The following is a 67,026-nucleotide window of genomic DNA, read 5'->3' on the forward strand; positions in this document are numbered from 1 at the left end:
CTCAGCACCATATTTTCAACACCCAAAGTAAATGCTGGGGAGAAGAGTAAACACAAACCATCCACCTCAGACATGATCTGAAGTGCTTCAAAAAATCCCTCTAATCTATCTTGTGTACTATATCTGAAGCCCCCACAAATTCTCTGCTGCAGGATATTCCATCTCATTTTTGTAGAAAAACATTCCTAGCAATAATTTTAGAAAAATGTCCACAATTAAAGAACTTCAGCAATGCAGTCTTGATGTCCTTGTTTCTCATGCTATAAATGAATGGATTGAGCAAGGGAGGAATTATAGCATAAATTATTGCAGACAGAACATTCAGGTCAGATGAACTGTAACTCTGAGGCCGCCCATAGGCAAAGATGCCAGTAAAGATAAGCAAAGAGATCACAGTGAGGTGGGGAAGACAAGTGGAGATGGCTTTTTTCTGACCATCCACGGAAGGGATTCTAAGCACTGCCCGAAAAATCAGCACATAGGTAAAAATGATGTAGATGAAGCATCCCAGTCCAAAGAAAGAGCTCAAAATAATCACTCCAACTTCAACTAGATACATGTTTGAACATGCAAGTTTTAGAATCTGTGGTGCTTCACAGAAGAACTGATCGATCATATTGGAGCAGAAGGTGATAGCAAAAGTTCCTCCACTGTGTAACACACCATTGAGTATACCAGCAATCCATGCACTGACCGCCATCTGAATGCAGGCTCCTCTGTGCATAATAGTCTCATAGTGCAATGGATTGCAGATAGCCACATACCGATCGTATGCCATTACTGTTGGGGTGGGGGGGGGGGGGGGTGGGGGGGGGGGGGGGTGGGGGGGGGGGGGGGTGGGGGGGGGGGGGGGTGGGGGGGGGGGGGGGTGGGGGGGGGGGGGGGTGGGGGGGGGGGGGGGTGGGGGGGGGGGGGGGTGGGGGGGGGGGGGGGTGGGGGGGGGGGGGGGTGGGGGGGGGGGGGGGTGGGGGGGGGGGGGGGTGGGGGGGGGGGGGGGTGGGGGGGGGGGGGGGTGGGGGGGGGGGGGGGTGGGGGGGGGGGGGGGTGGGGGGGGGGGGGGGTGGGGGGGGGGGGGGGTGGGGGGGGGGGGGGGTGGGGGGGGGGGGGGGTGGGGGGGGGGGGGGGTGGGGGGGGGGGGGGGTGGGGGGGGGGGGGGGTGGGGGGGGGGGGGGGTGGGGGGGGGGGGGGGTGGGGGGGGGGGGGGGTGGGGGGGGGGGGGGGTGGGGGGGGGGGGGGGTGGGGGGGGGGGGGGGTGGGGGGGGGGGGGGGTGGGGGGGGGGGGGGGTGGGGGGGGGGGGGGGTGGGGGGGGGGGGGGGTGGGGGGGGGGGGGGGTGGGGGGGGGGGGGGGTGGGGGGGGGGGGGGGTGGGGGGGGGGGGGGGTGGGGGGGGGGGGGGGTGGGGGGGGGGGGGGGTGGGGGGGGGGGGGGGTGGGGGGGGGGGGGGGTGGGGGGGGGGGGGGGTGGGGGGGGGGGGGGGTGGGGGGGGGGGGGGGTGGGGGGGGGGGGGGGTGGGGGGGGGGGGGGGTGGGGGGGGGGGGGGGTGGGGGGGGGGGGGGGTGGGGGGGGGGGGGGGTGGGGGGGGGGGGGGGTGGGGGGGGGGGGGGGTGGGGGGGGGGGGGGGTGGGGGGGGGGGGGGGTGGGGGGGGGGGGGGGTGGGGGGGGGGGGGGGTGGGGGGGGGGGGGGGTGGGGGGGGGGGGGGGTGGGGGGGGGGGGGGGTGGGGGGGGGGGGGGGTGGGGGGGGGGGGGGGTGGGGGGGGGGGGGGGTGGGGGGGGGGGGGGGTGGGGGGGGGGGGGGGTGGGGGGGGGGGGGGGTGGGGGGGGGGGGGGGTGGGGGGGGGGGGGGGTGGGGGGGGGGGGGGGTGGGGGGGGGGGGGGGTGGGGGGGGGGGGGGGTGGGGGGGGGGGGGGGTGGGGGGGGGGGGGGGTGGGGGGGGGGGGGGGTGGGGGGGGGGGGGGGTGGGGGGGGGGGGGGGTGGGGGGGGGGGGGGGTGGGGGGGGGGGGGGGTGGGGGGGGGGGGGGGTGGGGGGGGGGGGGGGTGGGGGGGGGGGGGGGTGGGGGGGGGGGGGGGTGGGGGGGGGGGGGGGTGGGGGGGGGGGGGGGTGGGGGGGGGGGGGGGTGGGGGGGGGGGGGGGTGGGGGGGGGGGGGGGTGGGGGGGGGGGGGGGTGGGGGGGGGGGGGGGTGGGGGGGGGGGGGGGTGGGGGGGGGGGGGGGTGGGGGGGGGGGGGGGTGGGGGGGGGGGGGGGTGGGGGGGGGGGGGGGTGGGGGGGGGGGGGGGTGGGGGGGGGGGGGGGTGGGGGGGGGGGGGGGTGGGGGGGGGGGGGGGTGGGGGGGGGGGGGGGTGGGGGGGGGGGGGGGTGGGGGGGGGGGGGGGTGGGGGGGGGGGGGGGTGGGGGGGGGGGGGGGTGGGGGGGGGGGGGGGTGGGGGGGGGGGGGGGTGGGGGGGGGGGGGGGTGGGGGGGGGGGGGGGTGGGGGGGGGGGGGGGTGGGGGGGGGGGGGGGTGGGGGGGGGGGGGGGTGGGGGGGGGGGGGGGTGGGGGGGGGGGGGGGTGGGGGGGGGGGGGGGTGGGGGGGGGGGGGGGTGGGGGGGGGGGGGGGTGGGGGGGGGGGGGGGTGGGGGGGGGGGGGGGTGGGGGGGGGGGGGGGTGGGGGGGGGGGGGGGTGGGGGGGGGGGGGGGTGGGGGGGGGGGGGGGTGGGGGGGGGGGGGGGTGGGGGGGGGGGGGGGTGGGGGGGGGGGGGGGTGGGGGGGGGGGGGGGTGGGGGGGGGGGGGGGTGGGGGGGGGGGGGGGTGGGGGGGGGGGGGGGTGGGGGGGGGGGGGGGTGGGGGGGGGGGGGGGTGGGGGGGGGGGGGGGTGGGGGGGGGGGGGGGTGGGGGGGGGGGGGGGTGGGGGGGGGGGGGGGTGGGGGGGGGGGGGGGTGGGGGGGGGGGGGGGTGGGGGGGGGGGGGGGTGGGGGGGGGGGGGGGTGGGGGGGGGGGGGGGTGGGGGGGGGGGGGGGTGGGGGGGGGGGGGGGTGGGGGGGGGGGGGGGTGGGGGGGGGGGGGGGTGGGGGGGGGGGGGGGTGGGGGGGGGGGGGGGTGGGGGGGGGGGGGGGTGGGGGGGGGGGGGGGTGGGGGGGGGGGGGGGTGGGGGGGGGGGGGGGTGGGGGGGGGGGGGGGTGGGGGGGGGGGGGGGTGGGGGGGGGGGGGGGTGGGGGGGGGGGGGGGTGGGGGGGGGGGGGGGTGGGGGGGGGGGGGGGTGGGGGGGGGGGGGGGTGGGGGGGGGGGGGGGTGGGGGGGGGGGGGGGTGGGGGGGGGGGGGGGTGGGGGGGGGGGGGGGTGGGGGGGGGGGGGGGTGGGGGGGGGGGGGGGTGGGGGGGGGGGGGGGTGGGGGGGGGGGGGGGTGGGGGGGGGGGGGGGTGGGGGGGGGGGGGGGTGGGGGGGGGGGGGGGTGGGGGGGGGGGGGGGTGGGGGGGGGGGGGGGTGGGGGGGGGGGGGGGTGGGGGGGGGGGGGGGTGGGGGGGGGGGGGGGTGGGGGGGGGGGGGGGTGGGGGGGGGGGGGGGTGGGGGGGGGGGGGGGTGGGGGGGGGGGGGGGTGGGGGGGGGGGGGGGTGGGGGGGGGGGGGGGTGGGGGGGGGGGGGGGTGGGGGGGGGGGGGGGTGGGGGGGGGGGGGGGTGGGGGGGGGGGGGGGTGGGGGGGGGGGGGGGTGGGGGGGGGGGGGGGTGGGGGGGGGGGGGGGTGGGGGGGGGGGGGGGTGGGGGGGGGGGGGGGTGGGGGGGGGGGGGGGTGGGGGGGGGGGGGGGTGGGGGGGGGGGGGGGTGGGGGGGGGGGGGGGTGGGGGGGGGGGGGGGTGGGGGGGGGGGGGGGTGGGGGGGGGGGGGGGTGGGGGGGGGGGGGGGTGGGGGGGGGGGGGGGTGGGGGGGGGGGGGGGTGGGGGGGGGGGGGGGTGGGGGGGGGGGGGGGTGGGGGGGGGGGGGGGTGGGGGGGGGGGGGGGTGGGGGGGGGGGGGGGTGGGGGGGGGGGGGGGTGGGGGGGGGGGGGGGTGGGGGGGGGGGGGGGTGGGGGGGGGGGGGGGTGGGGGGGGGGGGGGGTGGGGGGGGGGGGGGGTGGGGGGGGGGGGGGGTGGGGGGGGGGGGGGGTGGGGGGGGGGGGGGGTGGGGGGGGGGGGGGGTGGGGGGGGGGGGGGGTGGGGGGGGGGGGGGGTGGGGGGGGGGGGGGGTGGGGGGGGGGGGGGGTGGGGGGGGGGGGGGGTGGGGGGGGGGGGGGGTGGGGGGGGGGGGGGGTGGGGGGGGGGGGGGGTGGGGGGGGGGGGGGGTGGGGGGGGGGGGGGGTGGGGGGGGGGGGGGGTGGGGGGGGGGGGGGGTGGGGGGGGGGGGGGGTGGGGGGGGGGGGGGGTGGGGGGGGGGGGGGGTGGGGGGGGGGGGGGGTGGGGGGGGGGGGGGGTGGGGGGGGGGGGGGGTGGGGGGGGGGGGGGGTGGGGGGGGGGGGGGGTGGGGGGGGGGGGGGGTGGGGGGGGGGGGGGGTGGGGGGGGGGGGGGGTGGGGGGGGGGGGGGGTGGGGGGGGGGGGGGGTGGGGGGGGGGGGGGGTGGGGGGGGGGGGGGGTGGGGGGGGGGGGGGGTGGGGGGGGGGGGGGGTGGGGGGGGGGGGGGGTGGGGGGGGGGGGGGGTGGGGGGGGGGGGGGGTGGGGGGGGGGGGGGGTGGGGGGGGGGGGGGGTGGGGGGGGGGGGGGGTGGGGGGGGGGGGGGGTGGGGGGGGGGGGGGGTGGGGGGGGGGGGGGGTGGGGGGGGGGGGGGGTGGGGGGGGGGGGGGGTGGGGGGGGGGGGGGGTGGGGGGGGGGGGGGGTGGGGGGGGGGGGGGGTGGGGGGGGGGGGGGGTGGGGGGGGGGGGGGGTGGGGGGGGGGGGGGGTGGGGGGGGGGGGGGGTGGGGGGGGGGGGGGGTGGGGGGGGGGGGGGGTGGGGGGGGGGGGGGGTGGGGGGGGGGGGGGGTGGGGGGGGGGGGGGGTGGGGGGGGGGGGGGGTGGGGGGGGGGGGGGGTGGGGGGGGGGGGGGGTGGGGGGGGGGGGGGGTGGGGGGGGGGGGGGGTGGGGGGGGGGGGGGGTGGGGGGGGGGGGGGGTGGGGGGGGGGGGGGGTGGGGGGGGGGGGGGGTGGGGGGGGGGGGGGGTGGGGGGGGGGGGGGGTGGGGGGGGGGGGGGGTGGGGGGGGGGGGGGGTGGGGGGGGGGGGGGGTGGGGGGGGGGGGGGGTGGGGGGGGGGGGGGGTGGGGGGGGGGGGGGGTGGGGGGGGGGGGGGGTGGGGGGGGGGGGGGGTGGGGGGGGGGGGGGGTGGGGGGGGGGGGGGGTGGGGGGGGGGGGGGGTGGGGGGGGGGGGGGGTGGGGGGGGGGGGGGGTGGGGGGGGGGGGGGGTGGGGGGGGGGGGGGGTGGGGGGGGGGGGGGGTGGGGGGGGGGGGGGGTGGGGGGGGGGGGGGGTGGGGGGGGGGGGGGGTGGGGGGGGGGGGGGGTGGGGGGGGGGGGGGGTGGGGGGGGGGGGGGGTGGGGGGGGGGGGGGGTGGGGGGGGGGGGGGGTGGGGGGGGGGGGGGGTGGGGGGGGGGGGGGGTGGGGGGGGGGGGGGGTGGGGGGGGGGGGGGGTGGGGGGGGGGGGGGGTGGGGGGGGGGGGGGGTGGGGGGGGGGGGGGGTGGGGGGGGGGGGGGGTGGGGGGGGGGGGGGGTGGGGGGGGGGGGGGGTGGGGGGGGGGGGGGGTGGGGGGGGGGGGGGGTGGGGGGGGGGGGGGGTGGGGGGGGGGGGGGGTGGGGGGGGGGGGGGGTGGGGGGGGGGGGGGGTGGGGGGGGGGGGGGGTGGGGGGGGGGGGGGGTGGGGGGGGGGGGGGGTGGGGGGGGGGGGGGGTGGGGGGGGGGGGGGGTGGGGGGGGGGGGGGGTGGGGGGGGGGGGGGGTGGGGGGGGGGGGGGGTGGGGGGGGGGGGGGGTGGGGGGGGGGGGGGGTGGGGGGGGGGGGGGGTGGGGGGGGGGGGGGGTGGGGGGGGGGGGGGGTGGGGGGGGGGGGGGGTGGGGGGGGGGGGGGGTGGGGGGGGGGGGGGGTGGGGGGGGGGGGGGGTGGGGGGGGGGGGGGGTGGGGGGGGGGGGGGGTGGGGGGGGGGGGGGGTGGGGGGGGGGGGGGGTGGGGGGGGGGGGGGGTGGGGGGGGGGGGGGGTGGGGGGGGGGGGGGGTGGGGGGGGGGGGGGGTGGGGGGGGGGGGGGGTGGGGGGGGGGGGGGGTGGGGGGGGGGGGGGGTGGGGGGGGGGGGGGGTGGGGGGGGGGGGGGGTGGGGGGGGGGGGGGGTGGGGGGGGGGGGGGGTGGGGGGGGGGGGGGGTGGGGGGGGGGGGGGGTGGGGGGGGGGGGGGGTGGGGGGGGGGGGGGGTGGGGGGGGGGGGGGGTGGGGGGGGGGGGGGGTGGGGGGGGGGGGGGGTGGGGGGGGGGGGGGGTGGGGGGGGGGGGGGGTGGGGGGGGGGGGGGGTGGGGGGGGGGGGGGGTGGGGGGGGGGGGGGGTGGGGGGGGGGGGGGGTGGGGGGGGGGGGGGGTGGGGGGGGGGGGGGGTGGGGGGGGGGGGGGGTGGGGGGGGGGGGGGGTGGGGGGGGGGGGGGGTGGGGGGGGGGGGGGGTGGGGGGGGGGGGGGGTGGGGGGGGGGGGGGGTGGGGGGGGGGGGGGGTGGGGGGGGGGGGGGGTGGGGGGGGGGGGGGGTGGGGGGGGGGGGGGGTGGGGGGGGGGGGGGGTGGGGGGGGGGGGGGGTGGGGGGGGGGGGGGGTGGGGGGGGGGGGGGGTGGGGGGGGGGGGGGGTGGGGGGGGGGGGGGGTGGGGGGGGGGGGGGGTGGGGGGGGGGGGGGGTGGGGGGGGGGGGGGGTGGGGGGGGGGGGGGGTGGGGGGGGGGGGGGGTGGGGGGGGGGGGGGGTGGGGGGGGGGGGGGGTGGGGGGGGGGGGGGGTGGGGGGGGGGGGGGGTGGGGGGGGGGGGGGGTGGGGGGGGGGGGGGGTGGGGGGGGGGGGGGGTGGGGGGGGGGGGGGGTGGGGGGGGGGGGGGGTGGGGGGGGGGGGGGGTGGGGGGGGGGGGGGGTGGGGGGGGGGGGGGGTGGGGGGGGGGGGGGGTGGGGGGGGGGGGGGGTGGGGGGGGGGGGGGGTGGGGGGGGGGGGGGGTGGGGGGGGGGGGGGGTGGGGGGGGGGGGGGGTGGGGGGGGGGGGGGGTGGGGGGGGGGGGGGGTGGGGGGGGGGGGGGGTGGGGGGGGGGGGGGGTGGGGGGGGGGGGGGGTGGGGGGGGGGGGGGGTGGGGGGGGGGGGGGGTGGGGGGGGGGGGGGGTGGGGGGGGGGGGGGGTGGGGGGGGGGGGGGGTGGGGGGGGGGGGGGGTGGGGGGGGGGGGGGGTGGGGGGGGGGGGGGGTGGGGGGGGGGGGGGGTGGGGGGGGGGGGGGGTGGGGGGGGGGGGGGGTGGGGGGGGGGGGGGGTGGGGGGGGGGGGGGGTGGGGGGGGGGGGGGGTGGGGGGGGGGGGGGGTGGGGGGGGGGGGGGGTGGGGGGGGGGGGGGGTGGGGGGGGGGGGGGGTGGGGGGGGGGGGGGGTGGGGGGGGGGGGGGGTGGGGGGGGGGGGGGGTGGGGGGGGGGGGGGGTGGGGGGGGGGGGGGGTGGGGGGGGGGGGGGGTGGGGGGGGGGGGGGGTGGGGGGGGGGGGGGGTGGGGGGGGGGGGGGGTGGGGGGGGGGGGGGGTGGGGGGGGGGGGGGGTGGGGGGGGGGGGGGGTGGGGGGGGGGGGGGGTGGGGGGGGGGGGGGGTGGGGGGGGGGGGGGGTGGGGGGGGGGGGGGGTGGGGGGGGGGGGGGGTGGGGGGGGGGGGGGGTGGGGGGGGGGGGGGGTGGGGGGGGGGGGGGGTGGGGGGGGGGGGGGGTGGGGGGGGGGGGGGGTGGGGGGGGGGGGGGGTGGGGGGGGGGGGGGGTGGGGGGGGGGGGGGGTGGGGGGGGGGGGGGGTGGGGGGGGGGGGGGGTGGGGGGGGGGGGGGGTGGGGGGGGGGGGGGGTGGGGGGGGGGGGGGGTGGGGGGGGGGGGGGGTGGGGGGGGGGGGGGGTGGGGGGGGGGGGGGGTGGGGGGGGGGGGGGGTGGGGGGGGGGGGGGGTGGGGGGGGGGGGGGGTGGGGGGGGGGGGGGGTGGGGGGGGGGGGGGGTGGGGGGGGGGGGGGGTGGGGGGGGGGGGGGGTGGGGGGGGGGGGGGGTGGGGGGGGGGGGGGGTGGGGGGGGGGGGGGGTGGGGGGGGGGGGGGGTGGGGGGGGGGGGGGGTGGGGGGGGGGGGGGGTGGGGGGGGGGGGGGGTGGGGGGGGGGGGGGGTGGGGGGGGGGGGGGGTGGGGGGGGGGGGGGGTGGGGGGGGGGGGGGGTGGGGGGGGGGGGGGGTGGGGGGGGGGGGGGGTGGGGGGGGGGGGGGGTGGGGGGGGGGGGGGGTGGGGGGGGGGGGGGGTGGGGGGGGGGGGGGGTGGGGGGGGGGGGGGGTGGGGGGGGGGGGGGGTGGGGGGGGGGGGGGGTGGGGGGGGGGGGGGGTGGGGGGGGGGGGGGGTGGGGGGGGGGGGGGGTGGGGGGGGGGGGGGGTGGGGGGGGGGGGGGGTGGGGGGGGGGGGGGGTGGGGGGGGGGGGGGGTGGGGGGGGGGGGGGGTGGGGGGGGGGGGGGGTGGGGGGGGGGGGGGGTGGGGGGGGGGGGGGGTGGGGGGGGGGGGGGGTGGGGGGGGGGGGGGGTGGGGGGGGGGGGGGGTGGGGGGGGGGGGGGGTGGGGGGGGGGGGGGGTGGGGGGGGGGGGGGGTGGGGGGGGGGGGGGGTGGGGGGGGGGGGGGGTGGGGGGGGGGGGGGGTGGGGGGGGGGGGGGGTGGGGGGGGGGGGGGGTGGGGGGGGGGGGGGGTGGGGGGGGGGGGGGGTGGGGGGGGGGGGGGGTGGGGGGGGGGGGGGGTGGGGGGGGGGGGGGGTGGGGGGGGGGGGGGGTGGGGGGGGGGGGGGGTGGGGGGGGGGGGGGGTGGGGGGGGGGGGGGGTGGGGGGGGGGGGGGGTGGGGGGGGGGGGGGGTGGGGGGGGGGGGGGGTGGGGGGGGGGGGGGGTGGGGGGGGGGGGGGGTGGGGGGGGGGGGGGGTGGGGGGGGGGGGGGGTGGGGGGGGGGGGGGGTGGGGGGGGGGGGGGGTGGGGGGGGGGGGGGGTGGGGGGGGGGGGGGGTGGGGGGGGGGGGGGGTGGGGGGGGGGGGGGGTGGGGGGGGGGGGGGGTGGGGGGGGGGGGGGGTGGGGGGGGGGGGGGGTGGGGGGGGGGGGGGGTGGGGGGGGGGGGGGGTGGGGGGGGGGGGGGGTGGGGGGGGGGGGGGGTGGGGGGGGGGGGGGGTGGGGGGGGGGGGGGGTGGGGGGGGGGGGGGGTGGGGGGGGGGGGGGGTGGGGGGGGGGGGGGGTGGGGGGGGGGGGGGGTGGGGGGGGGGGGGGGTGGGGGGGGGGGGGGGTGGGGGGGGGGGGGGGTGGGGGGGGGGGGGGGTGGGGGGGGGGGGGGGTGGGGGGGGGGGGGGGTGGGGGGGGGGGGGGGTGGGGGGGGGGGGGGGTGGGGGGGGGGGGGGGTGGGGGGGGGGGGGGGTGGGGGGGGGGGGGGGTGGGGGGGGGGGGGGGTGGGGGGGGGGGGGGGTGGGGGGGGGGGGGGGTGGGGGGGGGGGGGGGTGGGGGGGGGGGGGGGTGGGGGGGGGGGGGGGTGGGGGGGGGGGGGGGTGGGGGGGGGGGGGGGTGGGGGGGGGGGGGGGTGGGGGGGGGGGGGGGTGGGGGGGGGGGGGGGTGGGGGGGGGGGGGGGTGGGGGGGGGGGGGGGTGGGGGGGGGGGGGGGTGGGGGGGGGGGGGGGTGGGGGGGGGGGGGGGTGGGGGGGGGGGGGGGTGGGGGGGGGGGGGGGTGGGGGGGGGGGGGGGTGGGGGGGGGGGGGGGTGGGGGGGGGGGGGGGTGGGGGGGGGGGGGGGTGGGGGGGGGGGGGGGTGGGGGGGGGGGGGGGTGGGGGGGGGGGGGGGTGGGGGGGGGGGGGGGTGGGGGGGGGGGGGGGTGGGGGGGGGGGGGGGTGGGGGGGGGGGGGGGTGGGGGGGGGGGGGGGTGGGGGGGGGGGGGGGTGGGGGGGGGGGGGGGTGGGGGGGGGGGGGGGTGGGGGGGGGGGGGGGTGGGGGGGGGGGGGGGTGGGGGGGGGGGGGGGTGGGGGGGGGGGGGGGTGGGGGGGGGGGGGGGTGGGGGGGGGGGGGGGTGGGGGGGGGGGGGGGTGGGGGGGGGGGGGGGTGGGGGGGGGGGGGGGTGGGGGGGGGGGGGGGTGGGGGGGGGGGGGGGTGGGGGGGGGGGGGGGTGGGGGGGGGGGGGGGTGGGGGGGGGGGGGGGTGGGGGGGGGGGGGGGTGGGGGGGGGGGGGGGTGGGGGGGGGGGGGGGTGGGGGGGGGGGGGGGTGGGGGGGGGGGGGGGTGGGGGGGGGGGGGGGTGGGGGGGGGGGGGGGTGGGGGGGGGGGGGGGTGGGGGGGGGGGGGGGTGGGGGGGGGGGGGGGTGGGGGGGGGGGGGGGTGGGGGGGGGGGGGGGTGGGGGGGGGGGGGGGTGGGGGGGGGGGGGGGTGGGGGGGGGGGGGGGTGGGGGGGGGGGGGGGTGGGGGGGGGGGGGGGTGGGGGGGGGGGGGGGTGGGGGGGGGGGGGGGTGGGGGGGGGGGGGGGTGGGGGGGGGGGGGGGTGGGGGGGGGGGGGGGTGGGGGGGGGGGGGGGTGGGGGGGGGGGGGGGTGGGGGGGGGGGGGGGTGGGGGGGGGGGGGGGTGGGGGGGGGGGGGGGTGGGGGGGGGGGGGGGTGGGGGGGGGGGGGGGTGGGGGGGGGGGGGGGTGGGGGGGGGGGGGGGTGGGGGGGGGGGGGGGTGGGGGGGGGGGGGGGTGGGGGGGGGGGGGGGTGGGGGGGGGGGGGGGTGGGGGGGGGGGGGGGTGGGGGGGGGGGGGGGTGGGGGGGGGGGGGGGTGGGGGGGGGGGGGGGTGGGGGGGGGGGGGGGTGGGGGGGGGGGGGGGTGGGGGGGGGGGGGGGTGGGGGGGGGGGGGGGTGGGGGGGGGGGGGGGTGGGGGGGGGGGGGGGTGGGGGGGGGGGGGGGTGGGGGGGGGGGGGGGTGGGGGGGGGGGGGGGTGGGGGGGGGGGGGGGTGGGGGGGGGGGGGGGTGGGGGGGGGGGGGGGTGGGGGGGGGGGGGGGTGGGGGGGGGGGGGGGTGGGGGGGGGGGGGGGTGGGGGGGGGGGGGGGTGGGGGGGGGGGGGGGTGGGGGGGGGGGGGGGTGGGGGGGGGGGGGGGTGGGGGGGGGGGGGGGTGGGGGGGGGGGGGGGTGGGGGGGGGGGGGGGTGGGGGGGGGGGGGGGTGGGGGGGGGGGGGGGTGGGGGGGGGGGGGGGTGGGGGGGGGGGGGGGTGGGGGGGGGGGGGGGTGGGGGGGGGGGGGGGTGGGGGGGGGGGGGGGTGGGGGGGGGGGGGGGTGGGGGGGGGGGGGGGTGGGGGGGGGGGGGGGTGGGGGGGGGGGGGGGTGGGGGGGGGGGGGGGTGGGGGGGGGGGGGGGTGGGGGGGGGGGGGGGTGGGGGGGGGGGGGGGTGGGGGGGGGGGGGGGTGGGGGGGGGGGGGGGTGGGGGGGGGGGGGGGTGGGGGGGGGGGGGGGTGGGGGGGGGGGGGGGTGGGGGGGGGGGGGGGTGGGGGGGGGGGGGGGTGGGGGGGGGGGGGGGTGGGGGGGGGGGGGGGTGGGGGGGGGGGGGGGTGGGGGGGGGGGGGGGTGGGGGGGGGGGGGGGTGGGGGGGGGGGGGGGTGGGGGGGGGGGGGGGTGGGGGGGGGGGGGGGTGGGGGGGGGGGGGGGTGGGGGGGGGGGGGGGTGGGGGGGGGGGGGGGTGGGGGGGGGGGGGGGTGGGGGGGGGGGGGGGTGGGGGGGGGGGGGGGTGGGGGGGGGGGGGGGTGGGGGGGGGGGGGGGTGGGGGGGGGGGGGGGTGGGGGGGGGGGGGGGTGGGGGGGGGGGGGGGTGGGGGGGGGGGGGGGTGGGGGGGGGGGGGGGTGGGGGGGGGGGGGGGTGGGGGGGGGGGGGGGTGGGGGGGGGGGGGGGTGGGGGGGGGGGGGGGTGGGGGGGGGGGGGGGTGGGGGGGGGGGGGGGTGGGGGGGGGGGGGGGTGGGGGGGGGGGGGGGTGGGGGGGGGGGGGGGTGGGGGGGGGGGGGGGTGGGGGGGGGGGGGGGTGGGGGGGGGGGGGGGTGGGGGGGGGGGGGGGTGGGGGGGGGGGGGGGTGGGGGGGGGGGGGGGTGGGGGGGGGGGGGGGTGGGGGGGGGGGGGGGTGGGGGGGGGGGGGGGTGGGGGGGGGGGGGGGTGGGGGGGGGGGGGGGTGGGGGGGGGGGGGGGTGGGGGGGGGGGGGGGTGGGGGGGGGGGGGGGTGGGGGGGGGGGGGGGTGGGGGGGGGGGGGGGTGGGGGGGGGGGGGGGTGGGGGGGGGGGGGGGTGGGGGGGGGGGGGGGTGGGGGGGGGGGGGGGTGGGGGGGGGGGGGGGTGGGGGGGGGGGGGGGTGGGGGGGGGGGGGGGTGGGGGGGGGGGGGGGTGGGGGGGGGGGGGGGTGGGGGGGGGGGGGGGTGGGGGGGGGGGGGGGTGGGGGGGGGGGGGGGTGGGGGGGGGGGGGGGTGGGGGGGGGGGGGGGTGGGGGGGGGGGGGGGTGGGGGGGGGGGGGGGTGGGGGGGGGGGGGGGTGGGGGGGGGGGGGGGTGGGGGGGGGGGGGGGTGGGGGGGGGGGGGGGTGGGGGGGGGGGGGGGTGGGGGGGGGGGGGGGTGGGGGGGGGGGGGGGTGGGGGGGGGGGGGGGTGGGGGGGGGGGGGGGTGGGGGGGGGGGGGGGTGGGGGGGGGGGGGGGTGGGGGGGGGGGGGGGTGGGGGGGGGGGGGGGTGGGGGGGGGGGGGGGTGGGGGGGGGGGGGGGTGGGGGGGGGGGGGGGTGGGGGGGGGGGGGGGTGGGGGGGGGGGGGGGTGGGGGGGGGGGGGGGTGGGGGGGGGGGGGGGTGGGGGGGGGGGGGGGTGGGGGGGGGGGGGGGTGGGGGGGGGGGGGGGTGGGGGGGGGGGGGGGTGGGGGGGGGGGGGGGTGGGGGGGGGGGGGGGTGGGGGGGGGGGGGGGTGGGGGGGGGGGGGGGTGGGGGGGGGGGGGGGTGGGGGGGGGGGGGGGTGGGGGGGGGGGGGGGTGGGGGGGGGGGGGGGTGGGGGGGGGGGGGGGTGGGGGGGGGGGGGGGTGGGGGGGGGGGGGGGTGGGGGGGGGGGGGGGTGGGGGGGGGGGGGGGTGGGGGGGGGGGGGGGTGGGGGGGGGGGGGGGTGGGGGGGGGGGGGGGTGGGGGGGGGGGGGGGTGGGGGGGGGGGGGGGTGGGGGGGGGGGGGGGTGGGGGGGGGGGGGGGTGGGGGGGGGGGGGGGTGGGGGGGGGGGGGGGTGGGGGGGGGGGGGGGTGGGGGGGGGGGGGGGTGGGGGGGGGGGGGGGTGGGGGGGGGGGGGGGTGGGGGGGGGGGGGGGTGGGGGGGGGGGGGGGTGGGGGGGGGGGGGGGTGGGGGGGGGGGGGGGTGGGGGGGGGGGGGGGTGGGGGGGGGGGGGGGTGGGGGGGGGGGGGGGTGGGGGGGGGGGGGGGTGGGGGGGGGGGGGGGTGGGGGGGGGGGGGGGTGGGGGGGGGGGGGGGTGGGGGGGGGGGGGGGTGGGGGGGGGGGGGGGTGGGGGGGGGGGGGGGTGGGGGGGGGGGGGGGTGGGGGGGGGGGGGGGTGGGGGGGGGGGGGGGTGGGGGGGGGGGGGGGTGGGGGGGGGGGGGGGTGGGGGGGGGGGGGGGTGGGGGGGGGGGGGGGTGGGGGGGGGGGGGGGTGGGGGGGGGGGGGGGTGGGGGGGGGGGGGGGTGGGGGGGGGGGGGGGTGGGGGGGGGGGGGGGTGGGGGGGGGGGGGGGTGGGGGGGGGGGGGGGTGGGGGGGGGGGGGGGTGGGGGGGGGGGGGGGTGGGGGGGGGGGGGGGTGGGGGGGGGGGGGGGTGGGGGGGGGGGGGGGTGGGGGGGGGGGGGGGTGGGGGGGGGGGGGGGTGGGGGGGGGGGGGGGTGGGGGGGGGGGGGGGTGGGGGGGGGGGGGGGTGGGGGGGGGGGGGGGTGGGGGGGGGGGGGGGTGGGGGGGGGGGGGGGTGGGGGGGGGGGGGGGTGGGGGGGGGGGGGGGTGGGGGGGGGGGGGGGTGGGGGGGGGGGGGGGTGGGGGGGGGGGGGGGTGGGGGGGGGGGGGGGTGGGGGGGGGGGGGGGTGGGGGGGGGGGGGGGTGGGGGGGGGGGGGGGTGGGGGGGGGGGGGGGTGGGGGGGGGGGGGGGTGGGGGGGGGGGGGGGTGGGGGGGGGGGGGGGTGGGGGGGGGGGGGGGTGGGGGGGGGGGGGGGTGGGGGGGGGGGGGGGTGGGGGGGGGGGGGGGTGGGGGGGGGGGGGGGTGGGGGGGGGGGGGGGTGGGGGGGGGGGGGGGTGGGGGGGGGGGGGGGTGGGGGGGGGGGGGGGTGGGGGGGGGGGGGGGTGGGGGGGGGGGGGGGTGGGGGGGGGGGGGGGTGGGGGGGGGGGGGGGTGGGGGGGGGGGGGGGTGGGGGGGGGGGGGGGTGGGGGGGGGGGGGGGTGGGGGGGGGGGGGGGTGGGGGGGGGGGGGGGTGGGGGGGGGGGGGGGTGGGGGGGGGGGGGGGTGGGGGGGGGGGGGGGTGGGGGGGGGGGGGGGTGGGGGGGGGGGGGGGTGGGGGGGGGGGGGGGTGGGGGGGGGGGGGGGTGGGGGGGGGGGGGGGTGGGGGGGGGGGGGGGTGGGGGGGGGGGGGGGTGGGGGGGGGGGGGGGTGGGGGGGGGGGGGGGTGGGGGGGGGGGGGGGTGGGGGGGGGGGGGGGTGGGGGGGGGGGGGGGTGGGGGGGGGGGGGGGTGGGGGGGGGGGGGGGTGGGGGGGGGGGGGGGTGGGGGGGGGGGGGGGTGGGGGGGGGGGGGGGTGGGGGGGGGGGGGGGTGGGGGGGGGGGGGGGTGGGGGGGGGGGGGGGTGGGGGGGGGGGGGGGTGGGGGGGGGGGGGGGTGGGGGGGGGGGGGGGTGGGGGGGGGGGGGGGTGGGGGGGGGGGGGGGTGGGGGGGGGGGGGGGTGGGGGGGGGGGGGGGTGGGGGGGGGGGGGGGTGGGGGGGGGGGGGGGTGGGGGGGGGGGGGGGTGGGGGGGGGGGGGGGTGGGGGGGGGGGGGGGTGGGGGGGGGGGGGGGTGGGGGGGGGGGGGGGTGGGGGGGGGGGGGGGTGGGGGGGGGGGGGGGTGGGGGGGGGGGGGGGTGGGGGGGGGGGGGGGTGGGGGGGGGGGGGGGTGGGGGGGGGGGGGGGTGGGGGGGGGGGGGGGTGGGGGGGGGGGGGGGTGGGGGGGGGGGGGGGTGGGGGGGGGGGGGGGTGGGGGGGGGGGGGGGTGGGGGGGGGGGGGGGTGGGGGGGGGGGGGGGTGGGGGGGGGGGGGGGTGGGGGGGGGGGGGGGTGGGGGGGGGGGGGGGTGGGGGGGGGGGGGGGTGGGGGGGGGGGGGGGTGGGGGGGGGGGGGGGTGGGGGGGGGGGGGGGTGGGGGGGGGGGGGGGTGGGGGGGGGGGGGGGTGGGGGGGGGGGGGGGTGGGGGGGGGGGGGGGTGGGGGGGGGGGGGGGTGGGGGGGGGGGGGGGTGGGGGGGGGGGGGGGTGGGGGGGGGGGGGGGTGGGGGGGGGGGGGGGTGGGGGGGGGGGGGGGTGGGGGGGGGGGGGGGTGGGGGGGGGGGGGGGTGGGGGGGGGGGGGGGTGGGGGGGGGGGGGGGTGGGGGGGGGGGGGGGTGGGGGGGGGGGGGGGTGGGGGGGGGGGGGGGTGGGGGGGGGGGGGGGTGGGGGGGGGGGGGGGTGGGGGGGGGGGGGGGTGGGGGGGGGGGGGGGTGGGGGGGGGGGGGGGTGGGGGGGGGGGGGGGTGGGGGGGGGGGGGGGTGGGGGGGGGGGGGGGTGGGGGGGGGGGGGGGTGGGGGGGGGGGGGGGTGGGGGGGGGGGGGGGTGGGGGGGGGGGGGGGTGGGGGGGGGGGGGGGTGGGGGGGGGGGGGGGTGGGGGGGGGGGGGGGTGGGGGGGGGGGGGGGTGGGGGGGGGGGGGGGTGGGGGGGGGGGGGGGTGGGGGGGGGGGGGGGTGGGGGGGGGGGGGGGTGGGGGGGGGGGGGGGTGGGGGGGGGGGGGGGTGGGGGGGGGGGGGGGTGGGGGGGGGGGGGGGTGGGGGGGGGGGGGGGTGGGGGGGGGGGGGGGTGGGGGGGGGGGGGGGTGGGGGGGGGGGGGGGTGGGGGGGGGGGGGGGTGGGGGGGGGGGGGGGTGGGGGGGGGGGGGGGTGGGGGGGGGGGGGGGTGGGGGGGGGGGGGGGTGGGGGGGGGGGGGGGTGGGGGGGGGGGGGGGTGGGGGGGGGGGGGGGTGGGGGGGGGGGGGGGTGGGGGGGGGGGGGGGTGGGGGGGGGGGGGGGTGGGGGGGGGGGGGGGTGGGGGGGGGGGGGGGTGGGGGGGGGGGGGGGTGGGGGGGGGGGGGGGTGGGGGGGGGGGGGGGTGGGGGGGGGGGGGGGTGGGGGGGGGGGGGGGTGGGGGGGGGGGGGGGTGGGGGGGGGGGGGGGTGGGGGGGGGGGGGGGTGGGGGGGGGGGGGGGTGGGGGGGGGGGGGGGTGGGGGGGGGGGGGGGTGGGGGGGGGGGGGGGTGGGGGGGGGGGGGGGTGGGGGGGGGGGGGGGTGGGGGGGGGGGGGGGTGGGGGGGGGGGGGGGTGGGGGGGGGGGGGGGTGGGGGGGGGGGGGGGTGGGGGGGGGGGGGGGTGGGGGGGGGGGGGGGTGGGGGGGGGGGGGGGTGGGGGGGGGGGGGGGTGGGGGGGGGGGGGGGTGGGGGGGGGGGGGGGTGGGGGGGGGGGGGGGTGGGGGGGGGGGGGGGTGGGGGGGGGGGGGGGTGGGGGGGGGGGGGGGTGGGGGGGGGGGGGGGTGGGGGGGGGGGGGGGTGGGGGGGGGGGGGGGTGGGGGGGGGGGGGGGTGGGGGGGGGGGGGGGTGGGGGGGGGGGGGGGTGGGGGGGGGGGGGGGTGGGGGGGGGGGGGGGTGGGGGGGGGGGGGGGTGGGGGGGGGGGGGGGTGGGGGGGGGGGGGGGTGGGGGGGGGGGGGGGTGGGGGGGGGGGGGGGTGGGGGGGGGGGGGGGTGGGGGGGGGGGGGGGTGGGGGGGGGGGGGGGTGGGGGGGGGGGGGGGTGGGGGGGGGGGGGGGTGGGGGGGGGGGGGGGTGGGGGGGGGGGGGGGTGGGGGGGGGGGGGGGTGGGGGGGGGGGGGGGTGGGGGGGGGGGGGGGTGGGGGGGGGGGGGGGTGGGGGGGGGGGGGGGTGGGGGGGGGGGGGGGTGGGGGGGGGGGGGGGTGGGGGGGGGGGGGGGTGGGGGGGGGGGGGGGTGGGGGGGGGGGGGGGTGGGGGGGGGGGGGGGTGGGGGGGGGGGGGGGTGGGGGGGGGGGGGGGTGGGGGGGGGGGGGGGTGGGGGGGGGGGGGGGTGGGGGGGGGGGGGGGTGGGGGGGGGGGGGGGTGGGGGGGGGGGGGGGTGGGGGGGGGGGGGGGTGGGGGGGGGGGGGGGTGGGGGGGGGGGGGGGTGGGGGGGGGGGGGGGTGGGGGGGGGGGGGGGTGGGGGGGGGGGGGGGTGGGGGGGGGGGGGGGTGGGGGGGGGGGGGGGTGGGGGGGGGGGGGGGTGGGGGGGGGGGGGGGTGGGGGGGGGGGGGGGTGGGGGGGGGGGGGGGTGGGGGGGGGGGGGGGTGGGGGGGGGGGGGGGTGGGGGGGGGGGGGGGTGGGGGGGGGGGGGGGTGGGGGGGGGGGGGGGTGGGGGGGGGGGGGGGTGGGGGGGGGGGGGGGTGGGGGGGGGGGGGGGTGGGGGGGGGGGGGGGTGGGGGGGGGGGGGGGTGGGGGGGGGGGGGGGTGGGGGGGGGGGGGGGTGGGGGGGGGGGGGGGTGGGGGGGGGGGGGGGTGGGGGGGGGGGGGGGTGGGGGGGGGGGGGGGTGGGGGGGGGGGGGGGTGGGGGGGGGGGGGGGTGGGGGGGGGGGGGGGTGGGGGGGGGGGGGGGTGGGGGGGGGGGGGGGTGGGGGGGGGGGGGGGTGGGGGGGGGGGGGGGTGGGGGGGGGGGGGGGTGGGGGGGGGGGGGGGTGGGGGGGGGGGGGGGTGGGGGGGGGGGGGGGTGGGGGGGGGGGGGGGTGGGGGGGGGGGGGGGTGGGGGGGGGGGGGGGTGGGGGGGGGGGGGGGTGGGGGGGGGGGGGGGTGGGGGGGGGGGGGGGTGGGGGGGGGGGGGGGTGGGGGGGGGGGGGGGTGGGGGGGGGGGGGGGTGGGGGGGGGGGGGGGTGGGGGGGGGGGGGGGTGGGGGGGGGGGGGGGTGGGGGGGGGGGGGGGTGGGGGGGGGGGGGGGTGGGGGGGGGGGGGGGTGGGGGGGGGGGGGGGTGGGGGGGGGGGGGGGTGGGGGGGGGGGGGGGTGGGGGGGGGGGGGGGTGGGGGGGGGGGGGGGTGGGGGGGGGGGGGGGTGGGGGGGGGGGGGGGTGGGGGGGGGGGGGGGTGGGGGGGGGGGGGGGTGGGGGGGGGGGGGGGTGGGGGGGGGGGGGGGTGGGGGGGGGGGGGGGTGGGGGGGGGGGGGGGTGGGGGGGGGGGGGGGTGGGGGGGGGGGGGGGTGGGGGGGGGGGGGGGTGGGGGGGGGGGGGGGTGGGGGGGGGGGGGGGTGGGGGGGGGGGGGGGTGGGGGGGGGGGGGGGTGGGGGGGGGGGGGGGTGGGGGGGGGGGGGGGTGGGGGGGGGGGGGGGTGGGGGGGGGGGGGGGTGGGGGGGGGGGGGGGTGGGGGGGGGGGGGGGTGGGGGGGGGGGGGGGTGGGGGGGGGGGGGGGTGGGGGGGGGGGGGGGTGGGGGGGGGGGGGGGTGGGGGGGGGGGGGGGTGGGGGGGGGGGGGGGTGGGGGGGGGGGGGGGTGGGGGGGGGGGGGGGTGGGGGGGGGGGGGGGTGGGGGGGGGGGGGGGTGGGGGGGGGGGGGGGTGGGGGGGGGGGGGGGTGGGGGGGGGGGGGGGTGGGGGGGGGGGGGGGTGGGGGGGGGGGGGGGTGGGGGGGGGGGGGGGTGGGGGGGGGGGGGGGTGGGGGGGGGGGGGGGTGGGGGGGGGGGGGGGTGGGGGGGGGGGGGGGTGGGGGGGGGGGGGGGTGGGGGGGGGGGGGGGTGGGGGGGGGGGGGGGTGGGGGGGGGGGGGGGTGGGGGGGGGGGGGGGTGGGGGGGGGGGGGGGTGGGGGGGGGGGGGGGTGGGGGGGGGGGGGGGTGGGGGGGGGGGGGGGTGGGGGGGGGGGGGGGTGGGGGGGGGGGGGGGTGGGGGGGGGGGGGGGTGGGGGGGGGGGGGGGTGGGGGGGGGGGGGGGTGGGGGGGGGGGGGGGTGGGGGGGGGGGGGGGTGGGGGGGGGGGGGGGTGGGGGGGGGGGGGGGTGGGGGGGGGGGGGGGTGGGGGGGGGGGGGGGTGGGGGGGGGGGGGGGTGGGGGGGGGGGGGGGTGGGGGGGGGGGGGGGTGGGGGGGGGGGGGGGTGGGGGGGGGGGGGGGTGGGGGGGGGGGGGGGTGGGGGGGGGGGGGGGTGGGGGGGGGGGGGGGTGGGGGGGGGGGGGGGTGGGGGGGGGGGGGGGTGGGGGGGGGGGGGGGTGGGGGGGGGGGGGGGTGGGGGGGGGGGGGGGTGGGGGGGGGGGGGGGTGGGGGGGGGGGGGGGTGGGGGGGGGGGGGGGTGGGGGGGGGGGGGGGTGGGGGGGGGGGGGGGTGGGGGGGGGGGGGGGTGGGGGGGGGGGGGGGTGGGGGGGGGGGGGGGTGGGGGGGGGGGGGGGTGGGGGGGGGGGGGGGTGGGGGGGGGGGGGGGTGGGGGGGGGGGGGGGTGGGGGGGGGGGGGGGTGGGGGGGGGGGGGGGTGGGGGGGGGGGGGGGTGGGGGGGGGGGGGGGTGGGGGGGGGGGGGGGTGGGGGGGGGGGGGGGTGGGGGGGGGGGGGGGTGGGGGGGGGGGGGGGTGGGGGGGGGGGGGGGTGGGGGGGGGGGGGGGTGGGGGGGGGGGGGGGTGGGGGGGGGGGGGGGTGGGGGGGGGGGGGGGTGGGGGGGGGGGGGGGTGGGGGGGGGGGGGGGTGGGGGGGGGGGGGGGTGGGGGGGGGGGGGGGTGGGGGGGGGGGGGGGTGGGGGGGGGGGGGGGTGGGGGGGGGGGGGGGTGGGGGGGGGGGGGGGTGGGGGGGGGGGGGGGTGGGGGGGGGGGGGGGTGGGGGGGGGGGGGGGTGGGGGGGGGGGGGGGTGGGGGGGGGGGGGGGTGGGGGGGGGGGGGGGTGGGGGGGGGGGGGGGTGGGGGGGGGGGGGGGTGGGGGGGGGGGGGGGTGGGGGGGGGGGGGGGTGGGGGGGGGGGGGGGTGGGGGGGGGGGGGGGTGGGGGGGGGGGGGGGTGGGGGGGGGGGGGGGTGGGGGGGGGGGGGGGTGGGGGGGGGGGGGGGTGGGGGGGGGGGGGGGTGGGGGGGGGGGGGGGTGGGGGGGGGGGGGGGTGGGGGGGGGGGGGGGTGGGGGGGGGGGGGGGTGGGGGGGGGGGGGGGTGGGGGGGGGGGGGGGTGGGGGGGGGGGGGGGTGGGGGGGGGGGGGGGTGGGGGGGGGGGGGGGTGGGGGGGGGGGGGGGTGGGGGGGGGGGGGGGTGGGGGGGGGGGGGGGTGGGGGGGGGGGGGGGTGGGGGGGGGGGGGGGTGGGGGGGGGGGGGGGTGGGGGGGGGGGGGGGTGGGGGGGGGGGGGCCCCGGTGGGGGTTAGGGGGGGGGGCGCGGTGGGGGGGGGGGGGGGGGGGGGGGGGTGTTCGGGGGGGGGGTGGGGGGGGGAACAGTAATGGCATACGATCGGTATGTGGCTATCTGCAATCCATTGCAATATGAGACTATTATGCATAGAGGAGCCTGCATTCAGATGGCGGTCAGTGCATGGATTGCTGGTATACTCTATGGTGTGTTACACAGTGGAGGAACTTTTGCTATCACCTTTTGCTCCAACATCATCGATCAGTTCTTCTGTGAAGCATCACAGATTCTAAAACTTGCATGTTCAAACATGTATCTAGTTGAAGTGGGAGTGATTATATTGAGCACTTTCTTAGGACTGGGATGCTTCAGCTACATCATTTTTACCTATGTACTGATTTTTCGAGCAGTGCTCAGAATCCCTTCCATGCATGGTCAGAAAAAAGCCATCTCCACTTGTCTTCCCCACCTCACTGTGATCTCTTTGCTTATCTTGACTGGCATCTTTGCCTATGGGCGGCCTCAGAGTTACAGTTCATCTGACCTGAATGTTCTTTCTGCAATAATTTATGCTATAATTCCCCCCTTGCTCAATCCATTCATTTATAGCATGAGAAACAAGGAAATCAAGACTGCATTGCTGAAGTTCTCTAATTGTGGGCATTTTTGTAAAATTATTGCTAGGAATGTTTTTCTACAAAAATGAGATGGAATATCCTGCAGCAGAGAATTTGTAGGGGCTTCAGATATAGTACACAAGATAGATATTGCCTTACATATCAGGAATCAATAATACCCAATAACATGGCTCTGCAGCAGTAACTGAGTCAGGAAAACTAAGAAGAAAAGGACTGGAGAAGAAAGAGGACTCTAAGGTACTTGGTCATATTTGTTATTGAGAAATTAGCATATGAGTCTAGATAATTGCAGCAAAATTCCAAAGAGATTCCTTCCAGCTTTTTACAATGTTTTGCTATATTACAATGTTTTACAATATCCTTTTCTTGGGGAAAAAATAAATAGACATCAGAGTGTCACAGGAACTGTTCCAGTTGCCCTGGTGCCAGACTTCTTTTATATACTCAGACACCCATGTCCATTTGAAGAAGCAAAGGGCTGTCGGAATACACAGGTTTATTAGAATAAAATGGGCAGCCTAAAGAAAAGTGAAGAGAAATACCATATCCAGAACTTAATAGGTGATAAGCAAAATATATCCTAAAGATGTGGTTTTGCTGTCTTAAGGGAGAAAAGAAATAATAATACAAAATATTCTTTTTCATGTCTACTTAGAAGGAAATGAGATTCTTGGAAGATTGTGTGTGAGAGATGGTCTTTGGGGATGATGTAGTCTGTTCGTGGTTCCCAAGGTTGTCTGATAATGAATGGCTGGGTGAAACAGCCCTTTTAAAAACATTAATCCTATAGACCATTGGAGTTTGAATACTGAGCTGGGAAAAATCTAGTTTGGGTTATAGTCGTCAAGGGGTGCCAGAGAGTCTATCTGGAGGTGAGGAACCAGATTAAGTTTATATTTAAAAGACACTGTTCTTGGGTGGTTGATGGTGGCAGAATTAAAGTCCTGCCTCCAGTGGTGGGATCCAAACATTTTAGTAACAGGTTCCCATGGTGGTGGGATTCAAACTGTGGTGTAGCGCCAATGGGACTGGGCGGGGCACGATGGGGGCATGGCTGGGCATTCCGGGGGTGGGGCATTCCTGGGCGGGGCTGTGGCAAGGATGCAGCCACTGCGTCGGTCCTTGGGTGGGAAACGAATGCACGCAGGCGCAGGCTGCCACGCACACCGGTGCACCTCCTGCTAGACTGCTTCAAGTTCTGCGCGCTACTGCTGAGAGGAGGGGCATAACTAAGGCAAAAATCACGTGGCAAAATCACCAATTAGTAACCCCCTCTCGGCACACACAAATGATTAGTAACCTATTCTTGGGAACCTGTGAGAACCTGCTGGATCCCACCTCTGCCTGCCTGCCTCTCTGGGCAATTCTGGATACCCACTTTCATTTTGTGTGGATTTTATCATTTGAAAACTCTAAGGAGGGTAGGCAGCATTCACATATATCATCCAAGTAAAGCAATTCACACACATCTAATGCAGGCTATTAAGAAAACTATCCCAGGTGCTTTCCACGGCTGTGTTGGCACATTATTTCCATGTATAGTATTTTCAATTCTTAACTGTTTACAAGCAGAAAATAAATGCTCTAGAGGGAGGGGAATCTCATACCCCATTTACTTTGTCCAGTTGAGTAGGGATACAGGACTCTATGGAGAAGGGGACACAAATAACTCATTACCATGTGTGTGTATGGGTGTGGGGGGAGGTTTAATGAACAACCTGTGGTCCTGGAAGAGGGATCACAAAACTCTCTGCTAACCATTCCTATGCATAGATAAGTCAAATATGAGTCCCTCTGTAAACGATTTGGTATATTAACAGACCAGGTGATCGGGAGCAACAGCCGCAGAAGGCCATTGCGTTCACATCCTACATGTGAGCTCCCAAAGGCACCTGGTGGGCCACTGCGAGTAGCAGAGAGCTGGACTAGATGGACTTTGGTCTGATCCAGCTGGCTTGTTCTTATGTTCTTATAGTTCCAGGTGAGGTTTCCAGAGCTTTTTTTTCATGGAAGCTGTAGAAGCTTATGTTTGGGCAAACTCACATATGGACCAAGTGTGGGATTAGAGACAACCAGTGAGATGCTGGATCAATCATCCAATTTTCCTATATGCAAATGACACTATCCTTTGGCTCATTCAACACAACAGTAGTTACAAGACTGAGATGGTTGAACAGGGAATTGTGGTTAAATATTCACTGATATTGATTATCTGTGAAGTCAGAAGAAACCCCTATTGAATTTATTTTTACTTATTTATTAAATTTATAATTGAAGAGACCAGAGTAGGATTCTGAGGAGACCTGCCATATATTCTTCTCTGAAATATTTCCTCTTCTCAGCCCTACAGATAACATTCAAATGGATATTGGAAGCAAAATGCCCAATGTTACTTCCTCATCGGAATTTCTGCTCCTTCAGTTTTCAGACATCCGAGAACTACAGATCTTTGTATTCATTGTATTCTTCACAGTATACTTGACTGCAGTGACTGGCAACCTTCTCATCATCCTTGCTGTAGCCCTGGATCATCAACTCCACACTCCCATGTACTTCTTTCTCATGAACCTGGCCATTCTGGATGTTGGCACAGTTTCTGTCCTGTTACTCAAAACAATGGCCAATTCCTACCTAAACAGCAGGTCAATTTCTTATCTGGGGTGTGTAGCTCAAGTTTTCTTCCTCTTCTTCTTTGGAGGGTCAGATTTTGCCATCTTGACAATAATGGCACATGATCGTCATATTGCTATCTGCAATCCATTGCAATATGAGACCATTATGCACAGAGGAGTCTGCATTGAAATGGCGGTCAGTGCATGGATTGCTGGTATGCTCAATGGTGCGTTAAACAGTGGAGGAACTTTTGCTATCAACTTCTGCTCTAACATAATCGATCAGTTCTTCTGTGAAGTCCCACAAGTTCTAAAACTTGCCTGTTCCGACATGTATCTAGTTGAAGTTGGAGTGATTATAATGAGCTCTTTCTTTACAATAGGATGCTTCATCTACATCATATTCAGCTATGTGCAGATTTTTCGAGCAGTGCTTAGAATTCCTTTTGTGCATGGCCAGAAAAAGGCCATCTCCACTTGCCTTCCCCATCTCACTGTGGTGTGTTTGCTTATATTTAGTGGCATCTTTGCCTATGTGAGGCCTCACAGATACTCTTCATCTGACCTTAATGTTCTTTCTGCAATAATGTATGCTGTAATCCCTCCCTTGCTCAATTCATTCATTTATAGCATTAGAAACAAAGAAATCAAGACTGCATTGTTGAAGCTCACCGATTGGAGACATTGTTGTAAGATAATTGCTCACAAAGTTTTTCTACCAGAATGGAGTTGAATCATCTTGTGAAGGGAATTATTTTATTTGGTTCTGTGCTTCAGATATAGTTCATAAGAAAGATTAGATTGAATTTTATGAAACGCTTTGAAAACTGCTGTCAGACGTAGGGCCCTTTTCCACAAGGACCAATTGAACTGGGCATTTTTCTAAATTAATTGCTAGCAAAACTTTCCCTCAAAAATGAGGTTGAATCTTCATGTGCAGAGAGTTCTTTAATTTTATTTATGCTTCAGATGTAATTCACAAGAAAGATTAGATTGATTTTTTGAAGTACTTGAGCAAGTACCGTTAGAGGTAGACATTTTTGGTTCTCCTCAGCATGCTCCTGTGTGGTTTTAAAATGTGGTGCTTAGTGTTGGCAATTTGACAAGGAATGAAATTCATCCCACCAACACAGCTGTAGTGAGGAGGAGGGATATTTCAGAAATACCCTTCTCATTCATATTGCCAGTGGGACTTCTGCCTCTTTTGTAAGGCTTCTTGTCCTGGCAAAAAGAACTGTGTCCCAGTACTTCCATTTATCTCACCCTTCTAGTATATTCAAGAAGGTTAGACAATATTTTCTTGGGTTAGCTGTTTTGTGGTCTTATATGACAGTGCTAAGCAAGACCTAGTACAGTGGTGGCGAACCTATGGCACGGGTGCCAGAGGTGGCACTCAGAGCCCTCTCTGTGGGCACGTGCAAACAGAGTTGCCCCCACCCCACACATCTAGGCTGGCCTGGGCCACTGGACTCCATTATTAGCATTAAACCTAAGACCTAGTTTTGGGGAAGCAGTGTAGGTAACCCTGTTAAGTGCTGTTAAACCTCACTGATTTTCATGCGAAGAACTAAAGCGTGATCCTTTACCTGGGAGTAAGCTTGGTTTCTGGCAATGGGGCTTGTTCTGAGTACACGCTCCTAGGGTCGTGATTCACCCATTGGAAGAGTTGCACGGTTGCTTCAAAGCCAAGCCACCAACTACCACCAAGCTTACTCCCGAGTAACACACGCCTCGGAGCCAACCGTTTTTTCTAAACTAAAACCTCAGTATTCAGGTTAAACTGCCATGTTGGCACTTCCCGATAAATAAGTGGGTTTTGGGTTGCAATTTGGGCACTCGGTCTCGAAAAGGTTCGCCATCGTTGACCTAGTACATGTATTGGGGAAAAAAATCCACATTCAATTTCAAGGGAAAATAAAATAGGCACTTAAAATGTATTGATCTGTCCCTATTATATTTCATGCAGACCAAATCCTACTTAGGTTTTATGAGGTGATATATTTCAGTGAGATATGATATGAAATCTATTGTCCATTTCCCATTGTTATGTAATGACTAAGGTTTTGGACTAAAATCTGGAAAGGTCCATGTTCAAATGACTATTCTGCTATTATAAACACTGGATGACCTTTGGCCAGTTATCCTTTCTCTGCTTAACCTACCTCACAGTTTTTTGGATTTAAATGTACTAAACCATGTAATATAAATTAACAATGTTTTACTATCTATATATATAAACACGAAATACCACTGACTCACTGACTCATCAAAAGAACTCAAAAACCACCAAAGCCACACACATGAAATCTGGCACGCCTGTTCCTTACATACTCCAGGTGCTCAGTAAGAAAGGATATCCCCAAAAATATACTTCCACTTGATTTATTACCTATTTACTGTTTTCACTGCTCATCTCTGGCCATTTGCACAAACATTCTAAGGGCAAACGAACCCCTCAGTCCACAGACATGCTGCATTAACATTCTAAGGGTGACAGTTAAACACCACCAGCTTCATGTCCTTCACCATGGTGCCCCAAATGCACTCTAAAACTGCCCTCCACAACGCATGCAAACCTATCCCTTCTGCTGAAACTGCTACAGGAAGAAGAGGAATTAAACGCAGAAAGCGCTTTACACACTGCATTAGAAAAAGACAACTTCTGGAAGCTGCTGCAACATATGCGCAAACCAACCCCACAGTCCACAGACAGGCTGTGAGGAAATATGCTGCCTGCCCCCTCTGAAGCCCCCATGACAGTTTTGCCATCTTCAGCATTGCCTGATTGCTGATCCCATCTATTTCTGGGCAATGCTGGCCCTCCTGGCCTTTGGTTTGGGCGCCATCTGTGCATGGATCTGTGCATGTATCTTTAGCTGTAATTTTTGGAATTGCTGCTATAATGTATTTTAATGAATTTTAATGTTTTATTGGTATATTGTATTTATGATCTTGTATTATGTTTGTTTTATGTCTCATTGTACATGGCCCAGAGCCCTTCGGGGGTTGGGCGGTCATCTTCCAGGACAGCTCTAGGCCTTTCAAGGCCGGCAAGTCATTCTCTCCCAGTTGCAAAGCCAGCACATCTGGGTGGCCCATACGGAAGATGGCCAAGCACACTGCCCATTGTAACTCGGCCCATCTCATGCCACTCTGTCCCAGCCACCGGAGCTCCATCACTGGGTCCAGCCCTAGGTTCAGACCCCAGCCGGAAGATGCCGTGTAAGCACGAGCTCTCTCTCCACGATGCTGTGCCCCATGATCCACACCTGCCGGTGAGCAGTCTGCAGCGATGCTGGCGATGCTGCAGAGGGGAATTAGAAAGATAAGTGAGGATGCACATAGGCCTTGAAGGCTCCCAAATGCCACCTGCTCATGGCCTGAATCTGCTCAGGGGCCCTGCCCTCCTGGGCCACTGTAGTGGCTGCCCCTATACGGAATGAGTGGAGCCCGAACTCCTTGCAGGGTAACCCCAATTCATTCAGGCAACCCCTTAACACGGCTGCCATCTGATACCTGGTCAGCAGGGAACAGTCCTGATGGATGAAAAGCATGCCCTCCCGCCTGGGCCTGAATGGCAATCAGACTGCTGTGGAGGCACGGGGACATATGATATTGCCTGGTAAGGGTAGTCACCCATGTGCCTCGCCCCACTTGATCCGTCTTGGAATGGGAGAGCCAAACATGCACAGCATCCTCTCCCATCGCTAAGTGATGAAACTGCAGCACCTTATCCGGCCTCACAGCTCGGGAGGGGGCGACTAACTCACTGGGCCTGTACACCCAATGATGAGCCAAGTGAAATGCGGCCATGAACAACAGAATTTCGTAGTCCGCTGAACAGACTCTGTGCAGCACCCCAGTAATGGTGCGCAACACCTCCTTAGTGATGGGGCGTCGAAGATCCTTTTGGCCAGGCACCGAGCGGTGCAAGCCTGCCAACAGCTTGCGTCTTTTAATAAAAGGAGGTACAAAAACAACCCATGAAATGTGTATCTGTATAGTTTTTGTACTCCATGATTTTATTATCCAGCAAACTAACTCCAGTGTTGTGGAGAAACACAGCCTTCACCACAGAAGTACGGGGAATATTTGCCTCCACACAAAATAATCTAAGGTACAGACATGGGACATTACTATTGTTAGATGTTTTCCTTTAACCTTGTTTTCAGCAACAGTCTTCCATTTTGAATACTGAACCAATGGTTCTTTAGTTTAGTAACATTGGCTATTCCATCACCAAAAAATATTGCATTAGAAGTACACATGTTGAATATATTTTGTCAATGGTATTTCAATGAAATGAATCAGATCCAGCAGTTGGCCAGCAGAAGATGTTGGCAGATGCAATTTGTTGGGAACGCAAGACAAATGGGGAGCCAATCCCCCAAACAACAATACTTGCCAAAATAAACAAGGAAGAAAGTAATTTAACACTATTTTTTCAATTTATGTAATCAATATAAGTGATGCAATAATACATTCATTTGGAAAACATAATACAAACTACGTCCTTCACATTAAATTCATTCATAAGTGACAAGAACCTTTCATGAATGATATGTGGAAACGAAAGGAACGGCTGAAACAAGATGAAAACAGTCCATAAATTAATGGATGATTAAAGTGACAGTAAGATGCAATTTGTTGCCACATTCTTTTCTCCAACCAGTCCTTTGTGATTAATGATCCATACACCTAAGTCTAATGGTCATGTATGTTGAAGGCTCTGTACTGAGGAGAAGGAGGAGGAGGAAAGGGAAAAGTGCCCCTCTGGTATCTGAAGAACCACACCAGAAGAAGAGATAAGCAGATGTAATTTCTTCCCTTTCCTTTTGGCTCCTTGAGAGCCAAAAACCATGGAGACAACAATTTTAAATGTATGCAATAGCTCCAGGAATCACATTTCCTGCTATTGAAAGGAAATGCTATGGGGGAGGGGGGGGAGCTGTTCTTTGACTTAACACTTTGAATATGTTTGTGTTGCATGTACAAATTATAGGGACTTTATCCTATGAAGTTTTTTGCCACAAAACCCCCCTTGGGATAGTTATTTTTTAGTATTTTAGGATTGTTTTTAGTAGCTTTAAATTGCTTGATCTCCTGATCTCAGATGTTCTATCTGTCTAGACACACACACTTCAGCTTAAAAAGTAATAAGTAGAGATAGATATAAATCTATCGATAGACATAGAAATATAGCTCCATCCATCCATCCATCCATCCATCCATCCATCCATCCATCCATCCATCCATCCATCCATCCATCCATCCATCCATCCATCCATCCATCCATCCATCCATCCATCCATCCATCCATCCATCCATCCATCCATCCATCCATCCATCCATCCATCCATCCATCCATAAACTTCAGCTTTAAAAAGTAATAAATATAACACTATCCTCTGATGGGATCTTTCTTTGGGGTGTGTGCTGATAAATTGGAAGAATTCCAATACTATCATTGACATACATCTTGCTGGGATGTGTTTGATCTTACTTCATGCACAGACATGCTGTGATAATCATCTATTTAGGTTAGTTACAAAAAATGGAAGTAATAATAAAGCAGGGGAAAAATGACTTCAACATCACTTGACACTTAAGTGAGATGAACTCTTGGGACTGGTTGCTAACAACAAAGCATAAATTAAGTAGTCTCTCACTCTCATAGCCTTTGTTATTATGATTTGACAGAAATTAGCAGAGTACATGGTAGCAAAATTTCTATTAAAGGACATGAGCAAATGGATACATGAATTCAAACAGCTGAAGCACAAAGCAGACCTGACCTTCCGTCTTTTGTCACACATCACAATCATATAATTGATTCATTGGTCCAGATCCACATCAAGAATGAAGAAATAATATTTGATGATGATATGGCAACAGAAACTGACACAGGAAACCTAAGGTCAAAAAGGATGGAGAAGGAAGAAGACTCCAAGATATTCAGTCATGTTTGATACTGGAAAATTACAGCAAAGTTACAGGGGGATTCTTTCCATTCTTTTACAGTTCATCACTATATTATCTGGAAGTGTTCCATTTATCCTAGATGTCTTGAAAAATATTAAGTTAACATCAGAATTTCACAGCAATTGGGAGCCAATTGCCAGCAACAGAACATAAATTAAGCTCTGCCTCATTCCTACTTCCTTTTTGATTACAAGTACATGGCAGCAAACCTTCTATGGAATGACACAAACAAATGGATATATGAATTTAAACAGCTGAAAAAGCAAACAAACCTGACCTCTTTAGTCACAGACAGTGGTGGGATTCAGCAGGTTCAGACCACTTCGGCAGAACCGGTTGTTCAAATGGTGCTTGTAAACAACCAGTGGTTAAATTATTTGAATCCCACCACTGGAACCGGTTGTTGAATTATTTGAATCCCACCACTGGTCACAGATCATTATTACTCTTATTGATTCATTGATCCAAATCCACATCAAGGATTTCTGCAGCAGAAACTGACATGAGGAACTTCAGATAAAAAGAGCTGGGGAGGAAAGAAGATTCCAAGGTATTCAATCATGTTTGATACTGGGAAATTAGTGTGTGAGTGTAGAATGATGGCAGCAAAGTTAAAAAGAGATTCCTTCCAGTAATTTTTTGTGTGTGCTATATTATCTGGAAGTGTTCCATTGAACCTAAAATTAATCTGGCATTAGGGTGTTCCTGGTGCCAGACCTCTCATATGCACTCATAGACCCATGTCCGTTTAAGTCAAGGTTGGTAGTTTGTCTCCAAGAAATGGAAAGAGGCAAAGGACTTTCAAAATGTACGCATTTATCTGGGAAAAAATGGGCAACATAAAGCCAAGTGGGGGACAAATTAAACATTTCACAGCAGAATTTAATAGAGTAGACCTTAAGGGGATAGTTGTGGCTTTCAAAATGGGTTAAAGGGAGATTATTCCTTGGGGTAGGGGCGCAATTTAAAATGAATAAGAAATGAGTTCAGGGTGGCTGGTGGTGACAGGTTTGAAGTCCTGCTTCTTTGGGTGATTTAGGATATCCGCTTCTATTTCAGGGGAAACCAATCATTTGAAAAGTCTTAGAGGAGAAGGCAGCATTCACAGACGTCAGTTGGGCATAGAAAAGCAACTCACACACATCCAAGAGAGGATTTGATAAATAAAACTACCAGAAGACTATTCGGTGCTGAGTAGGTGTATTATTCCATGTATGGAATTTCAAGTACTCCAGACAGGAGAGACATAAGTTTATCTTGTCCAGCTTGCCAGAACTCCAAGGATTGAAGTATATATAACTAATCAACAGTGCGTATGTGTGGGGAGATGACTATGCACAACAGCATTTTCCTGTGGAGCTGGGTAAGGAATCAGAAAACTCTCCACTGACTTTTCTTATGCATGGCGAAGCAAAATATGAGCAAGATCTGGTATAGTTCCAGGTCTTTCAGCATGGAAGCTGTAGAAGTTTCTCTCTGGGCAACCTCTCATGTTGGGGAATGCCAGTGAGAAACTGAGCACCCATCCAGTTTGCCCATGTTTAAAAGATCATTAAACACAGCACCAATCTCCAGGCTGAGATGGCCAAAGAAGGAATCCTGATGAATTATTCACTGCAAAGAGAAGAAATCTCCATTGAATAGACCACAGTAGGATTCTGGGGAGATCTGGGGAGGATTGTGCTCTAAATCATATTCTCTGTTCAACCCTGCAGACAGTCTGCAAATGAATACTGGAAGCAAAATGCCCAACCTAACCTCCACAACTGAATTTCTGCTCCTGCAATTTTCAGACATCCAAGAAGTACAGATCTTATACTTCTTTGTATTCCTCACCATATACTTGACTGCAGTGACTGGCAACCTTCTCATCATCCTTGCTGTAGCCCTAGACCATCATCTCCACACCCCTATGTACTTCTTTCTCATGAACTTGGCCATTCTGGATCTTGGCTTAATTTCTGTCACATTACCCAAAACTATGGCCAATTCCCTCATGAACAGCAGCTCAATTTCTTATTTGGGGTGTGTAGCTCAAGTTTTCGGCCTCTTCTTATTTGAAGCAACAGATTTTGCGATTCTAACAGTAATGGCATATGATCGGTATGTGGCTATCTGCAATCCATTGCAATATGAGAGAATTATGCACAGAGGAGCCTGCATTCGTATGGCAGCCAGTGCATGGATTGCTGGTATACTTGATAGTATGTTACAGACTGGCGGAACATTTGCTATCACCTTTTGCTCCAACATGATTGATCAGTTCTTCTGTGAAATACCACAGATGCTAAAACTCTCCTGTTCAGACCTGTATCTGGTGGAAGTTGGTTTGATTACATTTAGTTGTTCCCTTGCATTAGGATGTTTCATATTCATCATTGTCAGCTATGTGCGGATTTTTGAAGCTGTGCTCAAAATCCCTTCTGCACATGGTCAGAAAAAGGCCATCTCCACATGCCTTCCTCATCTCACTGTGGTCTCTTTGCTTACCTTTACTGGCATCTTTGCCTATTTGAGGCCTCAGAGTTACACTTCATCTGACCTGAATGTTCTTTCTGCAATAATTTATGCAATAGTCCCTCCCTTGCTCAATCCATTCATTTATAGCATGAGAAACAAAGACATCAAGACCGCATTGTTGAGGCTCTCTGATTGTGGGCATTTTTCTAAAATAATTGCTAAGAAAGCTTTCCTACAAAAGTGAGACTAAATATCCTTCAGCAAATATTTTTGGGGTGGGGGTGAGGTCGAACACAATACACAATAATGGTAGGGTAAATTTTTTAAAGCACTTCAGATGTAGAAGTTTTTGGTTTCCCTTTCTCCCCAGCATGTACTTCTGAGCATTGAAAATGTGATGCTGAGTGTTGGGGTATTCACAATATATCTATAAGTGGCTTTACTATGTCTTTTTAAAAAACCCAATCTACAATGCTGATTTTAAATAAGCTAAGTTATGTGTGGATAAGTGTCAAAAATAATTTAAGGCTCCTATTTCAGATGGTCATTCTTTTCCACTGAGTGCACAGCTTTGGGAGGGATGCACACTGGGGAAGGTAAACGACACAAGCGTAGCCAATCAGATCAGCTGAACCAACCCCAGCAATCAATGGAATGACAGATCACGCTCAGATAGCCTTATTGATGTATAGCATCTTATTGGAAACGTACAATTATATGAGAATAGCTGTATAAAAATTTGGAATATTTCATATTTGAACAAAATGAATTATTATCTGATGGGTTTTTTTGGAAAATGGTCTTGTTTCACTGTGGCCTTTCCATCATGATTTGATCGCAATGTATCTTGCCACCAAATGCTATGGATATTTTTTTAAAAATTGCACATTCTCCCCCTGCCCCCGGTTGGTTTTTGGAATATTTTCCCTTATTTTTTCCTCTGTTGTTTTCCTAACCTTTTTTGCTACAATTTTAAAAAATCCATTTCCACGTCAGCTTCACTTGAACATGGGATCATATTGAAACTGTATCTATTTCTCCACCTCACTAAACACCTGAACCCATGTCCCTGTGTAGTCACCCAACCTCCCTTGTAGCCATTTTCTTCTCCCCCTCCTCCTAAAACTAAACAACACAAGCCTTCTCCCCCTCCTCCTCCATTTCTCCTGTTTGTCATATTGTTGATTTATCACTTCTGTCAATTTCATCCCAAATGACTGATGTCACATTAATACAAAGATACACCAAGTCCACAGTGAGGAGTGAGTGAAATTGCAGGAGGGAATTTATAAGAATCTGATGTGCAGCAAGCTACTTAGGAGGCAGCGTGGCTGTGCCATGACAGTGCCATCCCTGGCTGTGGCCAGCTACCCTACCCTTTGGATTGCATTTCCTGATATAATTTGCTTGAATAACTGACTATAACAATGTAACCATGTCTTCACAATTAGAGTATCTCTCTTCTCATTGGTATAGTGCTTGTTTAAAAGCTCATAATTTCATTTAGCTAACAAAGTATATAATAAATAAATAAGGAGTAGTTGAGGGCATGCTGGGTCATTCTGCATCACACTGAGAAACAGCAGTGATGTTAGAACACAATAATCCATTATGATTTTGTATGGAATTAGTTGATTTTGATTCTGTTGGTGGCTAGTCCTCATGTAGGTTATTGGGTGAATCTCATTGGAAGAACCTTGGAGATTGAGAAAAAAGGACATTTTTTTTAAAAAAAATCAGGAGTCATATAACATTATTGCCAGGGTAAAGTCCAACTTACGTATTATCTACACCATGCAAAAAGCAAAAGCAAATGGAAGTTGCTAGAATGAACAGACTCCAAATAGCCAATGATTCCATTGCCATGGAGATCATGAAGAATTTAGCATTTGTGTAATGTGTAAACCTCTTTCAGAGTGTTGCAGAGAGACTGCAGAGACTGATTGGGGAAGTCAGTGTTGAAGTTGGAGGTCTGATTCTCTCTTTGTGGTGAAACAGTATTTTTAAAATAAACTGTCTTTTAAAATATGTTTTCCGTCTTGTTCTTGAATTGTCCTGAATGATTTTACCCATAATTATGAATCCCTTCTTTGATACCCATGATTTTTTGTTTTAATGGTTTTTATTACATTTTTACATCTTACTACTACTCAAACTAATACAAAAGGAACTAAGAAACAGAAAGTGCAATGGTGATCAAGCCACCCCAATCTACATCCAAAGAGTGCATACGAATGAAGACAAAATGACAAACATAAGAATTTATACCTACATGCAACTGCATGACTTCCCACCCAAAACTGCTGTCAAATTTATCCTTTTTATCTTGTTTACAAAAACAAAAACCTCAAGTCCAACATCAGATTTTATTTATCTCTTTCCTAAATCATGAAATTAAACAATACCCACATTGTATTAAAGAAACACCATCTGTATTCCTAACTTATTATCCCAACATTTAAGATTATTTCTATACATTTAACGTACCTTATTTCTGAACCCATTTAATTTCACCCTCCACCATTATGTCTGTTCCCATCACCTATACTTTACAGTTTTGCCCTATCTTTGGCTATTTTTAAAAGAACATCTAATTGAAGTTTTAAAGGACTTAACATCATATTCATATTCAAGCTTTATTTAAACCAATTGCCCATTTTTAGATAATTCTTTTTTCATCTTCTTGAAGATCTCTTTAGTGGATGTTACAGAAGTTATTCTCCACTTTTGACCCTTAATAATGGCCCCAGAATCAACTGGGCCATAAATGTGACGGGGGCAGGACACATGGGCCCTTTTCGCACGGGCCATTCTGGCGTACAGAAGCATGCGAGCGGCCCCCGTAGAGACCGATGCAGGAGAGGTGGCTCCACACAGAGCCGCCCCTTTCCCGTCTCTCTCTCACTCACCTTGTCACCGTCGTCACCCTGCTGGTCTCCGTAGACCCGCCCACGCTGCCCTCCGACCTCCAGGGGTCGGAGGACAGCAAGGGAGGGTCTTCAGAGGCCAGCAGGGCGACGAAGGCGACGAGGTGAGTGGGAGAGAAAACAGCGCATTCCCGGCAGTGCCGTTCGCACCGCGTCACCGGGAATGCGCTGTTGTGCCAAAAACCTCCCTCCAGGAGGGAGGTTTTTGGAGGCGACCTGAGGCCGCCCTGCTGCATTTTTGCAGCGGCACCTGTGCAAACGGCTCCCTGGGGACGGCGTTTTTGCCGTCCCCAGGGCACCGTTTATGGCCCGTGCGGAAAGGGCCATGGTGAGCTCTGGAGCAGTGAGCATCCCACACCAACATATTTTGACTCGTGCAGAATGGGCCATAGTTCTTTCTGAGATGCATTTGGTCTTACTTCATGCACAGCCATGTGTTGCTACTGGTCTATTTCCACTAGTTATAAAAATGGAAGTAATAATACAACAAAGACTTTAGCATCACTTGGCAGTTAAGTGAGGTAAACTCTTGGGAGCCAATTGCCAGGAACACAACATAAATTAAGCTCTGCCTCATTCCTACTTCTTTTTGATTAGGAGTACCTGGCAACAAACCCTCTATGGAATGGCATGAGCAAATGGATACATGAATTTAAACAGCAGAAACAGCAATCAAACCTAACCGTCTCTCTTTTGTCACAGATCATTATTACTGTGATTGATTAATTGGTCCAAATCCAGATCAAAGATGAAAAAATAGTATTCTGTGACTTGATACTACAGCAGAAATTGACATGGGGAGCGTAAGATGAAAAGAGCTGGGGAAGAAAGGAGACTCAAAGGTAGTCAGTCATGTTTGATATTGGGAAATTTGTGTGTGAGTGTGTGATAACCAATGACTGCAGCAAGCTACAAAGAGATTCCTTCCAGTCTTTTACCATTTTTTGCTACATTATCTGGAAGTGTTCCATTCAGTCTAAATCCTCTTGAAAAAAATTGAACTGGCATCAGAATGTTCCTGGTGCCATGGTTCCAGACCTCTCATATGGACTCATAGAGCCATGTCCGTTTAGGTCAAGGTTGGTAGTTTGTCCCCATGAAATGGAAAGAGGCAAAGGACTTACAAACCATACACATTAATTTAGAATAAAATGGACAGAAGAAAGAATAAATTCAAAACTTCAAAGCTGAAGTAGTTGAGTAAACATTGAGTGGTTGTTGCTGTCAAAATGGGGGAAAGGGAGAATACCCAATATGTCTTTCCTGTATATTTAAAAGGGTTGGGGTTTACGCGGTATGATATTCTTTGTACAGAGTGGGTGATAGATGGTGTTTGGGAAAGACAGAGGGTGCTCCTCGTTCCCACATGAATGTATGGGCAAACCAGGTCATTTAATAACATTAGTCTTACGGAATTTGAAGAGGGAATGTTAGTTGACGCTTTCAAGCGAGCACTCAAGAATCTTCCTGGATGTGAGGAACCAGATGTGAGTTCATTTTGCAGCCAGAACAGATGCCTATTAAATAAACCAGAGTAGGATTTGGAGAAGCCCCTCTGAGGATTGTTCTCTGAAATACTTTCTCTCCACAGCCCTACCGATAGTCTTCAAATGGATATTGAAAGCTTATCTTGACAACCTTATCTACACATCTGAATTTTTGCTCCTGGAATTTTCAGACATTAGAGAAGTACAGATAATATATTTCTTTGTGTTCCTCACAGTATGTTTGACCGCAGTGACTGGCAACCTTTTCATCGTTCTTGCTGTAACTTTGGATCATCACTTGCATGCACCCATGTACTATAGGTGTGTGTGTGTGTGTGTGTGTGTGTGTGTGTGTGTGTGTGTGTGTGAGGAATCAGAAAACTCTCCACTGACTTTTTCTATGCATGGCCAAGCAAAATATGAGTGAGATTTGGTATAGTTCCAGTCTTTGAGCACGGATGCTGCAGAAGTTTATATCGGAGCAAACTCTCATGTTGGGGAATGCCAGTGAGAAACTGAGCACCCATCCAGTTTGCCCATCCTTTACCCATTCAACACAGCACCAATCTCTATGCTAAGACAACCAAACAAGGAATCCTGATGAACTATTCATTGATATCAGTTAACTGCAAAGACAAAAAATCTCAATTGAATAGATCGCAGTAGGATTCTGGGAAGACCTGGTGAGAATTGTTCTCTAAATCACTTTATCTGCTCATTAAAAGGTTAATTAAAATGAAAAGGTCAACTATGGGATAGAGAGTTCTCTACCCTAATCACCGCAGCCAAGAAAACGTACTCCCCCCTGTATTTTTCTCTCCTATTTGAACGGGGCCACTTGGCACACTACCTGTACTGCTTAATAAACCCTGTTCAAAGGAGAGCCATAATGCTCGCCAGGTTTAATGTTATGCCTTCTGCCTTGTTACATGGCAGATTTAATAAGCAAGAAAAGGCTAAAAGATTGTGCTCATGTAACAATGGCTCAGTTGAATCTCTGGCCCACCAATTACTTCACTGTCTCAGATTCAAGGAAATCAGATCCAAGTATGTGAATCTTACTCCTTTACATTTACCCCATCTCCCCGATTTAATTAGATTACACTACTTGTTGGACAACCCTGATACTTCTCTTTGTATCATAGTGGCAGACTTTCTCCTGGAAATTACTAAATGCCAGCAGATTTCCTTCGACCTGTATTGTATATGCTTTTTAATCCGTTTTTTATTACTGTTGTACTGTTGTCTATGCCAATAAAGGCTTGCTTCTTCTGTTCTGCTCAACTCTGCAGGTAGTTTGCAAATGAATCTTGGAAGCAAAATGCCCAACTTCACCTCCACATCTGAATTTCTGCTCCTAGAATTTTCAGACATCCGAGAAGTACAGATCTTATACTCCTTTATATTCCTCATAGTATATCTGACTGCAGTGACTGGCAACCTTCTCATCATTCTTGCTGTAGCCCTGGATCATCATCTCCACACCCCCATGTACTTCTTTCTCATGAACTTAGCCATTCTGGATATTGGCTTAATTTCTGTCACATTACCCAAAACTATGGCCAATTCCCTCATGAACAGTAGGTCAGTTTCTTATTTGGGGTGTGTAGCTCAAATTTTCTTCCTTTTCCTATTTCTTGGAGCAGATTTTGCAATTCTTACATTGATGGCACATGATCGGTATGTGGCTATCTGCAATCCATTGCAATATGAAATTATTATGCACAGAGGATCCTGTATTCAAATGGCAGCCAGTGCATGGATTGCTGGTATACTTGATGGTATGTTACAGACTGGCGGAACTTTTGCTATCACCTTTTGCTCCAACATGATTGATCAGTTCTTCTGTGAAATACCACAGATTCTAAAACTTGCCTGTTCAGACATGTATCTAGTAGAAGTTGGTATCCTTTTGTTTGCCTGTTTCATTGGACTAGGATGCTTCATCTTCATCATTGTCAGCTACGTGCAGATTTTTGTAGCAGTGCTCAAAATCCCTTCTGTGCATGGTCAGAAAAAGGCCATCTCCACTTGCCTTCCCCACCTCACTGTGGTGTCTTTGCTTATGTTTAGTGGAATCTTTTCCTATTTGAGGCCTCACAGTTACTCTTCGTCAGACCTTAATGTTCTTTTTGCAATAATTTATGCTGTAGTGCCCCCTTTGCTCAATCCATTCATTTATAGCATGAGAAACAAAGAAATCAAAACTGCATTGTTGAAGCTCTTTGATTTGTGCAATATTCTAAAATAATTGCCAGCAAATCTTTTCCTCATAAATGAGACTTAATATCCTTCTGCAGAGAATTTTTTTTTGCCTCTCAGGTATAGTACACAGGAAAGAAAACAGGATATTTTGCATGAATTATTTACAACCAATCTTGCCATTAAATGGTACATTCTCCCCCTTCAAGTTCCACACGTTTTTTCCCCCTCTGTTTGGTTCTGGAAAGTTTATTTCTTCACTTTTCTTCCATTGTTTTCCCAAACAGTTTTATTTATTTATTTGATTTATTTAATTTGTATCCCACCTTCCCTAGGTGAAGTTGGCCTCAGGGTAATGTACAAGCATCATTAAAACCAATAATACATGAAACACATAGATTGCTAAAATACTAATCTCATTTAAAACTCAAGATGTCAGAAAAGCTACCTCTAAAAGCTACCTGGCTCAGCTTTGACATGGTTTCATTCAGAACTGTCCAAGCATGGGTTCATTCAATGGAGAGGAAGGTTTATGTAGCGAAACAGGGTGTCTAATATGTAGGCTGACAGAGGACTTTGGGGCACACAATTGTTCTCAATCAAAAGCCTGGTGATACATCTCTGTCTTCCAGATTTTGCAGAACTATTTAAGATCCCACAGGGCCCTGGTTTCAGCTGATCCCACAGGACCCTGGTTTCAGCTGAGTCCCACCAGCAGCAGCCAGGGCAGGAAATAACCTGGCTCTAGTCGAGGCCAATTGTACATTCCTGGGGCCAGGGACAACAACAATGTTGTTGTTGCTGTTTTAAATCCATTTTAAAGCCACATCCTTGTGGTGTCACCCAACCTTCTCTTCAGGCATTTTATCCTCCCCCTTCCCCCATCATCCATTTTCATAAGGGGTTTGGGTTTTTTCCCCCTCCTTTCATATCAAACTAGTTATGTCATGTTGCGATAGAGATAAGAACCAAGATGCAATTAGACAAACTTTGTCAGTTTCTCATAGAAGCTGTGATATTAATGTTCAGGCACAGATACAAAGAAGCAGGAGCAATTAGGTGAGGATGCTGTAATGCATCACAGATAACATCTCATCACCATTAGGAATAATACATTTTCATAAGTAGCATGTGGGATAAATGTAACTGAAGAGACAAGGGAATGATGGGGGAAATGAAAGTGTACAGAATGATTTCACAGAAGTAACAAGGTATGCCCATTGGGAAAATCTGTGGGAAGTGATGGATGCAGAAAAGGTTTAGGTTGTATTTTTGGCATGCCGGGTTGTCGCTGTTTGTTGTGTTCCTCCACCTTTTAAAGATAAGTTTTAAATTTCTCCCACCCTTTGCAGTTTTTATTTGTTAGTATTTAGCATTTTCTTTTAATCTTATGCTGTGTTGTGCATAGAGATGGGCCAAACAACTTAAAAAACCTTGGCATGGATAAGGGCCATAAAATATTGACTGCATATACATTTTCCAGTGGGATCCAATAGTTATATTTCCTCCCTGTTATCAGATCACTTTATTTCATAATGGTATACTTTGATCTTTAGAAAGGTTGAAGCTATTGGTTTCCCTTTGGAATCACTCCTTATGCTCACAAAGGTGGAAGCCTTCAGACTAGTTAAGAATAGGCTCTTGGATCTTGAGTTTCATAATTTGACTCTTGCAGCCAAGACAACCTGTTCCCCAACTACATTATTAATCCCATGCGAGTGTGGAATTATGGCAGCATATCTTCGTCTGCTGATTACCGGTAATCCCACCCAGAGGAGAGATTGGCTACTGCAAGATGTAATGTGTTGCCATCAGCTCTTCTGGAGGGAAGATTTAAGAATATGGAACATTCTAAAAGGGTTTGTTCCTGTGATCTGATTACAGTTGCCCTAAATACGATAATATACGCATGAAATACATGAATTCCATTTTCTTGCAATGTTCTTAGTGGCAAGAGTGTTATAAGATACCCAACCTCCTGAACAGCTCTGATGTGCTCTTTAGTGAAACTGTTGCAAATTTTATACTGTAAATTAGTAATTTTAACTGTGTTTTTAAATCTTGTTTTGCTTGGAAATTTTGTATTGTTTTGTATGCCAATAAAGGCTTGTTGTTGCCATCTGAGGGTGGAGCTTTGTTGGGGCGAAAGCCCTATCCACAAGTGACACTGCACTCCTTTTGGCTGGGGTAAATCAATCGGCCATAGCCATATTTATTAATCACAAACAGAAGCATGAGGCGCAGCATGGGTCTTAATCTGATTGTGTCAGCATCACAGTGAAGCTCCAGTGGGTGGATGCCACATACTGCAGCTTCGCTCCACCATGGGGCTCTGCTGGGTGGACGCTCCTGGCAAGAGGTGCTCCCCAGATGCCCTGCTTGGCAGATCGGATGCTTCTTGCCATTGTCTGCCATTCCCAGGGGAGGGGTTGCTCCCTAGCTCCCCCCTTTGGCCCTTCCAGATCAATACCCATGCGTGAAAACCATCAATGTCTATGATGTTAGAATGCATTAACAACCTTTGCAAAATAGGGAGAGGTGGGTGTGAAAATCGTCGGCCAGCCCAAGCACATGGCTGGCACAAAGAAAGGCTTGGCCTTTAAAGGCTTGGGTTTCCTTTTCTCCTCTGACGTGGCCAGCAGGTTTTTGACTCGTCTTCATCCACCCCAAACAATATTGGACACCTCCTTGTTTCCGCCCTCACTGAGCCGGAATCAGACTCTACCCTTTCCCACCCCTAGCAGCAATCATGGTTCGTGGTAATTCACAGCATTCATTTGTTTTGTTGGATGCAGAAAAGGCCTTGGTTGAATTTTTGAAGTACTTCCAAAGTTGCTGTCAGAGGTAAAAAATTTAGTTTCCTGTTCCCCCAGAATGCACCTGTGAGGGTTGAAAATAAGATGCCAAGTTTTTGGGCTTTCACAAGAAATGTTACCCATCCTGAACAGGTAACTGCAAGGGAGGAGGAGAGAGACTTGAGAAACACCTTTCCTTATTTGTGTTGCCATTGAAGCTTCTGATTCTCTTGGAAGGCTTCTTGTGCTGGCATAAAGAAGTTGTAGGTCCATACTAATAATACCATTTATGACACAGACAGTTATTTCACTTTTTCTACCTCAATCAGAACCATTAGTCCATATTTCCCTAAGTTTGCTATTTTGCAGTCCTCCAAGATATCATTAGATGGGATCCAATGCATATTTTGGGAAAAATCACAAATCCACCTGCAGAGGCATAGCTGGGCCAAACTGTGCCTGGTGTGCAGTGTGTTTTTTCTGCCCCCCTGCCCCCTGTGGCACCCCCCATGGAACGCACACATGCACATGCACACACACGCCCCCCTTCCCACACTTACCTACTTTCTTTTTCTATTTCTAGTACTTTTTGAGGCTGAAAAAAGCAGCCGCAGTTCAGGAAAAAACTGCCTGACGAACTATACTTCCCAGGAGACCTTGTGAGCCCCAAGGTCTCCCGCAGAACTCTGAATTCCTTGGGCAGATTTTCCCCACGAGCTTTATATGGCTAAAACCACTTTTATGCAGCCTTCAAAAAGTGATAAAAGGGCGTGGAAAGTAAGGTAATGAAAAGAACTGGTGGTTGTGTATTATTGTGTCGCGTGAGGGGCACCATGGGGGAGCTTCTGCCCGAGAGATCTCATGTAAGGAAAGAGGGGGGGAAGGGCCAGGGGGCAATTTTGCACCCCCAGGCGTGCGTCCTGTTAGCCCTGCCCTTCACACCCCGCTTTATGAAATATAAGCCTCATATTATTTTTCTGCTAAACGACATTGGTAGAAGCCAACTGTCATTTTTCTCTAAAGTGTAGGTTGAAAAGTGTCCACTGGAAGCAGGCCAAAGGATTAGGAGGTCTCATTTAAGCTGTGGGCATGATCTTGATTACCACACCTTGCTAAAATATTGTAAGAGAAGAGGTCCTGGAAACACCTTGGTATCTGATGCTGCAGTTCACGGTTTCTTTTAGATAACGTTTTAGCAACAAATGGTTGCTGCCTTGCATTTCCTCCACCTATTGATACAACTTGCCTAAATCAATCAGTCCTCTCCCTAATCTGATGTCTCAGCCAAACCTGAATAACCTGAGCACAGCTCTACAGAGCTAGTTTGCATAAAGCCTTTTAGCGCTTCCAGATTTAATCTAAAAACAATTAGCCCTCTTGTCCCAGGACTTAGCACAATAGATGAGCTGATTGATTAGCTCAGCCCCGCAAACCCAGCACAGATGCAGGAAATGAAACCTAATGCTAAGGGTCTCTTTTCCCGCCAAAATAGCAATCCACCTTATAAAAGTCTTGCTCACCTGAAACTCATTGCTCATTGCTAACCTGAACCTCCCTTGGTCTCACTAGTGTGAGACACGGATTTGTTCTTCTACTGGGTTTCTGTGCTGGCGTAGAATCCCTGCCTTCTACTACTTCGTCTGCTGCCTTAAGATCGTTAGGTAATGTATCACCCTGCTGCCTCCCAATTCCCTCTCTATCCTCCCAAACTATTTTTCTCACCTTTTTATATCATTAGGAACTTGTGTGTATGTGCCTTCATACCTTGCTGTATGTATGCTTTTGAAACCAAATTTATATAAATATTTTAAACTTGATTTGGACTCCTTGTGTTACTCTGCGGAACGCACCATGCCATCCTTCCCCATATACATAGTCTAAAATATCCCCTCCTAGCATACCTCTCCCATTGCCAAGCTGAGTAATTTCCCCATTGCTACTCTAAATATAGTTCAACCCATGTTAAGCTAGGTAACAGCCCGGTGCACGATGCACCCATCTGCCCCCTTGGCCCCTGCCACTGTCCACCTGCAATTTCATAGGAAATTAAAGTAGGAAGTTAAAATGCATTTATCTGGACCTATTGTATTTTGTCCTGATCAAATCCTACCTTGTGTTATCCTGTTTTTCGTTGTCATGTAATTGGTAGGAATTCAAACTAGGATCTTGGAGGCCTGGGTTCAAATCCCTGTTCTGCCATGAAGCACACTAGATGATTTTTGGCCAGTCATTCTTTCTCCGCTTAACCAACCTCACAGGATGACTGAGAAGATAAAGTGGAGAAAGAAAAAACAGTGTACATAGCCTGAGCTCCTGGATCACAGGCAGGATAGAAATGTATTAAACAATGTAATACAAAGCAAATAATGCTTTACTATTGGTGGTGAAACATAGATTTTCTCACCAAATATCTCTAACTTAAATATCGATATATGCACAGTCCTCTGTCAAACGCCAAGAAAAAAACCCATAGAAATTTACAGGAGGAAGAGACAAGGTATACCACCATCTTAGTGATGCCTCCGTGTTCTCTCTCACAGCTACTTCTGATCCTCATTGTCAGAACTAGTGTTGAACTCAAACAGGTAATCATTTCTGTTCTGTGCTAAAAGTCATGAAAGTCTACAGCAATGGTCCAATATCTTGGGTGGGAAATAGTTGTTGTTTCAAATGAAACAAATATACATAGCTTTGCCAAGGGTGTGGTGAATCTGCACAAATGACCTCTTGCACAAGAAACAAACAAAAAAGCTGGGACATATTTATTGCTAGATATATTAAGGATTTGACTTGGGGTACAAATTTACCTGGGGTGGAGGGTGGCGAGTTGCCTCAAGCTTATCAGATCTCAGAAGCTAAGCTGGGTAAGCACTTGGAAGACCATGAAGGAAGGCTGCATAGAAGAAGGCAATGGCAAACCATCTCTGCTTCTTCATTGTCTTAAAAGCTGTTTCCTGAAGCTGCCGTACAGCTGCTACTTGAAAGGTACACACTTGAATGCTGTACACAGATTGTACACATAGACTCACAAATGAACCCCATGCAATATGCATTTCTTTTAAGCTGACTTGAGTGTAAAAAGCTGAAAACACTGTTAGGTGATAGTTGCTGTCTCAGTGGTACTTATTTGGCACAATGCAAACATGCCTGTCTCTAGAACCTTTTCATCTTAGTAAACAATCTATCTATCTATCTATCTATCTATCTATCTATCTATCTATCTATCTATCTATCTATCTATCTATCTATCTATCTATCTATCTATCTATCTATCTATCTATCTATCTATCTATCTATCTATCTATCTATCTATCTATCTATCTATCTATCTATCTATCTATCTATCTATCTATCTATCTATCTATCTATCTATCTATCTATCTATCTATCTATCATCAACTTCCACTATAAAAAAGTAACAAATATTAGACTATCCTCAAACCACTGATGGGATCTTTCTTTGGGGGGGGGGGGGGCATGTACTGATAAATTGGAAGAACTGCAATGCCACCATTGACATAGATCTTGCTGGGATGTATTTGATCTTACTTCATGCACAGCCATGCTGTGATAATTACCTATTTAGGCTAATTACAAAAAATGTCAGTAATAATACAGCAAGGGAAAAAGACTTCAGCAGTTCTTGCCACTTAAGTGTGGGGAACTCTTGGGAAATGGTTGCTAAAATAAATTTCTGTCTCACTCCCATAGCCTTTTTGATGATAATTTGACAGAAATTAGCAGTGCACATGGTAGCAAAACCTCTACTACATGACATGAGCAAATGGATTCATGAGAGCTGAAGCAGAAATCAAACCAGACCTGCCTTTTCTCACAGATCACAATCAGCATTATTGATTCATTGGTCCAAATCCACATCATGAATGAAGAAATAATATTTGATGATGATACTGCAGCAAAAACTGACACAGGAAACCTGAGGTCAAAAGGGCTGGAGAAGGAAGAGGACTCCAAGGTATTCAGTCATGTTTGATACTGCAAAATTAGTGTGTTAAATGTAGAATGATTGCAGCAAAGTTCCAAAGAGATTCCTCAGAGTCTTGTACCATCTGTTACTATATTATCTGGAAGTGTTCCATTATTCCATTGTTCCTGAACCCTCTAGAAAAAAATTAAATTGGCATCAGAGTGTTCCTGGTGCCATGGTGCCAGACCTCTCATATGCACTCATAGAGCCATGTCTGTTTAGGTCAAGGTTGGTAGTTTGTTCCCAAGAAATGGAAAGAGGCAAAGGACTTTCAAACCATACACATTTATTTAGAATAAAATGGACAGAAGAAAGAACAAATTCAAAACTTCATAGCTGAAGCAGTTGAGTAAACATTGAGTGGTTGTTGCTGTCAAAATGGGCGAAAGGGAGAATACACAATATGTCTTTCCTGTATATTTAAAAGCGTTGGGGTTTACGTGGTATGATGTTCTTTGTACAGAGTGGGTGATAGATGGTGTTTGGGAAAGACAGAGGGTGCTCCTGGTTCCCACATGAATGTATGGGCAAACCTGGTCATTTAATAACATTAGTCTTACGGAATTTGAAGAGGGAATGTTAGTTAACGCTTTCAAGCGAGCACTCGAGAACCAGATGTGAGTTCATTTTGCAGCCAGAAGAAATGCCTATTAAATAAACCAGAGTAGGATTTGGAGAAGTCCCTCTGAGGATTCTTCTCTGAAATACTTTCTCTTCACAGCCCTACCGAAAGTCTTCAAATGGATATTGAAAGCAAAATGGACAGCCTTATCTACACATCTGAATTTTTGCTCCTGGAATTTTCAGACATTAGAGAAGTACAGATAATATGTTTCTTTGTGTTTTTCACAGTATATTTGACCGCAGTGACTCGCAACATTTTCATCATTCTTGCTGTAACTTTGGATTATCACTTGCATGCACCCATGTACTATAGGGGTGTGTGTGTGTGTGTGTGTGTGTGTGTGTGTGTGTGTGTGTGTGTGTGTGTGTGTGTAAAAACGGTGTAAAAGAGTTTAAAATGCTGTAAAAGGATTTACATCGTTTTCACACTTTTTTCACCCCGCTGTTTTTCACCCCGCTGTATAGGAATACGCCTATATGTTTATATATGTATTTACATATATAAACACACACGCGCGCGCTTCAACTTCAAATCAATGTAATTTAATCAATGTAAGCCCAATCTCAGAAATTCTGTGGGTTGAAACTGATCATTTGGAAATTCTAAAAAGGAAAGACAACATTCACAGACATCAGCCTGGTTGAGTAAAGAAATTTACGCATGTCCAAGACAGGCCAGTAGCAACACTGCCCCAAAGCTTTCCAGTCTTGTGTTGGTGAAGTAGTTTCATATACAGTTTGCAAATCTTAACTCCTTATGAACAGAACAAATAGTCGAAAATGTAAGAATCCTAGTGCCCCATTTTGCTTCTCCAGTCTGACAGGGAAGGATTAATGGGTGGAGGCTTCCAAATAACTCATGGCCATGTTAATGTGTTGGCAGGCGGATGAGTTGTCAATGCAGCAATAACCTTTACTTGTGGAGTTGGCAAAGAGATAAGAAAGCCCCCCCACTGCAAATTTATATGTGAGCAAAAGCAGGATAAGAGTCTTTCTGGGAGTTCTGGAATTATTCCAGATCACATTTCCAGATTCTTTAGGTATGGAAGGTGTAAAACGTTATGTCTGGGCAATCTGACTCGTGCAGACAACCAGTGAGATACTAGATCACCCATACAGTGGACCCCTGTGCTGGCAATCCCACCCTTTGCTCATTCAACACAACATTTACTACATGGTGAAGATACTCAAACAAGGTATCTTGGTTAATTATTCACTGACATTTCTTAACTGTGGAACCAGAAAAATTCTGTACTGAGTACAGCAGAGTAGGATTTTAGGTGGACCTGCTAAGGATTGTCCTCTAACATCTTTTCTCTACCGATCCTACAGGTAACTTGCTAATGGATATTGGAAACAAAATACCCAACCTTACATCCCCATCTGAATTTCTGCTTCTAGAATTTTCAGACATCCGAGAAACACAGATCTTATATTTCTTTGCATTCCTCACTGTATACTTGACGGCAGTGACTGGCAATCTTTTGATCATCCTTACTGTAGCCCTGGATCGTCATCTGCGCACCCCCATGTATTTCTTTCTCATGAGCTTGGCTGTTCTGGACCTTGGCTCAGTTTCTGTCATGGTACCCAAAGCCATGGCCAACTCTCTCATGAACAGCAGGTCAATTTCTTATTCAGGATGTGTAGCTCAAGTTTTCTTCCTCTTCCTATTTCTAGAGTCAGATGTTTTCATCTTGACAATAATGGCGCATGATCGGTATGTGGCTATCTGCAATCCATTGCAATATGAGACAATTATGCACAGAGGAGCCTGCATTCAGATGGTGGTCAGTGCATGGATTGCTGGTATACTTAATGGTGTGTTACACACTGGAGGGACTTTTTCTATCACCTTCTGCTCCAACATGATCGATCAGTTCTTCTGTGAAGTCCCACAGATTCTAAAACTTTCATGTTCAGACCGGTATCTAGTGGAAGTTGGTTTGATTTTATTTAGCTTATTTCTTGGAATAGGATACTTCATATTCATCATTGTCACCTATGTGCAGATTTTTTCAGTGGTGCTCAAAATCCCTTCTGTGCATGGTCAGAAAAAGGCCATCTCCACTTGCCTTCCCCACCTCACTGTGGTCTCTTTGTTTATGTTTACTGCCATTTTTTCTTACGGGAGGCCTCACAGTTACACTTCATCTGACCTGAATGTTCTTTCTGCAATAATGTATGCTGTACTTCCTCCCTTGCTCAATCCATTCATTTACAGCATGAGAAACAAAGAAATTAAGATTGCATTGCTGAAGCTCTCTTATTGTAGGCGCTTTTCTAAAGCAGTTGCTTAGCAATGTTTTTCCTCAAAAATGAGGTTGAATCTTCATGTCCAATGAATTATTTTATTTTATTCATGCTTCAGATGTAATGCGCAAGAAAGATTTGTTTGATTTTTTGATGTACTTGAGCACGTGCAGTTGAAGGGAAACTTTTTTTATTTTCCTCAGCATCCTCCTGTGAGGGTTGCAAATGTGGGGGTGAGTGTTGGCAATTTGACAAGGAATGGAATCCATCCCAACAACATAGCTGTAGTGAGGAGGGGAAGATTTCAGAAAGACCCTTCTTAATCACAGCACCAATGGGACTTCTGCCCTCCTTGTAAGGCTTCTTGTCCTGGCAAAAAGAAGTGCACTGTAGTGCTACAGATAGTGGCACATAATCGGTATGTGGCTATCTGCAATCCATTGCAACCCCTTCTAGCATATTCAAAAATGTTAGACTATATTTATTTGGGTTAGCCATTTTGCAGTCCCACATGATAGTACTAATCAAAACTTAGTATATGTATTGGGAAAAAGTCCACATGCAATTTCATGGGAAAATAAAATAGGAATTTAAACCATAGTGATCTGTTCCTGTTATATTTCATGTGGATCAAATACTACTTAATATTCATGAGGTGATGTATTTAATATTTAATATCATGAGGTGATGTATTTAATATTCATGAGGTGATGTATTTCAGTCAGATATGATTGTCCATTTCCCATTGTCATGTAATGGCCAAGAATTTCGTCTAAGATCTGGAAAGGTCCAGGTTCCAATGACGATTGTGCTATCATAAACACATAAACACTTCAACTTAAATTTGTGTTTGGGGTGTGTGTGTGCGTGCATGTGCGCACGCACATTCAATTCTGTGTCAGACACCCGTGATAGAAATCAGAAATTTACAAGAGAAAGAGATGGGATATGCCATTATTTTAATACAATACACCTTTATTGGCATAGCATATTGAGGTGCGAATAAACACCATTACTGAATTTGAAAAAAGTTATACTTGCTGTCTATGAACACTTATACATACCAGCTTCACAATTCATTTATAAAAAAGATAATGTGAATTAAAAATTTAACAGTTAATTGGATTATAAAACAAAAACCTCTGTGGGTTATATTTAGGGCAATGACATAAAATGTGTTCCAAAGTTTCCACCATAGTGGGACAAAAAGGGCATATGCGATAGAGATAGAAAGGGCTCTATGCGATAGAGGCAGCTTCGGCCTTGCAAAAGGGCAGGGGAAAACCATTACATCTGGCACGGGTCAATATCCAGCGTTGTTTGGGATCTAGGATTTGTGATCGGTAGTTGGCCATCTTGCCTGTATCCAGATTAATACCAAAGTGCAATGGGAGCACGTTGTTGTTGCATGGCTGATTAAGTATTGATACTCCTGGTCAAATAGTCTAGTTTTAATTAGGCTATATATTTGTTGGGGGTCCTTCATCACCATCTCCTCAAGTGAGAAACCTAGTAAGGTGAGTTTACCATTGATTTTATTCCACCATTCTGAGTTCTGGACCTCGGCTAAGGCCCTATGCAGTAGGCTGCCAGATTCTAAGTGTCTAAGAATCCAAGCATAGCCTTATCCAGAATTTGAAAGTGAGTAGCCATGCCCTGGTGACTAGTAGGAGCATGCCCCCTTCTAAGCATAGCCCCGCATATGGAACACAATGCGGGACTCTGAATATTTTATAAAGAAACGTTGACTGTACCTTTTCTACCACATTGCGCCAGGTGACTATCCATATCGGAACCCCATAGAGGAATTACTGCAAGACTTTGGCCCGAAAAACCTTCAAGGCGGAAGGAATATGTTTCTGCCCTTTGGAGTGGAAAAAATTACTTACTGCATTCACAGCAGCAGTGCAGCCCTTCACCGCTGCATTTCTATGGTGTCTGTACCCACTTGGTGTTAGATATACCATTATTTGGAGTGCCAGCTCTATTTTCTCTCACACAGGAACTTCTTACTCCCATTGTCAAAAATATTGTTCTGTTCAAATAGGTCATCCATCCTTTCTGTGCAAAAAAATCATAAAAGTCTACATCGTTTGTCCATTGACTTAGGAAGGAAATAGTTGTTGTTTCAAATTAAACAAAAAGATATAGCTTTGTAAAGAAATCATACTGAGCTAAGTTATTCCATGTTCAAAAAGGGGAACCTTTCTTTACAAAAGAAATATTTGTGATTAAATGATCCACACACTTAAGACTAACAGTCATGAAGGGTCTGTCCTGAGGAGGAGGAATGGGAATAATCCTCATCTGGCATCTGAAAAACTGCACCAGAAATAAAGATAAGCAGATATAGTTTTTCCCCCTTTTTCCTGAGGAGGAGGAAGGGGGAGATGTGCTCATCTGGCATCTGAAAAGGTGCACCAGAAAAAAGAGATAAGGGAACGTAGCATAACCCTGGCCTTCATCCCCTGCCTTATGAAATATTGGATTTCATATAGTTTCTTATGCTATATGCTGCAACATGCCAGTTTCCTTGTTTGAATGGGTGGATAGCAGAGTGTCCAAACTGAGAGCAAGCCTAAGGCAAAACGGTCTGTTTGATTAGATTTGTGAGTTACTCCAGGCAATTATCTGGAAGCCCCATTAACTATGGACAGGATCTTGATTACCACACCTCACTGAACTACTTTGACACAATAGACACTGAAAACCTCCTTGGTAAATGGCTCTGCAACAAATGGTTGCTTCCTTGCATTTCCCCAACCTCTAGATATGATCTCCCTAACAACCAGATCCCATCCTGAATCAATCAAGCCTCATCCAAATCTGAATACTGAAGGCAGAGACTGTAAGAAGTATCTCTGCATAAACCATTCATGGTATCACTGATATAATCTAAGAGCAATTGACTCCCATTGTCCTGGGGTTTAGAACAATAGAAGAGCTTTAGATAGAGCTCAAGCCAGCAAGTCCACCATGGGAAGTTCCAGTGAATTTAGGGGGGAAAACTCACTTGTTCCCGCCCCTACCTGAGCAAAAGGGTATAAAAATACAGTGCACCCAAAGTTCCGCGTTCTTAATGCTGGTTCTTTACTCTAGCGCTAGCTGGCTAGTTAGCCAGCTCCTGCTGCTGGTTCAAGTTCTTAAATGCTGGCTCTCAATGCTGGCTCAAGCCCTCCAGGCTGGCTTCAGCTGCAGCTGGCTCCAGCTGCTGCTGGCCCCCACTCTCCATGCTGGCATAGGAATCCCTGCCTTCTACAAGATCTGCTTCAGCTGAATTTAGGTAACGTATAGTCCCTGCTTCCCCAACTCCCTGCGCTATCCTCCCACCTATCTTCTCCTCCCTGTTTATATCCTAGGAACTGTGTGTATGTGCCTTGACTTCTTACTGTGTGATTGTTTGCAACCAAAATTTATATAAAAATATTTAAACTGCAATTTGGTCTTTTGTGAATTCTCTGCAGATACGTTTCAAGCCATTTCTGGTATACAAAGTCTTTACAAGATCCCTACCCAGCCTGTCTCTCGCATTGCTAAGCCAAGTTATTTTCCCCGTTGTTACTTAAAATAGTTGTGCGCTGTTACACTCTTAGCAGCTGGTGGAGATTCCTTAAAAATAAGTTCACAACCTGTGAAAGCTGGGTAACAGATTTGGTGGAGAATACATGCGGGCAATACCTGTTCTGGCAGTCGGGAAACAGATGTAGGAAATTGGCTTTGAAACCTCTGCAAGAGCTTTATTGAACTCTGTGTGTGTGTGTGCATCTAGAGACGGAAAAGGGGAATTTTGGGTGGTTTTTCCTTCATCTCCTGATCTGCCTTATCAAGACACCCACAACTGGCCACTAGCTGCGTCAGTGAGCCAGTCTGTATTGCAAGTGGGTGAGGTGCAGAAACACCATCTGTATTCCTAACATTATCCTAACATTTAAGATTACATTTAATATTCTTTCTATACATTTAACGTTATTTCTGAATTTCTCATGGAATTTCACCCTCCACCATTATGTCTGTTCCAATCACCTATATTTTACAGTTTTGCCCTATCTTTGGTTATTTTTAAAAGAACATCTAATTGAAGTTTTAAAGGACTTGATGTCATATTCAAAAATAACCTTTATTTAAGCTGATTGCTCATTTTTTGATCATTTCTTTTTTCATCCTCTTGAAGATCTCTTTAGTGGCTGTTAAAAAAGTTATTCTCCACTGTTGACCCTTAATAATGGCCCCAGAATCAACTGGGCCATAATTGCGACAAAGGGCAGGGCCCATGGTGAGCTCTGGAGCAGTGAGCATCCCACTCCCACATATCTTGACTTGTGCTGAAGGGGCCATAGTTCTTTCTGAGATGCATTTGTTCTAACTTCATGCACAGCCATGTGTTGCTACTGGTCTATTTCCACTGGAAATGGAAGTAATGAAACATAGGAAAAAGACTTTAGCATCACTTGGCAGTTAAGCGAGGTAAACTCTTGGGAGCCAATTGCCAGGAATACAACATAAATTAACCTCTGCCTCATTCCTACTTCCTTTTTGATTAGGAGTACCTGGCAACAAACCCTCTACGGAATGGCATGAGCAAATGGATACATGAATTTAAACAGCAGAAACAGCAATCAAACCCAACCATCTCTCTTTTGTCACAGATCATTATTACAGTGACTGATTCATTGGTCCAAATCCAGATCAAAGATGAAAAAAATAGTATTCTGTGACTTGATACTACAGCAGAAACTGACATGGGGAGCTTAAGATGAAAAGATCTGGGGAAGAAAGGAGACTCAAAGGTAGCGAGTCATGTTTGATATTGGGAAATTTGTCTGTGAGTATACAATGACTGCAGCAAGCTACAAAGAGATTCCTTCCAGTCTTTTACCATTTTTTTGCTACGTTATCTGGAAGTGTTCCATACAATTTAAATCCTCTTGAAAAAATTGAACTGGCATCAGAATGTTCCTGGTGCCATGGTGCCAGACCTCTCCTATGCATGCATACAGTGGCGAAGGACCCAGGGGGAAAGGGGGAGCACTATGTCCAGGGTCTAGCTGGTGCATGGCATGGTGTGGCCATTCTGGGGGGAAATATCGGGGTGTTCCGGGGGCATGGCGGGGTGTTCCAGGGCATGGCGGGAGCAGGCGGCGGCATGGCGGGGGCGCAGGGCAAACACACACCCCAGGTGCAGTTCCTCCTTGATTCACCCCTGTACTGATAGACCCATGCCTGTTTAAGTCAAGGTTGGTAGTTTGTCTCCCAGAAATGGAAAGAGGCAGAGGGCTTTCCAACCATACAAATTCTAGAAAAAAATGGGCGACATAAAGAAAAGTGGAGAACAAATTTAAAAATTAACAGCAGAAATAGCAGAGAAGACCTTAAGGGGATAGTTCTGGCTTTCAAAAGGGATTAAAGGGAGATTATTCCTTGTGATAGGGGCATAATTTAACATTAGTAAGGAATGAAAGAATTAAACTCTTTCTTCTTTGGGTGATTTAGGATACCTGCTTCTATTTCCGATGAAAGTGATCATTTGAAAACTCTTAGAGGAGAAGGCAGCATTCACAGATGTCAGACAGGTATAGAGAAGCAACTCACAAACATCCAAGAGAGGTTTTTCACAATTCTACCGCAAGAATTTCAGAGCTGAGTTGGTGTATTATTTCCAAAACACTGCTAAAAAACATTGTGCTGATAAGAATAATTTGTGGTTTGTGCTGAAAAACAACTGTGCAGATAAGAACTATTTACTGTGCTAGGAAGATTATTGTGCTGAAAAACAATTGTGCCGATAAGATTAATTTGTCCATTGTGCTGAAAAGATCATTGTGCTGTAGAACAACTGAATAGATAAGATTTATTTGTGTTTCTTAGAGTATTGCATGGATTAGAGTGTGGTAAAGACTATATATATCACTATGAACTGAACATTTCTTAAAAACTTTGTACATATATCCATTGCTGAAGTTAAGGTATTTTACATAACTTGGTGGCACAATTTTGACCTATATATAGGTTCTGTTTATGGAATACAATTTTGTTGCTTTACTATTTGGCTAGGTGCCTATAAATTTTGAAATTTTCAGATATTGCCACTCAGTTTAATAGAGCGTGAACACGTTCTTGGTACCCTGTATTATTTCCATGTACAAAATTGTTCATATCCCAGACAGGAGAGATAGATGTCTCCATTTACTCTTGCCAGCTTGCCAGAACTCCAAGGATAGGAGTATATGTAATTAATCCCCAGTGTGTATGTGTGGGGAGATGTCTATGCAACAACAGCATTTTCCTGTGGAGCTTGGTAAGGAATCAGAATACTCTCCACTGACCAAATCTATGCATGGCCAAGCAAAATATGAGTGAGATTTGGTATAGTTCCAGTCTTTGAGCATGGATACTGCAGAAGTTTATATTGGAGCAAACTCTCATGTTGGGGAATGATAGTGAGAAACTAAGCACCCATCCAATTTGCCCATGTTTACCCATCCAGTTTGCCCATCCTTTGCCCATTCAACACAGCACCAATCTCTATGCTGAGACGACCAAACAAGGAATCCTGACGAGCTATTCATTGATATCAGTTAACTGCCAAGAGAAAAAAATCTCAATTGAATAGATCACAGTAGGATTCTGGGAAGACCTGGTGAGAATTGTTCTCTAAATCACTTTCTCTGCTCAACTCTGCAGGTAGTTTGCAAATGAATCTTGGAAGCAAAATGCCCAACTTCACCTCCACATCTGAATTTCTGCTCCTGCAATTTTCAGACATCCGAGAAGTACAGATCTTATACTCCTTTATATTCCTCATAGTATACCTGACTGCAGTGACTGGCAACCTTCTCATCATTCTTGCTGTAGCCCTGGATCATCATCTCCACACCCCCATGTATTTCTTTCTCATGAACTTGGCCATTCTGGATATTGGCTTAATTTCTGTCACATTACCCAAAACGATGGCCAATTCCCTCATGAACAGAAGGTCAATTTCTTATTTGGGGTGTGTAGCTCAAGTTTTCTTCCTTTTCCAATTTATAGGAGCAGATTTTGCAATTCTAACAGTGATGGCACATGATCGGTATGTGGCTATCTGCAATCCATTGCAATATGAAATAATTATGCACAGAGGAGCGTGTATTCAGATGGCAGCCAGTGCATGGATTGCTGGTATATTTGATGGTATGTTACAGACTGGCGGAACTTTTGCTATCACTTTTTGCTCCAACATGATTGATCAGTTCTTCTGTGAAATACCACAGATGCTAAAACTCTCCTGTACAGATCTGTATCTGGTGGAAGTTGGTTTGATGATATTGACTTTATTCTTTGTATTAGGATGCTTCATCTTCATCATTGTCAGCTATGTGCGGATTTTTGAAGCAGTGCTCAAAATCCCTTCTGTGCATGGTCAGAAAAAGGCCATCTCCACTTGCCTTCCCCATCTCACTGTGGTCTCTTTGCTTACCTTTACTGGCATCTTTGCCTATTTGAGGCCTCAGAGTTACATTTCATCTGACCTGAATGTTCTTTCTGCCATAATTTATGCTATAATCCCTCCCTTGCTCAATCCATTCATTTATAGCATGAGAAACAAAGAAATCAAGACTGCATTGTTGAAGCTCTTTGATTTGGGCAGTATTCTAAAATAATTGCCCACAAATCTTTTCCTCAGAAATGAGACTTAATATCCTTCTGCAGAGAATTTTTGTTTGCCTCTCAGGTATAGTACACAGGAAAGAAAACAGAATATTTTGCATGAATCATTTACAACTAATCTTCCCATTAAATGGTACTTTCTCCTCCTTCGAGTTCCACATTTTTTTTTGGTTCTGGAAAGTTTATTTCTCCATTTTTCTTCCATTGTTTTCCCAAGCAGTTTTATTTATTTATTTAATTTATTAATTCAGTTTGTTTTCCACCTTCCCTGGCTAAAGTTGGCCTCAGGGTAATGTACAAGCATCATTAAAACAACATGTCTAATACATAAAACACATAGATTGCAAAAATACTAATCTCATTTGAAATTCAAGATGTCAGAAAAGCTACCTCTAAAAGCTACCTGGCACAGCTTTGACAAGAGGTTTCATTCAGAATTGTCCAATCATGGGTTAATTCAATGGGGAGGAAGGTTTATGTAGTGAAACAGGATGTCTAATAAGCAGGCTTGCAGAGGACTTTGGGGTACACAATTGGTCTCAATCAAAAGCCTGGTGATACATCTCTGTCTTTCAGATTTTGCACAACTATTTAAGATCCCACAGGGCCCTGGTTTCAGCTGACACAGAGTTCCACCAGTGCGAAATAACCTGGCTCTAGTCTAGGTCAATTGTACATTCCTGGGGCCAGGCACAACTGCAATGTTGTTTGCTTTTGTTGTTTTTAATCCATTTTTAAGCCACATCCTTGTGTAGTCAACCAACCTTCTCTTCAGACATTTTATCCTCCTTAACTCAGTGCATGGCATCTGTGAAAAAGGCAAACTCTATGCTGGGGATAAGTAGGAAAGGAATTGATAATAAAATTGCAAAGATTGTCATGCCCTTATATAAAGCAGTAGTGCGACCGCGCTTGGAGTACTGTGTCCAGTTCTGGTCTCCGCATCTCAAAAAGGATATTGAGGAGATAGAAAAAGTGCAGAGAAGGGCAACAAGGATGATTGAGGGACTGGAGCACCTTCCTTATGAGGAGAGGTTTCAGTGTTTGGGACTCTTTAGTTTGGAGAGATGTCTGAGAGGAGGGGATATGATTGAAGTCTATAAAATTATGCATGGGGTAGAAAATGTTGATAGAGAGATATTTCTCTCTCTTTCTCACAATACTAAAACCAGGGGGCATACATTGAAATGCTGAGGGGAAGAATTAAAACTAATAAAAGGAAACATTTTTTCACGCAACGTGTGATTGGTGTTTGGAATATGCTGCCACAGGAGGTGGTGATGGCCACTAACCTGGATAGCTTTAAAAAGGGCTTGGACAGATTTATGGAGAAGTCAATCTATGGCTACCAATCTTGATCCTCTTTGATCTGAGATTGCAAATGCCTTAGCAGACCAGGTGCTCAGGAGCAACAGCAGCAGAAGGTCATTGCTTTCACATTCTGCATGTGAGCTCCCAAAGGCACCTGGTGGGCCACTGCGAGTAGCAGAGTGCTGGACTAGATGGACTCTGGTCTGATCCAGCTGGCTTGTTCTTATGTTCTCATGTAACAGGTAACTGCAAATGAGGAGGAGAGAGACTTGAGAAACACCTTTCCTAATTTGCGGCCAGATGTGCAGAGGCTACTCAAGTAATCCATGGACACGGCTTGGATTGAAATAGGGCCGCAGCCCTTTTTATTAAACCATTCTTAACAACTGAAGCTGGGCGAGCAAGAGGAGCGCATGTTCGCAGCCAGACAGCCACCCAGGCTGATCCCAGCTTCCCCTATTAGGGGGTACTTTTTCTGGGTCACGAGGTATTGGGCTCACCCACAGAGGCCTCTGAAGGCATGCTCCTCAAGCCCTCCCCTTCCCAGCCTCTTATGGAGGCCCCCAATGGCAGGGTGGTCCAGCATGCAAGCACGGCCTCCCCCAACAACGATGCGGTCCTCTGCCCAAACTGCCCCTCCAGGGCTGCGACGAAGAAAAACTATAAATGCCCCATTCCTTAAGGAAATGAGATAATACATTTCTTTGTGTTCCTCACAGTATATTTGACTGCAGTGACTGGCAACCTTTTCATCATTGTTGCTGTAACTTTGGATCATCGCTTGCATACACCCGTGTACTATAGGTGTGTGTGTGTGTGTGACTCTGTGTGTGTGTGTGTGTGTGTGTGTGTGTGTGTGTGTGTGTGTGTGTGTGTGTGTGTGTGTGTGTGTTTGTGTGTGTGGGTATGGCGGATGCCACATGGGCCAAAGAAAGCGATGTGAAAATGCCGTAAAAGGGTTTACACCATTTTCACACCTTTTTCACACCACTGTTTTAGGCTTATGTGGAATATGCCTATATGTTTATGTTTGCATGTATTTATATATATAAATACACACATATACACATACTTCAAGATTTAATCAATGTAAGCCCAACCTCAGAAATGCTGAGGTACCTTTCTTTTGTATGTAAAGTACCAAAGTGGAAGGACTGCAGTACCATGACAGCTGTAGATCATGCTTAAATGTCTGGTCTTCCTTCATGCACAGCCATGATCCATTAATTACCTATTTAGGCTAGTTACAAAAAATGGAAGTGATAATACAGAAGAGGAAAAAAGACTTCATCACTTTGGAGTAAGGTGAGGTGAACTCTTGGGACTCAGTTGCTAAGAACAGAACATAAATTAAGTTCTACCTCATTCCCACAGTGTTTTTAGCTCACAAGGTGACAGAAATTAGTGGAATAGCAAGTTCTCTAAGGAATGCCATGAGCAAATGGATATATGAATTTAAATAGCTGAGGCAGAAACTGAGCTCTTGTTTGTCACCGATCATAATTGATGTTATTTATTCATTGGTCCAAATCCCTATCAGAAATTAATGATACCCAATGACACGGCATTGCCTCTGCAGCAGTAACTGAGTCAGGAAAACTAAGAAGGAAAGTGCTGGAGAAGAAAGAGGATTCTAAGGTATGTGGTCATATTTGATATTGAGAAATTAGCATATGAGTCTAGAGTGATTGCAGCAAAATGAGTCTATAGTGATTGCACCAAAGAGTTTCCTTCCAGCCTTTTACAATGTTTTACAATATCCTTTTCTTGGGGAAAAAATAAATCAACATCAGAGTGTCACAGAAACTGTTCCCGTTGCCCTGGTGCCAGACTTCTTATATATACTCAGAGACCCATGTCCATTTGAAGAAGCAAAGGGCTTCTTCAGGTTTATTAGAATAAATTGGGCAGCCTGAAGAACAGCAGAGAGAAATACCATATCCAGAATTTAATAGGTGATAAGCAGAATATTTCCTAAAGATGTGGTTTTGCTGTCAAAAAGGGGAAAAGAAATAATAATACAAAATATTCTTTTTTCATGTCTACTTAGAAGGAAATGAGATTCTTGGAAGATTGTGTGTGAGAGATGGTCTTTGGGGATGATGGAGTCTGCCCTTGGTTTCCAAGGTTGTCTGAGAATGAACGGCTGGGTGAAACAGCCCTTTAAAAATCATTAACCCTATAGACCATTGAAATTTTAATATGGAGCTGGGAAAAATCCAGTTTGAGTTCCCGCTAACAAGGGGTGCCTGAGAATCTATATGGAGGTGAGGAACCAGATTAAGTTTATATTAAAAAGACACAGGGCTTTGGTGGTTGATTTTGACGGAACTAAACTAAACTTGGGTGGTTGATGGTGACGGAACTTAAGTCCTGCTTCTCTGGGCAGTTCAGGATACCCACTTTCATTTTAGGTGAATTTGATAATTTGAAAACTCTAGAAGGGAAGGCAGCATTCACAGACATCAGCCAGATAAAGCAATTCAGACACATTTAATGCAGGCCCTTAAGAAAACTACCCCAGATGCTTTTCACGGCTATATATAAATGTGTTGGAACATTGTTTCCATGTACAGTATTTTCAATTTTTAACTGTCTACAAGCAGAAAACAAATACTCAAGGGGGAGGGGAATCTCACACCCCATTTACTTTGTCCAGTTAAGCAGGCATACAGGAGTCTACGGAGAAGCGGATCCAAATAACGTATTACCATGTATGTGTGTATGTGGGTGTGGGTGTAGGGGAGGTCCAATCAATAACTTATGTTTGGGCAAACTCACATACAGATCGAGTGTAGGATAAGGGACAACCAGTGAGATGCTGGATCAATCATCCAATTTTCCCATATGCAAACGACCCTATCCTTTGCTCATTCAAGACAACAGTTGCTGCTAGACTCAGATGGTTGAACAAGGAATTGTGGTAAAATATTCACTGATATTGATTATCTGTGCAGTCAGAAGAAACCCCTATTGAAGAGACCAGAGTAGGATTCTGAGGAGACCTGTGTGTATTGTTCTCTGAAATACTTCCTCTCCTTAGCCCTACAGGTAACATGCAAATCGATATTGGAAGCAAAATGCCAAACCTCACCTCTACATGGGAATTTCTGCTCCTTGAATTTTCAGACATCCGAGAAGTACAGATCTTATACTTCTTTGTATTCCTCATGGTATACTTGACTGCAGTGACTGGCAACCTTCTGATCATCCTTGCTGTAGCCCTGGATCATCATCTCCACACCCCCATGTACTTCTTTCTCATGAACCTGGCCGTCCTGGATCTTGGCACTGTTTCTGCCCTGTTACCCAAAACAATGGCAAATGCTTACCTAAACAGCAGGTCAATTTCTTATTTAGGATGTGTAGCTCAAGTTCTCTTCCTCTTTTTCTTTGGGGGCTCAGATTTTGCCATCTTGACAATAATGGCACATGATCGTCGTATTGCTATCTGCAATCCATTGCAATATAAGACAATTATGCATAGAGGAGCCTGCATTCAGATGGCGGTCAGTGCATGGATTGCTGGTCTAATCAATGGTGTGTTACACAGCGGAGGAACTTTTGCTATCATCTTCTGTTCCAACATAATCAATCAGTTCTTCTGTGAAGTCCCACAGATGTTAATACTTGCCTGTTCGGACATGTATCTCGTTGAAGTTGGACTGACTATACTGACCTCTTTCTTTATATTAGGATGCTTCATCTTCATCATTGTCAGCTATGTGCGGATTTTTGAAGCAGTGCTCAAAATCCCTTCTGTGCATGGTCAGAAAAAGGCCATCTCCACTTGCCTTCCCCATGTCACTGTGGTCTCTTTGCTTACCTTTACTGGCATCTTTGCCTATTTGAGGCCTCAGAGTTACATTTCATCTGACCTGAATGTTCTTTCTGCAGTTATTTATGCTATAGTCCCTCCCTTGCTCAATCCATTCATTTATAGCATGAGAAACAAAGAAATCAAGACTGCATTGTTGAAGCTCTTTGATTTGGGCAGCATTCTAAAATAATTGCCTGCAAATCTTTTCCTAAAAAATGAGACTTAATATCCTTCTGCAGAGAATTTTTGTTTGCCTCTCAGGTATAGTACACAGGAAAGAAAACAGAATATTTTGCATGAATCATTTACAACTAATCTTCCCATTAAATGGTACTTTCTCCTCCTTCGAGTTCCACATTTTTTTTTGGTTCTGGAAAGTTTATTTCTCCATTTTTCTTCCATTGTTTTCCCAAGCAGTTTTATATATTTTATTTATTTATGCAATTTGTTTTCCACCTTCCCTGGCTGAAGTTGGCCTCAGGGTAATGTACAAGCCTCATTAAAACTAGATGTCTAATACATAAAACACATAGGCTCATTCTGCACATGCAAAATAATGCACTTTCAAAGTGCTTTCAGTGCTCTTGGAAGCTGTGTGGAATAGCAAAATTCACTTGCAAACAGTTGTGAAAGTGTTTTAAAAACGCATTATTTTGCATATGTGGAAGGGGCCATAGATTGCAAAAATACTAATCTCATTTGAAATTCAAGATGTCAGAAAAGCTACCTCTAAAAGCTACCTGGCACAGCTTTGACAAGACGTTACATTCAGAATTGTCCAATCATGGGTTAATTCAATGGGGAGGGAGGGTTATGTAGAGAAACAGAATGTCTAATAAGCAGGCTACAGAGGACTTTTGGGGTACACAATTGGTCTCAATCAAAAGCCTGGTGATACATCTCTGTCTTTCAGATTTTGCACAACTATTTAAGATCCCACAGGGCCCTGGTTTGAGCTGACATAGAGTTCCACCAGCGTGAAATAACCTGGCTCTAGTGGAGGTCAATCGTACATTCCTGGGGCCAGGCACAACTGCAATGTTGTTGCTGTTGTTGTTTTTAATTCATTTTAAGCCACATCCTTGTGTAGTCACCCAACCTTCTCTTCAGACATTTTATCCTCCTCAACTCAGTGCATGGCAGCTGTGAAAAAGGCAAACTCTATGCTGGGGATAATTAGGAAAGGAATTGATAATAAAACTGCAAAGATTGTCATGCTCTTATATAAAGCAGTGGTGCGACCGCACTTGGAGTACTGTGTTCAGTTCTGGTCACCACATCTCAAAAAGGATATTGAAGAGATAGAAAAAGTGCAGAGAAGTGCAGCGAGGATGATTGAAAGATTGGAGCACCTTCCTTATGAGGAGAGGTTGCAGCGTTTGGGACTCTTTAGTTTGGAGAGGAGACGTCTGAGAGGGGATATGATTGAAGTCTATAAAATTATGCATGGGGTAGAAAATGTTGACAGAGAGAAATTTTTCTCTCTTTCTCACAATACTAGAACCAGGGGGCATACATTGAAAATGCTGGGGGAAAGAATTAGGACTAATAAAAGGAAACATTTCTTCACTCAACGTGTGATTGGTGTTTGGAATATGCTGCCACAGGAGGTGGTGATGGCCACTAACCTGGATAGCTTTAAAAAGGGCTTGGACAGATTTATGGAGGAAAAGTCGATCTATGGCTACCAAACTTGATCCTCCTTGATCTGAGATTGCAAATGCCTTATCAGACCAAGTGCTTGGAAGCAATAGCAGCAGAAGGCAGCTGCTTTCACCTCCTGCATGTGAGCTCCCAAAGGCACCTGGTGGGCCACTGCGAGTAGCAGAGTGCTGGACTAGATGGACTCTGGTCTGATCCAGCTGGCTTGTTCTTATGTTCTTATGTAACAGGTAACTGCAAATGAGGAGGAGAGAGACTTGAGAAACACCTTTCCTTATTTGCGGCCGGATGTGCAGAGGCTACTCAAGTAATCCATGGACACGGCTTGGATTGAAATAGGGCCGCAGCCCTTTTTATTAAACCATTCTTAACAACTGAAGCTGGGCGAGCAAGAGGAGTGCATGTTCGCAGCCAGACAGCCACCCAGGCTGAGCCCAGCTTCCCCTATTTGGGGGTACTTTTTCTGGGTCACGAGGCATCCGACCTGTTTCCCATGGCCCGTCATCTGAGGTATTGGGCTCACCCACAGAGGCCTCCGAAGGCATGCTCCTCAAGCCCTCCCCTTCCCAGCCTCTTATGGAGGCCCCCAATGACGGGGTGGTCCAGCATGCAAGCACGACCTCCCCCAACAACGATGCGGTCCTCTGCCCAGACTGCCCCTCCAGGGCTGCGATGAAGAAAAACTATAAATGTCCCATTCCTTCTGGAAATGAGATAATATATTTCTTTGTGTTCCTTACAGTATATTTGACTGCAGTGACTGGCAACCTTTTCATCATTGTTGCTGTAACTTTGGATCATCACTTGTATACACCCATGTACTATAGGTGTGTGTGACTGTGTGTGTGTGTGTGTGTGTTTGGGTATGGCGGATGCCACATGGGCCAAAAACAGTGATGTGAAAATGGTGTAAAAGAGTTTAAAATGCCGTAAAAGGGTTTACACCATTTTCACAACTTTTTCACACCACTGTTTTAGGCTTATGTGGAATATGCCTATATGTTTATGTTTGCATGTATTTACATATATAAATACAGACACACATACTTCAACGTCAAGGTTTAATCCATGTAACCTCAAAAATGCTGCGGTACCTTTCATTTGGATGTAAACTACCAAAGTGGAAGGACTGCAATACCATGACAGCCGTAGATCATGCTTAGATGTATTTGGTCTTCCTTCATGCACAGCCATGATGCATTAATTACCTATTTAGGCTAGTTACAAAAAATGGAAGTGATAATACAGAAGAAGAAAAAAGACTTCATCACTTTGGAGTATGGTGAGGTGAACTCTTGGGACTCAGTTGCTAAGAACAGAACATAAATTAAGTTCTACCTCATTCCCACAGTGTTTTAGCTCACAAGGTGACAGAAATTAGTGGAATAGCAAGTTCTCTAAGGAATGCCATGAGCAAATGGATATATGAATTTAAATAGCTGAGGCAGAAACTGAACTCTTGTTTGTCACCGATCATAATTGATGTTATTTATTCATTGGTCCAAATCCCTATCCAAAATTAATAATACCCAATGACATGGCATTGGCTCTGCAGCAGTATCTGAGTCAGGGAAACTAAGAAGAAAAGTGCTGGAGAAGAAAGAAATCTCAGCAAGAATGATGAGAAGGTTGCCAGTCACTGCAGTCAAGTATACTGTGAGGTATACAAAGAAGTGAAAGATCTGTACTTCTCGGATGTCTGAAAATTCAAGGAGCAGAAATTACCATGTAGAGGTGAGGTTCTTTCTCATGAACCTGGCCGTCCTGGATCTTGGCACTGTTTCTGCCCTGTTACCCAAAACAATGGTAAATGCTTACATAAACAGCAGATCAATTTCTTATTTGGGGTGTGTAGCTCAAGTTCTCTTCCTCTTTTTCTTTGGGGGCTCTGATTTTGCCATCTTGACAATCATGGCACGTGATTGTCGTATTGCTATCTGCAATCCATTGCAATATATGGCCGTTTCCGCACGGCCCCCCAGACGCCCCCACGCCAGCAAGAATTCTGCCAGCGTGGGGGCGGAGGCCGTTCGCACGCAAGCATGCGAGCGGCCTCAGGAGAGGCCGGCGGACGACAGGCGGCTCTGCATGGAGCCGCCTCTGCCCCCTTCCATTTCCCACTCACCTTGTCCCCGTCATCAGCCTGCTGGCCTCTGAAGCCCCGCCCATGCTGCCCTCCGACCTCCAGGGGTCGGAGGACAGTGAGGGAGGGGCTTCGGAGGCCAGCAGGCCGATGACGGGGACAAGGTGAGTGGGAAAGGGAAGGGAAACAGCGTGTTCCCGGTGGTGCCGTTCGCACCGCGCCGCCGGGAACACGCTGTTGGGGCAAAAACACCCCTTTAAAGGGTTGTTTTTTAGGGCGGCCTGACGCCGCCCTGGGGGAGGGGGAGCGAAGCCAGGTCGGCGCTGCTGCATTGCAGCAGCACCGCCTGTGCGAATGGCTCCCTGGGGACGGCGTTTTTCCCGTCCCCAGGGCGCCATAAACGGGCCGTGTGGAAACGGCCTAAGACAATTATGCACAGAGGAGCCTGCATTCAGATGGCGGTCAGTGCATGGATTGCTGGTATAATCAATGGTGTGTTACACAGCGGAGGAATTTTTGCAATCACCTTCTGTTCCAACATAGTCGATCAGTTCTTCTGTGAAGTCCCACAGATGTTAATACTTGCCTGTTCTGACATGTATCTCGTGGAAGTTGGACTGACTCTACTGACCTCTTTCTTTGCATTAGGATGCTTCATCTGCATCATTGTCAGCTATGTGCAGATTTTTCGAGCAGTGCTTGGAATTCCTTCTGTGCCTGGCCAGAAAAAGGCCATCTCCACTTGCCTTCCCCATCTCACTGTGGTGTGTTTGCTTATATTTAGTGGCATCTTTGCCTATGTGAGACCTCGCAGATACTCTTCAGCTGACCTTAATGTTCTTTCTGCAATAATTTATGCAGTTGTCCCTCCTTTGCTCAATCCATTCATTTATAGCACGAGAAACAAAGAAATCAAAACTGTGTTGCTGAAGCTCACTGACTGGAGACATTTTTCTAAAATGATTGCTCACAAAGCTTTCCTGCCAGAATGGGGTTGAATCATCTTGTTTGGGGAACTCTTTTATTTGGTTTTGTGCTTCAGGTACAGTTCAGAAGAAAGATTGTGGTCAGATGTGCAGATGCTACCCTAGTGAATAAACACAGGACACCTTCTGGATTGAAATGGGCCGCAGCCCTTTTATTGATTGCTGAAGCTGAGGCGAACAGGAGGAGCGCATCCTAACAGCTGGACAGCATCACAGCTTCCCCAGCACCAACCCTAATCTTAATTGGGGATCCTCCACATCCTGGGCTGCCAGGTGCTCACCCCCTTTGTGGCCCCTAACTGGTGGTTTGTCGGGCTCCAATGCAGAGGCCTACCCGGCATGCTCCCTGAGCCTGACCCATTCCAAGCCCCATTCTGGGGCCTTGAACCACGGGGAGGTTCATCTTACAATTTCAGCCTCCCCACAAGGATGCGCTCCTCTGCCCAAGCCACCAGGGCTGTGACAAGGGGTAGCCGAACATCTCACGACCCTGTCCCATAAAGGGAGGAAGGGTGGGTCAATTCGCCAAAGGTGCCAAAAAGAGGCTGAGGACACCACATGCTGCCTATTATATAGGGAGCATGCTCCACCCTTCGCCCCATACATCATGCATGTCATTGCCAGGTGGTAAGGTTCAGCCGCTCAGTCACCCAGAGCCACTCCCGCTCCTACACGGAGTACACTGCATGCTCTGCCCCCTGTCGCAATTGTTGATTCAAGTGCTGTCATTTGCAGCCAGATGTGCAGATGCTACCCTAGTGAATAAACACAGGACACGCTCTGGATTGAAATGGGCCACAGCCCTTTTGTTGAATGCTGAAGCTGAGTGAACAGGAGGAGTGCAT

The 67,026-nt window shown here is 57.3% G+C and overlaps 8 protein-coding genes across 8 annotated transcripts; 7 read left to right on the forward strand and 1 right to left on the reverse strand.

The window, feature by feature from the left end:
• Positions 1-163: 163 nt before the first annotated feature.
• On the reverse strand, positions 164-778 carry LOC125444081 (olfactory receptor 14A16-like). Its single transcript, XM_048516517.1, has one exon. It carries the CDS (start codon positions 776-778, stop codon positions 164-166), a length of 615 nt encoding a protein of 204 aa, XP_048372474.1.
• A 20,017-nt stretch (positions 779-20,795) lies between these two features.
• On the forward strand, positions 20,796-21,410 carry LOC125444082 (olfactory receptor 14A16-like). The gene has a single exon (XM_048516518.1). It carries the CDS (start codon positions 20,796-20,798, stop codon positions 21,408-21,410), a length of 615 nt encoding a protein of 204 aa, XP_048372475.1.
• A 2,302-nt stretch (positions 21,411-23,712) lies between these two features.
• LOC125444083 (olfactory receptor 14A16-like) lies at positions 23,713-24,687 on the forward strand. Its single transcript, XM_048516519.1, has one exon. The coding sequence runs from the start codon at positions 23,722-23,724 to the stop codon at positions 24,685-24,687; it is 966 nt and encodes a 321-aa protein (XP_048372476.1). The 5' UTR covers positions 23,713-23,721.
• A 6,975-nt stretch (positions 24,688-31,662) lies between these two features.
• Positions 31,663-32,640, forward strand: LOC125444084 (olfactory receptor 14A16-like). Its single transcript, XM_048516521.1, has one exon. It carries the CDS (start codon positions 31,663-31,665, stop codon positions 32,638-32,640), a length of 978 nt encoding a protein of 325 aa, XP_048372478.1.
• Positions 32,641-38,113: 5,473 nt separating this feature from the next.
• On the forward strand, positions 38,114-39,061 carry LOC125444755 (olfactory receptor 14A16-like). Its single transcript, XM_048517398.1, has one exon. It carries the CDS (start codon positions 38,114-38,116, stop codon positions 39,059-39,061), a length of 948 nt encoding a protein of 315 aa, XP_048373355.1.
• An 8,701-nt stretch (positions 39,062-47,762) lies between these two features.
• On the forward strand, positions 47,763-48,719 carry LOC125444085 (olfactory receptor 14A16-like). The gene has a single exon (XM_048516522.1). The coding sequence runs from the start codon at positions 47,763-47,765 to the stop codon at positions 48,717-48,719; it is 957 nt and encodes a 318-aa protein (XP_048372479.1).
• A 4,617-nt stretch (positions 48,720-53,336) lies between these two features.
• LOC125444086 (olfactory receptor 14A16-like) lies at positions 53,337-56,312 on the forward strand. Its single transcript, XM_048516523.1, has 2 exons — positions 53,337-53,459; positions 55,354-56,312. Exons 1-2 carry the CDS (start codon positions 53,426-53,428, stop codon positions 56,310-56,312), a joined length of 993 nt encoding a protein of 330 aa, XP_048372480.1. The 5' UTR covers positions 53,337-53,425.
• Positions 56,313-60,710: 4,398 nt separating this feature from the next.
• On the forward strand, positions 60,711-61,640 carry LOC125444087 (olfactory receptor 14I1-like). The gene has a single exon (XM_048516524.1). It carries the CDS (start codon positions 60,711-60,713, stop codon positions 61,638-61,640), a length of 930 nt encoding a protein of 309 aa, XP_048372481.1.
• Positions 61,641-67,026: the final 5,386 nt, after the last annotated feature.

This window comes from Sphaerodactylus townsendi, linkage group LG15, assembly GCF_021028975.2.
Source record: "Sphaerodactylus townsendi isolate TG3544 linkage group LG15, MPM_Stown_v2.3, whole genome shotgun sequence".
NCBI classification, from domain to species: Eukaryota; Metazoa; Chordata; class Lepidosauria; order Squamata; family Sphaerodactylidae; genus Sphaerodactylus; species Sphaerodactylus townsendi.

What these genes read in the sequence shown, in the direction of transcription:
- LOC125444081 (XM_048516517.1), bottom strand. Translation starts at nt 778, where the DNA reads ATGGCATACGATCGGTATGTGGCTATCTGCAATCCATTGCACTATGAG.
- LOC125444082 (XM_048516518.1), top strand. Translation starts at nt 20,796, where the DNA reads ATGGCATACGATCGGTATGTGGCTATCTGCAATCCATTGCAATATGAG.
- LOC125444083 (XM_048516519.1), top strand. Translation starts at nt 23,722, where the DNA reads ATGCCCAATGTTACTTCCTCATCGGAATTTCTGCTCCTTCAGTTTTCA.
- LOC125444084 (XM_048516521.1), top strand. Translation starts at nt 31,663, where the DNA reads ATGAATACTGGAAGCAAAATGCCCAACCTAACCTCCACAACTGAATTT.
- LOC125444755 (XM_048517398.1), top strand. Translation starts at nt 38,114, where the DNA reads ATGAATCTTGGAAGCAAAATGCCCAACTTCACCTCCACATCTGAATTT.
- LOC125444085 (XM_048516522.1), top strand. Translation starts at nt 47,763, where the DNA reads ATGGATATTGGAAACAAAATACCCAACCTTACATCCCCATCTGAATTT.
- LOC125444086 (XM_048516523.1), top strand. Translation starts at nt 53,426, where the DNA reads ATGAAAAGATCTGGGGAAGAAAGGAGACTCAAAG. An exon ending in GGAAGAAAGGAGACTCAAAG is followed by an intron (nt 53,460 to 55,353) that starts GTAGCGAGTCAT and finishes TCAACTCTGCAG; the next exon opens with GTAGTTTGCAAATGAATCTT.
- LOC125444087 (XM_048516524.1), top strand. Translation starts at nt 60,711, where the DNA reads ATGCCAAACCTCACCTCTACATGGGAATTTCTGCTCCTTGAATTTTCA.